The sequence below is a fragment of the Somniosus microcephalus genome, chromosome 16 (genome assembly GCF_052327205.1).
Source record: "Somniosus microcephalus isolate GS21.2 chromosome 16, FLI_Smic_1.0, whole genome shotgun sequence".
In the NCBI taxonomy this organism is placed as follows: Eukaryota; Metazoa; Chordata; class Chondrichthyes; order Squaliformes; family Somniosidae; genus Somniosus; species Somniosus microcephalus.
This window is the reverse complement of record NC_141002.1, coordinates 67,476,082-67,548,170: the sequence shown is the minus strand read 5'-3', so window position 1 is coordinate 67,548,170 and position 72,089 is coordinate 67,476,082.

Here is a 72,089-nt window from a genome sequence, read left to right as displayed (position 1 = left end):
AAGTGGTTAGCGCTTGATTTAGCGCTCCCCTTCCCTCTTGGAGCGCTACGACTGAATTTCGCAAGAGCCTATCAGCTTTCGAAGTTTTAGCACCCCAAACGGGGCTATAATGAATTTCTCCCCCTAGGTATCTAATAAACCTTGGATGTGGAAGGTAAATCTCCAATGCTATTCTCTAATGTGGTGTGGAAGTAAAGGGTTAAAGATTCATCTGATACCCTTTGATTATTCCTCTTAAAGGGTTTACAGATCTACCATTCACAGCATTCTTAATATACCCAACCAGTATCTGAAAGCCTCATGATAGATTAGCTTCTAGTGCACCTGTATGATAATATAACCAATTGATAATAATTCCTATGTACAGTATACAGCATATTTGAATTTTAGTTCAATAAAAAATGGTCTCCTGAAAGAAAAAAAGATGTAATCATATATTAAAGATTGCACATACCAAATAAATTAGAGTGGAAACACTGCACACCACCAAGCAAATTAGTTAACTTCTTCTTGGGCTAACCTTCAATCACAGAGGCTGCTTAAAGGGAAGGGACAATACTGCCCCAGAAGCTATTTGTTGGCACTGCAGTCTTGCAAGGCGACTGCCAATGAAATCAGACACATGCCCACATTACAACAGTGACTACACTACATTAGCTGCAAAGCACATTGGAATATCCTGAGACATTAAAGGCAAAATATAAAGTTATTTCTTTTTATATCCATTAACAAACATCAATTTATTAACACAATTAAAACCATCATAAAATTAAGCATTCAGGAGCATACAAAGTACTTGGGCAGATAATATTAACTGATAGTGCTTCAAAGTGTATCAGCTCAAATATAACTTAAGTTTCACAAAACAACTTAGTTGGGCTATATGTACCACAAACTAAAGTTGCACTATAAGCCCAATGACTCCCACAGCTACCTTGATTACACTTTCTCCCACCCCGCTTTCAGTAAGGAATCTATTCCTTTCTCCTAGTTTCTCCATCTCCGTCCCATCTGTTCTGACTATGCCACCTTTCACACCAGTGCTTCTGCTATGTCTCCCTTTTTACTCAATCGTGGTTTCCCATCACCGTGGCTGACAGGGCCCTCAACGTGTCTGTCCCATTTCCCATACTTCAGCTCTCAACCCTTCCCTCCCTCCATGAACCATGATAGGGTTCCTCTTGTCCTCACCTTCCACCCCACCAGCCTCCACATTCAACGGATCATCCTCCGCCATTTCCACCACCTCCAGCGCGATGCCACCACCAAACGCATCTTCTCCTCCCCTTTCAGCATTCCAAAGGGACCATTCCCTCTGCGACAACCTGGTCCACTCTTCAATCACCCCCAACACTCGCTCACCTTCCCATGCAAGTACAGGAGATGTTCTTCCCTGCCCAGCGCCCCAAATGTGAAGGAATAAGCCATATAACCTATTCAGAAAAATATACCATTCTATGAAAGAATTCTGGCCTTATGACATGACAAACTGGGTCTGGAAATCTAGAAACCTAACTATGGAAAAGCAGTGAAAGCATTCTGGCTATAGAGATAAGATAGTTGTTGACACTGAATCAATAACTTCATTGAAACAGAAGGCTAAAGGCTCCGGTAGGCTGACCTTTCGGAATTAAACAATGGTTCACCCTGTACAAGGTGTTCTAATTTACACCTCGTAAAGAAGCACAAACATCTGCCTTCGTAAAAATGACATCAAGTAAAACACACCTGCCGTTGCACCGTTTTTTATGGTAAACTTAGAATACCTAGAGAAGAGACACAATTCTGTAATGCTACCAGCTGAGGTGACTGTAAGAATTGCAGGGGTCAGCAGAAAAATGACTAGAGATGATTAGCTCACATCAGCAGAAAACCTTAAAGGAAATACCACTGGAAAAAGGTATAAATATTGAACTCTCAAATGGGATAGTAGACTCGCTTTAAAGGGGCAAAGCGAGTCTCGGCTTCAGAGGCAGCTCTGTAAGTCTCCAACTCTTTGTACCTCGAGGATCAAAGGTATTTGATTTTGGTCGATATCCTGTAGAAAAACCGAGAACTGTAAAACTGTAGCGAAGTTAAGAATTGAAAGTAAAGTTCTCTGATAATAGGATTGTAAACTTTCTCTTTTTGGAACTGTTAATGTTGTGATTGACTCACCAACTGTAAATTATATGTCGGTTCTTTAATAAATCTATATATTTTTAGAATTGTCTCACATAAGACTTCTGTATCAAACTCGCAAACTCAATCTCTGTACACTCTTTGGTGAGGAGTTGCAGAATTCTGGGGGAGTTTTCCGGACCTTCATAACATCCGGAATGTTACAATCTAGCTAAACTTATTAAAAGTGCTATCTGGAGGACGGTAACATTTTCAGGTTGTTCCTTTCCTTTAGGGAGAGATAGTCTGGACCTTTAGACCCAATTAAGCATCTTTAGGATTCAGCTACCTCAAACTTTAGTTGAAAGTGAACGTCTGAGGAATATGCCTGATCTGGGGTAGCCCTAAAGGGGCTAGGACTAGTAATTATCCCTTCAAAAATACTCCTTCCAAGTGATATAATGATTTACTTCTACTTCTTTCAATTTAGTATACTGTATTCGCTACTCTCATTGGGGTCTCCTCTACATTAGAGAGAGCAAACACAGTTTGTTCAGCCTGCAACATCAAGTTCAACAATTTCACATCATCACCACTGCTCCCATTTTTTGGGACAGTAGGTGCTGGTAATGGTTCTGTTGTTGCCATTTACAGCTCCTCTAGACCCATCTTTTGTTCCTTTACTTGTCTCATTACCACTCCCTTTTGCCTTGCACCATCATCCCTTTTGTCATTTAAGCATTCCTGCCTTCCACCCTATCACAGACCATCCCTTTTGTTCTTTCCTCCTGTCCCCCTTTCCCTGTCTCTGTATTTGCTTAAAACCTGTTACATCTCTAACATCTTCCAGTTCTGACAAAAAGCCATTGACCTGAAACATTAACTCTGTTTCTCTCTCCACAGATGCTGCCTGACCTGCTGAGTATTGCCAGCATTTTCAGTTTTTATACTAGAGTTGCACTGAATGTCCAAGATTAATGCAAAGTTGTCAAAGGTATTGTACAGTTAGATTCCTTGTATAACTGACAGGTTAAACTTTGAACAGAAAGTATATCCAACTACGTTTAAAGTCTACTTCATCATAATGCTGATATGCTACTAGCTTTGATAGTATTAGTTCTTGATTTCATACAGCCACCTGCTTTCAAGTTGGCTGTAGTGGAGTTTGCTGGCTCTATCTCCCTCTGGTACACACAGATTTACCTTTGGGGATGCTGCGGAGGTTAATCTCTTGCCGTAGCTGTGGTGTTCCTTCCCTCTTCAGTCATCAGCTTAATCCTGGTATAGTCAACCTTGCACGATTTTGGACCATGGTGGAACTCTAATTTTTGGCTCTCTATTTTCAGAGACTTACATAACAGTAATGCACTTTTAACATTTGCCCCTCTCACTAAACTTCTAAAATCTTTCAACTTTCACTCTGATCACCTTCTTGGCTAATAAGACTTGCTTCTTAAGCTCTTTTTCTCTTTCATTCTGAACCTTTCCTCAAACCTCTGCTGGTTTGGGTGCCAAAAGCATAATCTTTTATACACTTAATTTCACAAAAGAAGAATCGTTTTCCCACCTATTTCAATACAATATGTAATGAATTAAGTTAACTCGTCCAATTGCAAGAATTCACTATAGATTTCAATTACCTTAAACAGACATAAGTAAAAGACTTAAAATGAGCAAATTTCAATTAGTCGATAAAGAACAGGCTTGCTTATTAGCTAGTAAAACTCCTTTACTTTCTTGGTCTTAAATAATGATAAGCAGGACTGCACCAGATAAAATTGGTTTTCCTTTGGATCTCTCCCAGGTATTCCTCATTTTACCCAGACAGTAAACCCATCCATTCTCTATAGGTCTGTAACCTTGACGTCTGGGTTTAACAGCTCCAGCCGTTAATTGAAGATAGCTGTTAGATTTAAGAGTCTGTTGTTCTGAGAGTGCAATCTAAGCTTCCCAGTATTCTTAACCTTAACACTTTGAGTTTCAAGGAGATCAGCAGGGTGCCTTAAAATACCACTTTTTAGACCTCTTTCCAGACTGTATCTCCTTTCTAGTTCACTCCTTAATCACAGATTCACTTTATTTTTCAGATTCTCTCCTGCTAATCTCAGGTTTAGTTTGTTGCTGGTGTTGGAAGTATCTTTTACTGACTTCAGCTGCTTTGCAAATATCAATGGCTTTCTGTAGATCTAGACTCTTTTCTCTCAGTAATCTGGCTCTGACTTGAACATTATTACATCGACTACAATTCTATCTTTAATGAGACTGTCTGCAAGGGATTTGTACTTACAAGATTTGGCCCCTTTTTATACATTTATTACATAATGATCAAGGTATAATGATGAGGTGAAAGTACCAGCACTAAACCAAGTATGACACGAAGGGTCACAAAAGTGGTCATGCCTCACAGTAATTCAGGGTTACTGCAGGCATGCATGGTAAGGTCATCAGATCCTGCCAAGCCAACAGGAATAAAATTGTTCAAGGCTACATAGCAACTTATCACCCATTTGCCTCACCAAATCTAAGAGGGAATACTAACAGGTCCAGGAAATATAATATGCCGATTGAGTAACTACTGAATTCATTATTATATAAAATAAATACAGCCTTTCACCACCAATATTTATTGACCGAGAAATTCAGGTGGTTTGCGCCACCCGTTAGCATGGCGTAATGTCGAGAAAGCGGCGGCCACTGCTCTTCCGCCAGCATGCGGCGGGTCCCGGGGCATCCTCCATTTTCATGGTCCCAGTAGCACTGCCGTTAAGAGGTATCGCCCTGAAAAAAAAAATGGCGAAGTGCTGATGTCAATCAGTGTGCAACCTTACCATGCATACCTGCAGTAACCCTGAATTACTGTGAGACACGACTACTTTTCTGACCCTTAGGCCACGATTTTACCTGAAGAGGCGCGTTGGGAGCGGGTCAGCTGACTTGCGGGTTCCGATCCCGCCCCCAATGACGCCCAACGCACAGACGCTATTTTGCGTCAATCGGCCTTGTTAAGCCCGCCCTGCGAGCTTGCCGGCCAATTAAGAGAGGCTGGTGTCAGATGACGTCAGTTGTAGATGCGTCATCTGATTTTCTTAAAGGGGACACGCTCATTTTTGTTTGACAAATGATTTTTCAGTGTTTGACAGCATTGAGGTGCTGCAAACACTGACAATCACTGTACAAAGGTGCACCCTTGCACCCAGGCTCTCCAGAGACTCTCTCCTTAGGATAAAACAGATGGTAGCTGCAGGTGAGGTTACAGAAACGATCTGTCACTGGTGAGAGGTTCTACCAATGAGGTGGGACTACACAAACACTTCAAACCTTATTACCTACAAAAAAGTCTAAATACATTTTAAATGATTTTCCCAGCATTTCCTTACTTCTGAAACTCACCAGTGTACCATTGGATACTTCACACCACTTCTGCAGCTGTCATCAATGAAGAAACATTACAGTAGACCCACAACACGCCACACTTGCCTGGTGTGGTGTCCGGAGTCGACCTGTCAAAATTGGAAAAAGCCTCTTAACTGCCTGTTAGTTATCTGTTAACAGGCAGTTAAGTGGCTATAATCCTCTTCCTGCCGCTAGGCGTCAGGTCCATGTGCAAATCGGGGACCCAACTCCCGGGAAGATTGATTGGAGATGGGTTGGAAGCGGGTTCGGGACCTGTTGCCAATCTTCTTGATTTTGCCAGCAGTCCCGCCTTCAAACCTGACCCCTGAACATCGGCAAAATCACCCCCTTAAAGTCACCATGGCGAACTTCAACCCTATTATTGAGTTCAGTGCTGGGGGCTAAGCACGCCAGGTAAACCCAGTGTGCAAGCAGACTCACGGAGGCACAGTCAGCACCTCTTATAGGGACACACACATCTTTCAGGTAAGTTTGCATTTAAGCTTTTGGACTGGGTTTTTCTGATTTTACTGAAGTAGTGGCTTGCTGCAATAGATGCTAAAAGATTTTAAGTATGTAGGGAGTGCTGCTAGATACTTACAAGGCCTCGGATGGTAAAGGAAGGCCTCTGAGAAGACAGAAAATGCTGCAAATACTCAGCAGGTCAGGCAACATTTTTCAGGTCGAGATGCTGTCTGACCAGTTGAGTATTTCCAGCATGTTATGCTGTCATTTCAGATTTACAACATCCGCTCGCAGAGGGAAGAGGAAGACACAGAAGAGGAAGAAACAGAAGAGGAGGAAGCAGAAGAGGAGGAAGCAGAAGGAAGGATGCAACCCAGACAGCCCATTTCTGATTGGGATATCCGGGATAGAATCATCCACTTGCCCAATGACCACAAACACAATTCCCCTTTCAAACTTAGTCCCACACCTTCCCTTCCCTCTGTTACTGACCATCACAGCATCCTCTTGGTCACAATGCTGAAATAAAAGCCATCACAAAGCAAACTTTCCAAGCCAACTTTATGGGGGAAAATTTGGGTGGCGCCCCCTTTGGGGTGTTAATGTCGCCGGGGCGCTAATTTTAGTGCCCCAAAAAAGTTAGCGCCCTCCGCCATAAATTCAACAGTAGCGCCCCAAGCAGGAGGTGGAGTGCTACTGGAAAGCATTCCACCTCCTGCTTGGGATGCTACTACTCAATGTTGTGGTGCTACGTCATTGGAGACCTCCTCCCCTGATTAAAGGGGAGGGGCCTAGCATTGCGTGCACCAGGGCCCTGTCGGACTACTGGACAGCGATCGCGGCTGGCACCCCGCATACAAAAGTCAAAGGGGGCAGGTGCAGGTAGGCGGCCAAAATAAAAATGGCCGCCCAACACCTGCCCCTTTAACTTGCGCTGCCACAGCTGCAAAACCGCCCCCTGATCCTGTCGCACATATCATCCGGCGATAGGTCAGGGGGCCCAAGGGAAGTTTGCGGCTGGGGCGCAAGCAGGACGCTGCGCACGGCGATGACGTAAATCGCTGGAGGCGCAGCGCTGCGGGGTACTACTGGCTACCACTGTCGCTAACCTCCCGCTGAATTTTGCGGGAGGCATTAGTGGTGCCACGCCCAGGCGCTAGGGGATTTGCGCCCCATTAATGAGAGGCGCAAACCAATCCAATTTTCCCGTTATACACCTATCTATTCAATATGACATCATAAAAGCCACCACAAAGCAAACTTTCCAATCCAACTTTATACATCTATCCATCTAATACGGCATCAAAAAAATCAACCCATCGCCTGTATGCATTCCCTTCGTGACTGTCTTGTGTGTGCCTTTGCCTATCCTACTGATCTCATGCAGTGCTACCCCAGTGGCTGCAGCATGGCTGGTGGAAGGCTGCTGACTTTCAGTGGGGGCACTACAAATGGCCTTGCTGGACGACCTTGAGGACAAATCAAGTGACGGTGTTTCTTCTTTTTACTCTTCTTCTTCATTCTCCTCTCCCTCTTCTTGGCCAACCACTGGCTGAGCAGGCTGCATTTCTTGGGTGTGTGAAATGAGGAAGGCACAAGGGTGGAGTTGTGGCGAGGGAAGGGTGGGAAAGCAGGAGGTGCATGCCAGAAGGAAGATAACATATGAGGAGACCAGCATCTTGTATCCTTTCAGCCCTGCTGCTGGCCAAGGGCTCATCCATGCCCCTGCCAAGAATGGTCAGCACTGTCTCCTCCAAGGGGGTGAGGTGAGGCTAGGAATGGGAGATGTGCCTTGTGATTGATACAGAATGTTGGTAGGTGAGTGATTGGGGGGAGTGGGAGCCGTGCATTGAGCAGTGTGTGAGGCTAGTGGTGCAGTTGGTAGGAGACGGCTTTTGAAGATGCATACACTGGCCTTGACCAGTTGTCTGAAGTCATAAAGCTTTTTTGGGCACTGGAGCCAGATGATGGGGGGACACATAGAAACATAGAAGATAGGAGCAGGAGTAGGCCATTCGGCCCTTCGAGCCTGCTCCGCCATTCAATGAGATCATGGCTGATCATCCAAATTCAGTATCCTGTCCCTGCCTTCTCCCCATATCCCTTGATCCCTTTAGCCTCAAGAAATATATCCAACTCTTTCTTGAATATATTTAATGAACTGGCCTCCACCGCCCTCTGTGGCAGAGAATTCCACAGGTTCACCACTCTCTGGGTGAAGAAATTCCTCCTCATTTCAGTCCTAAATGGCTTACCCCTTATCCTTAGACTATGACCACTGGTTCTGGACTCCCCGGCCATCAGAAACATCCTTTCTGCATCTAGTCTGTCCAGACCTGACAGAATTTTATAGGTTTCGATGAGATCCCCTCTCAATCTTCTAAACTCCAGTGAGTATAAGCCCAATTGACACAATCTCTCCTCGTACGTCATTCCTGCCATCCCAGGTATCAGCCTGGTGAATCTTCGCTGCACTCCCTCCATGGCAAGAATGTCCTTCCTCAGGTAAGGTGACCAAAACTGCTCACAATACTCAAGGTGCGGTCTCACCAAGGCCCTGTACAACTGCAGCAAGACATCCTTGTTCTTGTACTCGAACCCTCTTGCTACGAAGGCCAACATACCATTTGCCTTCTCAACCGCCTGCTGCACCTGCATGCTTACCTTCAGCGACTGGTGCACAAGAACCCCCAGGTCTCTTTGCACTTCCCCTTCTCCCAATCTATTGCCATTCAAATAATAATCTGCCTTCCTGTTTTTGCCACCAAAGTGGATAACCTCACATTTATCCACACTATAGTGCATTTGCCATGTTTCTGCCCAATCACCCAACCTGTCCAAATCGTACTGGAGTTTCATGACATCCTCCTCACAGCATACCCTCCCACCCAGCTTTGTGTCATCTGCAAATTTGGAGATATTACATCCAATTCCCTCGTCCAGATCATTAATATATATTGTGAACAGCTGGGGTCCGAGGACCGATCCTTGCGGTACCCCACTAGTCACTGCCTGCCACTCGGAAAACGACCCGTTTATTCCAACTCTTTGCTTTCTGTCCGCCAACCAGTTCTCTATCCAAGTCAATACCTTGCCCCCAATCCCATGTGCCTTAACTTTGCACGCTAACCTCTGATGCGGGACCTTATCGAAAGCCTTCTGAAAGTCCAAATACACCACATCCACTGGTTCTCCCTTATCTATTTTACCAGTTACATCCTCAAAAAATTCCAGTAGATTAGTCAAGCATGATTTACCTTTTGTAAATCCATGTTGACTTTGTCCGATCCTGTCACTGCTTTCCAAGTGCTCTGCTATTACATCTTTTATAATGGACTCTAGCATTTTCCCCACTACCGATGTCAGGCTTACCGGTCTATAATTCCCCGCTTTTTCTCTGCCACCTTTTTTGAATAGTGGGGTAACATTAGCTACCCTCCAATCCATGGGTACTGTTCCAGAGTCTATCGAGTTCTGGAAGATGACCAGCAATGCATCTACTATTTCCAGGGCCACTTCCTTAAGTACCCTGGGATGTAGATTATCAGGCCCTGGGGATTTATCGGCCTTTAGTCCCATCAATTTTCCTAACACCATTTCCCTACAAATACTGATTTCTTTCAGTTCCACCCTTTCATCAGACCCTATGTACCGCGGTATTTCTGGGAGGTTATTTGTGTCCTCCTTTGTGAAGACAGAACCAAAATATGTATTTAGTTGGTCTGCCATTTCTTTGCTCCCCATTATAAATTCCCCCGATTCTGACTGCAAGGGACCTACGCTTGACTTCACCAATCTTTTTCTCTTTACGTATCTATAAAAGCTTTTACAGTCAGTTTTTATGTTCCCTGCAAGCTTACTCTCATATTCACTCTCTTATGTTCCCTGCAAGCTTACTCTCATACCACTGCTGTAGGTGTAGCATAACTTCCACGGGCTTGTATTCTAGTTCTCTAGATGTAAAGGCCAGCATTCCATTAGCCTTTTTGATTATGCTCTGTATCTGTCCATGGCATTTTAATGATCTATGTACATGGGCCCTTAAGTCTCTTTAGACTTCTACTGTTTTTAGCTTTTCACCATTGAGAAAGTACCCAGTTCTATCTTTTTTAGGTCCAAAGTGGATGACCTCACATTTGCCTACATTGAAATCCATTTGCTATAGTTTTGCCCATTCGCTTAATCTATTAATATCTCTTTGTTATTTTATGCTTCCATCTACACTGCTTACAATGCCACCTATCTTTGTGCCATTGGCAAACTTGGATATGTGGCTTTCCATCCCATCATCTACATTGTTAATAAATATGGTGAATAGTTGAGGCCCCAACACAGATCCTTGTGAGACACCACTCGTCACATCCTGCCAGTTAGAGTACCTGCCCATTATCCTTACTCTCTGACTCCTGCCACTCAGCCAATTTCCTAACCAGGTCAATAATTTGCCTTCAATTCCATGCTTCAACTTTAGCAAACAGTCTCTTATGAGGGATTTTATCAAATGCCTTCTGGAAGTCCATATAAATAACATCCATAGACATTCCCCTGTCCACCACTTTAGACACCTCTTCAAAAAATTCTATCAGGTTCATCAGGCATGCTCTACCCTTTACAAATCCATGCTGGCTCTCTCTGATCAGCTGAAAATTTTCACGGTCTTCAGTCACTCTATTCTTAATTATAGACTAGTAATTTCTCAACAACAGATGTTAGGCTAACTGGCCTATAATTCCCTGGTTTCCCGCTCTCATCTTTCTTAAATAGCGGAGTGACATGCTCAATTTTCAAATCTAAAGGAACGGTTCCCTAATCGAGGGAATTTTGGAAGATTATAGTTAGGGCATCTGCAATGTTCTCACCTACTTCCTTTAAAACCCTGGGATGGAAACCATCTGGTCCTGGGGATTTATCACTATGTGGTGCCATTATTTTCTTCATTACTGTTATTTTGCTTATATTAATTTTGGTGAGTCCCCCGTCCCTGGTTCAATATTAGTTTCCTTGGGATGTCCAGCATCTTCCTCTACTGTAAATACTTACGCACAGTAATTATTCAACATGTCCATCATTTCCTTATTTTCGTTTATAATATCACCATTATCAGTTTTCAAGGGGCCCACATTGCTCCTGACCACTCTCTTTTTCTTAATACAATTGTAAACTTTTTGTGTTGATTTTGATATACCTTGCAAGTTTTTTTCTTACTCCCTTTGTGTAGCACTTACTATCTGTGGTGTCACCTTTTGTTGTTCTTTGTATCTCTCGCAGTCACCAGGATCTGTGTTAGTTTTTGAATTTTTGTATCCTTTTTCTTTTAGTTTTATATTGTCCCTTACCTCTTTGGTCGTCCATGGCTGTTTTTATTTGGCAAATAGAGCTCTTGCCCCTTAGTATAAACTGGTTCTGTATCACATTAAAACAATGTTAACACCTCCCACTTACCTTCTGTCATTTTACCCATTAACAGATTTACCCAGTTTACTGTTTACAGTCTCTGTCTCATCGCATTGAAGACAGCCTTACCTAAATCTAGAATTTTAGTAGCTGTTTTGCGTTTCTCTCTTTCAAACACTACGTTGAACTCGATCATATTATAATTGCTATTAGATAAATGTTCACGCACCCGTCAGGCTGTTAACTAAATCTGGCTCATTACTCATTACTAAATCCAATATTACCTGCCCCCTTGTTGGTTCTAGGACATTTTGTTGCAGAAAACTATCCCGGACACACTCAAGAAATTCACTACCTTTCTGGCATGAGCTAGTCTGCTTATCCCAATCTATATGTATGTTAAAATCCCCCATTAAACCACTCTGCCTTTGCTACATACTTGTCTAACCTCTGCTTTTATACATTCTACCACTTCACAGCTGCTACCGGGGGCCAATACACAACATCCACTACAGTCTTGAATCCTTTCCTATTTCTTAATTCTACCCATAACGTCTCCACTGCCTGCTTACCTCTCATTATATCCTCTCTTATCATTGAAGTGAGTTCATTCTTAATTGCAAATAACTATTTTAACATTTTAATTATATAGGGCAAATCAGTTGCACAAAGCAATAAAATGGCAATTAAACCCTTTTCCCATATCAAGAAACATCCTATCCATTTAGCTATTGAAAGCATAACAGGCTTTCAGCTCCAATTGATACAACTTTGACATTGCTCCAGGTGACAATATATACAGGTATATATCTTATGACAAGTGGCCATTTAATGATACTAACCCAGAGACATCAGTAGCTATCTATGTGACATTACTTCAGAATTCTAATATAGGCACTGACAGCACTATAAAAAGCGTTTGGTAGACACAAATTACAGTAGAATTCTGACATGCAATTGGCCAGTACGAACAAAAAACATTGATTATAAGCCAGGCCAACATATAACAGGGCAGACTTCATTAGCAGTGACTAAGTCCAGATGATTTAGAACTTGATAGTGATCTGACTATGTCTGACTTTGCGAATAATTGGCTCACCTCAGTTATTATATATATAATAATGGGATTTGGCTACAGGAAAATATGTAGAACATAAGCCCATACATTGCTTACATCCATGTAGTTTGGTAAGTTGTTTACAGAATAAGGAAGCAGCCATAAAGTGTGTATTGGATGTTCAATGAATTTCAATAGCTGTGCCGATTGAAAAGATGGCCAACAGTAATCATAAACATTGCTGCTCCAGTGATCTTTATAACTTCAATACGACCTTTCTATTTTTCCAGTCTCTGAAGTGATTTATTTCTTTAGTTCCAAAATAAATGTGAATAATCTTTTTGCTTCACATCCTTCCAACTGATGGAGGTGAAGAAAATAAAACAGAAATCTTTTTCTGGAATATAATGTCTGACCATAAAATCGGATGGTTACTTTTCATATCAAAGATTAAGGGCTGGATTTTGCAACTGGGGGCGAGTCAGGTGGTCGGCGATTCCCGCTCCCACCTCCGATGTCAGGCGGGATAATTTAGCGATTTTGCCCTAATTGGGCAATTGATTCCCAGCATGTGCAAACCCCTGGCCCAATGAGCCTTTTCATCCTGAAACTCGCCTCTGATGACGTCATTTATGCAGCTGCATTTAAGGCCTGCAAGCAGCCTTGGTTCATTTTCTGCCTTAGAACTTTTATGTGGGGTTCTTCTAAGGGATTTGTGCTGCGGAGATGTCAACTTCAAGGTCCAAGGCCGCACCCCGCTTTGATGAGGACTCCCTCCATGCTCTGGTGGAGGGACTCAGAGCTCAGAAAGAGGTATTGTTTCCTTCCTCTAGGAGGAAAAAACCTCCCCAGCATGCCAAAGCTGTGTGGCTGCAAGTGGCACAGGAGGTCAGTGCAATATCAAGGTGCAGCAAAACCTGGTTGCAGTGCAGAAAGAGGTTTAATGACCTTCTCCGCACAGGAAAAGTGAGTGTGATCAATCTGCTCCCCATCGCCTCTCATCACCAGCACTCTGCATTGTCAAACTCCTCCTTCACATCCCACTTGACCCTTAGATCCCTTGCACCCTTAACCATTTCCTCTCTCTATGTACACATTCACTTAACTATTCGACTATGCTGCCCTCACACTCCCTATCACTGTTATGCTATGACAACTGTTGTGTATGTACCTTTAAGGGGAAGAACTGGTTTTAGACTGCAGTACCGGCAGTGACCACCCCTGTATAAAAGGCCCTAGCAGGCTTCTGTATTTCAGTCTGACGTTATCCTCCTGTTCAGTAAAGTACCTGTTAAACTGTTCTCCCGAAGTCCGTGTATTATTGAGGCGCGGACTTTACAGTGGCGACGAGTAAGTTCGAACTCACCTGCAGTGTTGCATCATCTCACGGGGATCTCACCCTGAGAGGAGGTTTCTTGGAGGTCGTAGTCTGAGCAACGGGCGTCGACCGCAGGCAACCGCCCAAAGAATTCATCGGTGTTCGGAGAATTGCGGGAGAGGCTGTGGAGAGCTGTGCTTGGCTCCCCAGTTAAGGTGTTCCAGCAAATCATGCTGGTAGCAGGTAGTGCGCTGAACCTTCCGGACTGCGGCGGGCTCAAGCTTGATCGAGCGGCTCTACAAAACGGGCCGCGCAGCGTCACCGGGGAAAGAAAACGAGAGAGAGAGAGAGGGTGGAGCGCACAGGGCGTGGTCGGTGCTCAAGAACCGGGCAGCGGAGAGAAAATAAACGGGGGGAAGGAAAGCGAGACGCGCCGAAGCCGCGGGTCGCCGCCATTACCCCGTAGATCGCTAGGAGCAGCGTGGCAGCAAGGGGAAGAAGGAAAAGTGCGGGAGGCGCCATTTTATCCCGTTGGGGAAGAAGGAAAAGCGCGGGAGGCGCCATTTTATTCCATTGGGGAAGAAGAAAAAACGCGGGAGGCGCCATTTTAAATCACCCAAGGTGCCAAAAAGTGGCAGTATCACTGCTTTCGACAACGAGGTAGAAGACTGGACCACGTATGTGGAAAGAATTGAAGTGTACTGCAAGGCAAATGAGGTGGCCGATGGAAAGAGGGCGTCGGTATTATTGAATTTGATGGGCGCGAGTACATAAGGCCTATTGCAGAATTTAATTACCCCAGCTAAACCAATGGAGAAATGTTTTGAGGAGATTGTTAATATCTTACAGGAACACCTAAACCCTACACCGCTGCTGATAGCAGAAAGATTCAAGTTCCATAAAAGAAACCGGCACAAAGATGAGCGCAATGCTGACTATCTTACGGAACTACGCAAGTTATCGAAGCACTGCCAGTTTGGAGCAGGACTGGCAGACACCTTACGGGATAAGTATGTCTGCGGGCTCCAGAGTGAAGGAACCCAGAAACGACTACTTTCAAAAAAGGACCTGACGCTAGAACAGGCTTTCAGCGTGGCAGTATCCTACGAAGCAGCAGCACGGGGAGCTGTGGAAATACAACAGAAACCACAAGAATACAGCGCTAATGAAATTGCGTATGGAGCAGAAAAGTGCTATCGCTGCGGCAGAACAACCCATGAGCAGAAGGACTGCTGGTTTAAGGACAAAGTATGCAGGCAATGCAGAAAAATGGGACATATAGCAAGAGTCTGCAGGTCAGGAAAGAAAACCAACACGACAAGAACTACTAAGGAACAGTACAAGAAAGTAAAGAAACTGACAGACAGTAGTTCGGAAGATCAGGAGAGTGATAAGGACTCCAGGAGCAGGAGACTAAGTTGTCTAAAGTTACACAACGTGATCGCAAAGGAGGATCACCGAACCATTTGGGTCACCCTCATGATAGCAGGGTCCCCAGTAAAGATGGAATTGGACACAGGATCAGCCCTAACTGTCATGAATTGACGAGACTATGAGCGGATATTCTCACACATACCCTTAAAGGACACATCTATTGTATTGAAGACATACACGGGGCAAAAGGTCTACCCCAGAGGAAAAATAAGGGTGCCAGTTAAATACAACGGCAAGGAAACACAGAAACTATACATGTATATACTACGAGATGGAGGACCACCATTATTGGGACGTGAATGGATCCGAAAAATACAATTGGATTGGCATTCCATTCAGGCGCTAACTGCGACTGACAAAAAGGATGATGACGTCGCACCTGGACGTCTGTCATAAATTCTATCTGACGCGGAAGAGGTGTTCCAACAAGGACTTGGGACTCTAAAAGGAGTAAAGGCAACCATAAAGATTGAAGATAACGCAAACCCAAATTTTTTTTAAGGCCAGACCGGTGCCATACGCGATCCGCCCAGCCGTTGAAGCTGAACTGGAGAGTCTGGAGCGTTCGGGTGTGCTGTCCAAGGTGGACTGGAGCGAGTGGGCCACACCCATCATTCCTGTAATGAAGAAAGCATTGAGCAGCATGCCTGGGGAGCCGAAGAAGGTTCGCATCTGTGGGGACTTCAAGGTGACTGTGAACCCAGTCCTGCACACAGTACAATATCCACTTCCGCGGATAGAAGATATTTTCGCCTCACTATCTGGATGGAAACGTTTTACAAAGATTGATCTGGCCCAAGCGTATCTACAAATGGAGGTAGAAGAAGCATCTAGAAAATACCTCACGATAAACACTCACAAAGTACAATCGACTGGTATTCGGGGTAGCATCAGCCCCGGCTATTTGGCAAAGGGCGATGGAACAAGTCCTGCAAGGGATCCCGGGGACCCAGTGTTATTTGGACAACATCCTGGTTACGGGCGAAAATGACAGTGAACACCTTGCCAACCTGGAGCAGGTGCTCACGAGATTACAGGAATATGGGCTACGAGCCAACCACCCCAAATGCGAGTTCTTCAGGAGACAAATCTCGTATTGTGGCCACATGATTGATGAGGAAGGGTTGCATAAGTCGCCGGACAAGATTGAGGCAGTAGTCAAGGTTCCAGCACCGGAAAATGTGTCGCAACTGAGGTCGCTCCTCGGGTTGGTGAACTACTACCATAAGTTCTTTCCGAATTTATCTACAATTCTGCACCCACTGAACGCCCTGCTGCAAACTGGAGTAACATGGAAATGGAGTGATGAGTGTAAGCGTGCCTTTCAGGAATGTAAATGCCTAATCACTTCAAAAGAAGTATTGGCCCACTACAACCCAACACTACCGATTCGGTTGGCATGTGATGCGTCACCTTACGGCATTGGAGCGGTGCTGTCGCACAAATTCCTTGACAGTTCAGAGAGGCCAACAGCCTTTGCGTCGCGCTTGCTAACCTCAGCCGAGCGTAACTACGCCCAGATTGACAGGGAGGCCCTCAGCCTGGTGTGGGGGGTGAAGAAGTTCAATCACTATCTGCACGGGCAGAAATTCACCCTACTGACTGATCATCAGCCCCTGGTCTCCATTTTTAACCCAAAGAAGGGCGTTCCGGTGATGATGGCGCAACGGCTGCAAAGATGGTCACTTTTTCTAAGGGCACATCAGTACGACATAGAGTACAAGGGTACGAAACAGCATGGAAATGCTGATGGGCTGTCGCGCCTACCGTTGCCTACGGTAGAAGAAGCACCTGCAGTGGACCCTGTTGAGATATTCCATGCGACCATAGTCGAATGTTTGCCTGTTACAAACTCAAGTATAGAGAAGGAAACCCGAAATGACCCGACACTCTCTCGGGTCTATGATTTGACGGTGAAGGGATGGCCAGCATATGGCGACTCATTGTTGCCAGCATTCTCGCCAAGGAGAGAACAGCTGTCAGTGTGCCGGGGGACCTTGATGTGTGGATCCCGAGTGGTAATTCCACCCAAGTTGAGAGATAGAGTGCTCAATGAGCTTCATGAGAGTCATCTGGGAGGGGTAAAAATGAAGAGCCTAGCCAGGGCGTTTGTGTGGTGGCCAGGAATCGATAAAGAAATCGAGGATATGACCAAGAGATGCACAGGATGCCAGAAGGTCCAAAACGCTCCACCACAGGCCCCGCTACACCCATGGGAGTGGCCCTCATCTCCATGGCAACAGGTACACATTGATTTCGCTGGTCCATTTATGGACTCAATGTTTCTAATCGCTGTGGACGCCATTCGAAATGGCCAGAGGTCATTAAAATGTCCTCCACCACCACGGAGAAAACTATTGCAGTCCTAAGGACCATCTTTGCCAGGAATGGGTTGCCAGAACAGATTTGCTCCGACAATGGGCCACAGTTTGTGTCTGAGGATTTCCGGAGGTTCCTGAAGAATAATGGGGTAAAACATTACACATCTGCCCCATATCATCCAGCCACAAATGGATTGGCTGAGAGGTTTGTTCAGACCTTTAAAAAGGCCACAAAGGCAATGTATAATGACGACATACCACTACAACACAAGGTGGATAATTTCTTGTTTGCTTACCAGAATGCGACACATGCAGTAACCAACCAAGCTCCAGCCGTACTGTTCTTCAACCGGAGGCTAAGATGTCGCCTGGATTTGCTCAAACCAAACATAAGACGAGATGTTGAGGATAAGCAATTCCAGCACATAAATGAGAAGCCAACCAGGAGCTTCAAGATAGGGCAACCAGTCTTGGCCCGCGACTACCGAACAGAAAAATGGCAGCCAGGAACGATATGCACACAGCAGGGACCACTAATGTGCACAGTGGACGTTGGAGAGAGCATCGTGAGGCGCCATGCTGACCAGATTCTAGAGTCACAGGAACAAGCCAAACCCATACCACGAGAAGGTGCACCTGGTAATCAACCCGAAGTACAGATTGCGTCTACCTCAGAAGCAGTGGTATTGGAAGCTGACGAACCAACCAATGACAATGAACCAGAATCAACTCCGCCGCAAGAACCGGATACTCGAGAAAGGCGCGATCCAGTCAGGATCAGGAAGTCTCCTCAAAGACTGAACTTATAAATGATTATTTCAGTTGATGTATATAGTATCCAGAAAATTGTAATTAGTTATTATTTAGTTGTTAAATGAATGTTATGTACTGTTTATCTAAAAGGGGAGGAATTGTTGTGTATGTACCTTTAAGGGAAGAACTGATTTTAGACTGCAGTACCGGCAGTGACCACCCCTGTATAAAAGGCCCTAGCAGGCTTCTGTATTTCAGTCTCACGTTACCCTCCTGTTCAGTAAAGTACCTGTTAAACTGTTCTCCCGAAGTCCGTGTATTATTGAGGCGCGGACTTTACAACAACAACTTACAACACACAGGGAGGGCCCTTGGTCTTGGGACCTCACTCCATCTTTGTGTCCTTCTAAGCATCTATGCTATGGATTCTTTACGCTCACTCAGTCATTCTCACTCAAACTCCACTTGTGTCCCTCATTGCAGGAAGAGAGAGCCCACAATAAGAGGGAAAGCGCGAAGACAGGAGGGCGGCCACTCTCAATAGCCCAGCTCGCCAGCGCTGAGGAGGAGGCCTGCAAGATTGTGGGAGCCGTGGAGGATGTGCAAGTGGGGGACGGACGACAGGCGCATCAGAGCAAGCTGGTGACAGAATAGTTTTGCATCTCTCTCATTTACATTGCATGAGTGACTGATATGGCTTCTGATGCTCTAACATATTGACTTATGATCATCTGCACAACTCCATGTGCATGCAACGTTTATATCACATGTCTAACTCTTCCCTTTACTCCCCACAGGACCATCGACAGCCCCCCTCTCCACTGTCCAGGAGGAACAGCCTGAGCCAGAAGACTCCTCAGAGAAAGCTGCAAACTCTGAGGGTGCAGCGTCACCAGAATTAAGTACACCCAGCACCAGCGCAGACACTCACACCTCAGTGGGACCTTTGGGACATAGAGTAGTGTTGTCACCTGGTGTATCACAGCTCACAAGTGAGCATCAGCAGATGGTGGAGACAGGGACAGCAGTGGAGAGTCCTCGAAATCCAGCCCTAAGAATCAACATCACAGAAACATTTAGGAAGAATGAAAAATTGGTTGTTTTTGTGGCTATATTAACATGATAATCCTTAGTGTGAATGTTAAAAATTCTGATGTAAGTTCATACTGGTTAATCATTAACCTTTTCATGTAGGAGTGAATAGAAAATGAAAACTTGTGTTGTAAAATCCAATTGAACTCCACTGGTTAATTTCACATCTGATTGCTATGCTGCATTTCTGTTTCCAGAACCAATAGGGATTTAATAGCATGGTAGGCTGGTTATTCAAACTACAGTCTACATTGCACCGAAGTTTAGAATTGAGATTCTCTATAATCTTAATAGAAAAGTATCATTTGCAAAATTTTATGATAGCACATTTTAGGTACCAGCTCAATTTAAAATGACAACTATGCCTCAAATTCTAAGTTGATTTCTCTTTATGTAACTATTGCTATCAGAGTAATATTAATTTAAATAGATGGAAAATCAGGCAGGGTCCCACTCAGGCATGCAATACGCCCCACCTGAATTACCACTACTCGCTGTTCTCAGGCAATGTAATGTGGCCAAGTACAGGAACAGGAAAATCTACAGGTTCCTGACAGTTTATTGGTTCCAGGGCCTCTCTACAGATTATTTCATGGAATTCCTTTGTTTACATAGGAACAGGAGTCGGCCATTCAACCCCTCCAGCCTGTACCGCCATTCAATTAGATCATGGTTTATCTGTACCTCAACTTCATTTACCTGGTGTTGATCCAAATCCCTTGATACCCTTGCTTAATAAACATTTGTCAATCTCAATCTTGAAAATTTCAATTGATCCAGTATCCACAGCCTTTTGGGGGAGAGAATTTCACATTTCCTTTTTTCCTCATTACACTCCTGAATGGCCTAGCTTTAATTTTAAGATTGTGCCTCATGTTCTGGATTCCCCCACCAGAGGAAATAGCTTCTCTGTATCTACTCTATTGAATCCTTTCATCATTTTAAACACCTCAATTAGATCTCCCCTCAACCTTCTAAACTCCAGAGAATATTACCCAAGTTTATGCAACCTGTCCTCATAAGTTAACCCTTTAAACCCTGGTATCATTACGGTAAATCTGCTCTGTACCCACCCCAAGGCTAATATATCCTTTTTGAGGTGCAGTGCCTTGAACTGAACACAATACTCCAGATGTGATCAAGACTCTGTACAACTGAAGTATAACCTGCTGCCCTTTGTATTCCAACCCTGATGGCAGCTATCCAGTTATTGACCAATGTTCACCTTTATTCAAGTATAAAGTGGTACTACACTGTGGGGGGAATTTTAACCTGGAGGAGCGCGTGGGTTTGGGTGCGGGTGGGGGGTTAAAACCAACAAAATTAAGAGCACGTTGGGAAGTCGCCTCACGTTGTTGCATCAGATGGTAGCAGATATCTACAGCCTCCTAGAAGAAGGCCTGCTGCCTGCTGGACCTGGTGGCCACGCGTTACCAGTGGCTGTCCAAGTCACCACCGTCCTCAACTTTTTAGCCTCCGAATCCTTCCAGAGCTGTGCCGGAGACATATCCAGGATCTCCCAGTCTGCAGACCACAAATGCATAAAACAGGTGACTGATGGCTTTTTTGGCAGGGCTGCAATTATGTGAACTTCACCTGCAATGAAGCCAGACAGAATGAGGAGTATTCGTCAACCGCAAGGGCTTCCATTCCATCAATGTGCAGCCGGTGTGCAACCACAAAAAGATATTTATGAAGGTGTGCGCAATATTCCCAGGGAAATGCTATGATGCTTTCGTCCTGCGGCAGTCCAAGCTCCCTGATGTCGTCGGACCTGCAAGCAGACTTGGCTGATGATACCCATCAGAAACCCAACCAATGAAGCCCAACTGCACTACAATTAATGCCATATGACTATCAGATGTGTGATCAAAGAAGCCACCGGCATGCTGAAGATGCGCTTCAGGTGCCCAGACAGATCTGGAGGCTCCCTTCAGTACGCACCAGCCAGGGTGTCTAGAATGGTCGTGGTGTGCTGTTGTCTGCACAATATTGCACAGCAGCGAGGTTTGGACCTTCAGGAGGAACAAGGCGTAGGACTCATATCCTCTTCGGACAATTCCGAGGAGGAGGTGGGAGAAGGAGGAGGAGGAAGAAGAGGAAGATGAGGAGGAGGAAGGTGATGAGGGCAATGCACCACAAGCTGCTCACATTGCTGCCTGGTGTGTCACGGATGCCCTTATTAATGCATGGTTCACTTAGGTTGTGCCAGTGGACCAATGTCAGAAACACATGCAATGGCTACTCTTCCTGCTGACACCACCCTTCCCCCCCACAAATGCCACTGACACAAATAAGTCCTGCAAACAACCAACCACCCCTCGTACATCCCCGCATTGGTTCCCATCAATTCATGTCTTCCCGTTCATCATCAAGCAAGTTAAAAGACGACTTGCCACCCAGCAACTAAGAATGAGCAAGATGGGAAAGTGGTGCAAGAGAATAAAATTTATATGCTTTAACTAAACAACAGAGACTTAAAAATAACATATTATTTTCTCATACACCAGTGTGCATACCCTTACAACTACAAAGCTTTCCTCTTCCTTTTCCTTCCACTCCTATGTGGTGTAACTCCTGAGGCTTCAGCAGAGGTAGAGGCAGGATGCTCAGATCCCTGCTCTGACTGCCGAGATGCTCTTGGCCAATGACCTCTAGGTTTTGGAGCCCGTGAAGGCCCCGCCAAAGACTGCTCCACCTGCACCTGTGCAGAGGCATACTTGGCATTGGGAGATGAGGCAACATGTCTGGTACTGACTCAGGGGGGTGCAATGGGTGAGAAGTGAAAGCGCTATGACTGGGGTCCCCACTTCCATGTCCTCTTTTCCCATCATATCTCCCATGCCCCAGCCAGATTTCACTGCTACAACTCTGCTGGAGAGCACTTTGGTGCAGATCAGTGCAGCGCTGCAAGGCCAAGGCTAAGGTAGCTGTCTTCCTACTTAAGGTGGCAGATATGTTGGCACCCAGAGTGTGCACGGCCACGGTCAAGGCATGCATGGACTCATATTGATTGCAGCGTTCGATGTTCGACAGAGCTGGCCACTCTATCCATGGAAGAACACATCATTGCAATGACCTGCAACAGCAACCTACTCATGCTTGAGTCAGACTACTCTATTCTCTCTGCAATCATGGACAGTGTGCTTGGAAGGTCTGTCAGTGCTTCTGCTTCAGCACATTCTCTGCTTCTGCTCAATGATTCTCCTTTTCATCGACAGCCCCCAGGGTACAGCATCGGTATCCAGCTGAGCAGAGCTTGTAGAGGGCTGTGCCCTCTGACGCAGACTCTCCACTGCTGTCCCTGCCACCACCATCTGCTCTTGCTCACTTGTGAAGTGCGAGTCACCAGTTGAAAACCCAACTATCTGTCTGACTGAGCCCACTGAAGTGCGAATATCTGAGCTGGTGCATACTGGGTCCAGTGATAGTGCACCATCAGAAGGAACCATCTCCTCTGAGGAATCATTGTCCGCAACCTCCATCGACTTCTGCTGCATGCGTGAAGGCCTTGTCAAAGATAAAAGATATGGGGGGGAAATATTGGGTCATGTCCCCTTCGGGGCGCTAACTTCGCTAGGTTTTAGCTCTCCAAAAAAGTTAGCGCCCCCGCGCCCAAAATTCAATGGTAGCGCCCCAAACAGGCATTGGGGTGCTACTGGAAGCGCTCCCCATCCCTCTTGGGGCACTCCCATTGAATATGGCAGCGCTACGTGCAGCAGTGCCACACGCGTTGGCACGTGGCACCGCGGTACTACAGGCCTCCCTCCGCTGATTAAAGGGGAGGGGCCTAGCGCAGCACGCACCGGGGCCCTGCTATACCACCGGGGTGCAGGGTGCCGTCAAAAGAGCCCGGCTCTCAGGAGGAGTGCCGGGCTGACCGATCGCGGCTGGCACCCCACAGGAGGCGAGAGGGGGTAGGTGCTGGCAGACGGCCCAAAAAAATGGCCCTCCGGCACCTGCCCTTTAATGTGCGATGCCCCGGCCGCAAAAAAGTCACCCTGACCCTGTCGGACATAGCGTCCGGCGGTAGGTTAGGGGGCGCAAGCGAAGTTTGCGGCCGGGGCGCTGCGCACAGCGATGACATCATCGCTGGAGGCACAGCGCCACGAGGCGCTATCGGCTACCGCCACCGCTAACCTCCCGCTGAATTTCATGGGAGGCATTAGCAGCACCACGCCCAGGCGCTAGGTGCTTTGTGACCAGTTAGCGCCCGCTCAGGGCGCTAACGGGAGGCACAAAACAACCAAATTTTTCCCCCATGAACTAGTACTGGCAAGGTAAGAATTTTGCAACTTAACATAATGAAGAAGTTCATATTTCACCATCTACAAAATGCACGGCAGCAAGTCGCCAAGGCTTCTTTGACAGCACCTCCCAAACCCGCGACCTCTACTATCTAGAAGGACAAGGGCAGCAGAAGCATGGGAACCTCCATTTTCATTTAATGTAATATTTTCATTTCTCTTGTAATTATGTGGCTTACATAAATTTTAACCTGTACATCCGTGCTCTTAGGGTACTGTCCATTTTTAAGTTTATAATTTTATTAGTAGTTGAAAGTGGCAGCACTGATTAATCTTATTTAGCATAATATATGGACGCCGTTTGATAAATGACTGTTAAACCTCTTTGTTTATTTATTGGTAGTTTAGGTACTACTGCATTGTACAGTCACCCATGGTGCAGTTATCAGTTAATATTACAGCAGATTTAAATCTGAATGTCAATAAATAGCAAAGTGTAATGTAATTGGTATTTCAAATTCTGGATAAAATACTCAGCCTGTAGCTAACAGAAGCACTAATTTCTAGGAAGTAATGGTTAATAAGTCTCTAAACACAATTTGGAGCAAATACAAACAGACTTAAATAGTCTTTTGTTGATACAAAAGCAAAATACTGCGGATGCTGGAAATCTGAAATAACAATAGAAAATGCTGGAAATACTCAGCAGGTCAGGCAGCATCCGTGGAGAGTGAAACAGAGTTAACGTTTCAGGTTGATGACCTTTCTTCAGAATTGGAAAAAGTTAGAGATGTAACAGGTTTTAAGTCAGTTCAGAAGCAGGGAAAGGGGCGAGGGGAGTAAAGAACAAATAGGGAATTCAGAAGAAACTTCTTTACCCAGAGGGTGGTGAGAATGTGGAACTCGCTACCACAGGGAGTAGTTGAGGCAAATAGTATAAATGCATTTAAGGGGAGGCTAGATAAGCATATGAGGGAGACGGGAATAGAGGGTTACGCTGATAGATTTAGATGAGGAAAGACAGGAGGAGGCTCGAGTGGAGCATAAACGTTGGCATGGACTGGTTGGGCTGAATGGCCTGTTTCTGTGCTGTATATCCTATGTAATCCTATGTGGTAGGGTGGCAAGCGGGAGAGATTAAATGGCAAAATGGATGATGGTGCAAGGCAAAAGCGGATGGTAATGGGATAAGTAAAGAAAAAAAAGATGGGTCTGGAAGAGGTGTAAATGGGAACAGCCGAATCATTACCAGTTGCTGCTGTCCAAATTCGATGTTGAGTCCAGAAGGCTGTAAAGTGCCTAATCAAAAGATGAGGTGCTGTTCCTCGAACTTCCATTGGGCTTCATTGGAACAGTGTAGGAGGCCAAGGATAGAGAGGTCAGAGTGAAAGTGGGGCAGAGAATTAAAATGACAAGTGACCGGAAGCTCAGGGTCATGCTTGCAGATTGAACCCAATCTGCGTTTGGTCTCCCCAATGTAGAGGAGACAGCATCGTAAGCAGTCAATACAGTATACTAAATTGAAAGAAGTACAAGTAAATTACTGTTACACCTGAAAGGAGGGATTGGAGTCCTGGACGGTGGGAAGGGAGGAGGTAAAAGGGCAGATGTTGTACCTCCCCCGCTTGCACGGGAAGGTGCCATGGGAAGGGGAGGGGGTGTTGTGGGTGATTGAAAAGTGGACCAGAGTGTCGCGGAGGGAACGGTCCCTTTGGCATGCTGAAAGGGGAGTGAAGGGGAAGATGTGTTTAGTGGTGGCATCACGCTGGAGGTGAGAGAAGTGATGGAGGATGATCGTTAAATGTGAAGGCTGGTGAGGTGGAAGGTGAGGACAAGGGGAACCCTATAGTGGGTCTGGGAGAGAGGAGAATGGTGAGAGCAGAAATGCAGGAATTGGGACGGACACGGTCGAGGGCCCTGTCAACCACAGTGGAGGGGACTCCTCAGTTGAGGAAAAAGGAAGACATAGCGGAAGCACTTGTATGGAAGGGGGCATAGTCAGAACAGATGCGACGGAGAAACTGGAAGGATGGAATAGAGTCCTTACAGGAAATAGGGTGGGAGGAAGTGTAATCAAGGTAGTTGTGGGAAACAGAGGGCTTATAGTAGATATTGGTCGACAGTCTATCCCCAGAAATGGAAATAGAGCAGTCAAGGAAGGGAAGGGAAGAGTCGGAGATGGACTATGTGAAGGTGAGTGAAAGGTGGAAATTGGAAGCAAAGTTGCTGAAATATTCCAGTTTGGGCCGAGAGCAGTTAACAGCACCAATACAGTCATCAATGTACTGGAAAAAGGGAGTGAGTGGAGTCAAAGGAGAAGTTGTTCAATGTAAGAACAGGTTCAGCTAGGCAGAGGAGGGTGCTGGTGGATGGGGACTAGTTGGGCCTCTGTTCAAGGAACAATCAGAGGGCCCTCAGGCTCTCCTGGTGGGGGATGGAGGTCTAAGGGGATTGGACGTCCATGGTGAAAAGGAGATGGTTGGGGCCAGGAAACTGGAAACTGTTAAAGTGGCGGAGAACGTTAGAAGAGTCGCGGATATAGGTGGGAAGAGACTGGGCAAGGGGAGAAAAAAAGAGTCGATATAGGAAGGAATCAGTCTTGTGGGGCACAAACAGGCTGAAACAATGGGTCTACCAAGGCAGTCCTGCTTTTGGATCTTGGTAAGGATGTTGAAGTGGGCTGTGCAAGGTTGGGGCACTGTGAGGTTGGAGGCCGTGGAAGAAAGGTCTCCAGAGGAGATGAGGTCAGTGACAGCCTGAAAAACTATGGCTTGATGTTGGAGGTGGGGTCATAGTCCAGGGGGAGATAGGAGAAGGTGTCAGAGAGTTATCGTTCGGCATCATCAAGGTAGAGGTTGGTTCGGCAAACAACAACAGTGCCACCCTTGTCAGCAGGTTTAATGATAATATTAGGATTGGACCTGAGAGAACGGAGTGCTGCAAGTTCAGAGGGAGGTAGGTTAGAGTGAGTGAGTGGAATGGCCGATGTCATGCTGACAGTTCCCAATGAAAAGATCTAGAGAGGGTAAGAGGCCAAAGGGAGGGGTCCAGGTTGAACTGAAATCCTGAAGATGGGAGAAAGGGGCCGCTGTGTAGGGGGGGGAAGACGCCTGGCCAAAGAAGTGGGCGTGGAGGCGAAGACACAATGCTGAGATCTTCTTTCATCATCTTGTCGAGCTCGAAATTCATTGAGGTGGGGGGGCGGAAGGGGATGAAGCTGAGGCCTTTATGGAGGACTGATTGCTCAGAGGCAGTGAGGGGAAGGTCAGAGGGGATAGCGAAAACATGGCACAGGGTGAGATTGGAAGGAAGGATGGGGTCAGAGAAAGTGAAAGGGAAGAAGGTTCCGGAGGGGCGTTGGTATCCAAGAGTTGTTGAAGCTTGCGATCCTTGACCTCTGAAAGGAAGAAAAAGGGTTTTTGCTAACAATACGGTGTGTATGATCAACTGTGTACCATTAGCTCCTTGGAGACTCGAGGTACATTTGAGACACAGTACAAATAAATGGCTTTTTGCTCATTTTCCTTCTGCCCTGTTTCTTCTTTCGCACTGGACAAACGCTCGGGACAATCAGGGGCTTGTGCCATTCAAGGGCACAGAAAAACATTTGACAGATGCTAAATATTTTGCCCATCATTCATACCAGTTACACATCTTTAATTTTTAAAAATATGAATAAGGGCACATTGCCAACCGAGCAGTGCCTTTGGCATGAATTAATGTAGAGCTTTTTTTTTACATTAATTACAAGCTGGCAAAGATCGCTGGTGCAAAGGGTTGAAGAGGACACAGCAGCTGAATCCAAGCTGATTCACTTTGCGAGAATATGCATACAGAGGCAACACAAGTCCATAGCAGTGAAGTGTTCATTGAGTTAATCCTCCGAGAAACCAACTTCAATAGTCGTGTATTTTGTATCACTTGCGCTGTGAATAACCTCCACTCATTTATTTTTCTTAAAATGAAATAAAATTTCAGCTTAAACTCTTTTCACCCATTCTCTGACAGTTGTCGGTCTGCTATGTTGAGAATCTCCTAAACTAAAGGACACAGTGAGCTGTATCACTGTTAATTCATCTCTGAGATCTGAATCTGAGTCCAGCGTACACTGGTGGAATGAAAACCTACCCTGAAGTGGCCAATGGAGTGCAGCTGCAGAAGATCCCTTGCTGATATAATTACATCTGTAGGTGGCAATTCTTCTTCCCCAAAGTTTGCAGAGAAACTTTCTCGTGCTTCCTTGATGTCTGTGGATTTATTGCCATTTTCCCTTCTTTACCACCAGAAGCCCAAGGGGCTGTTTCCCCAATGTTGTGTTTGGGAAGTGGGCCCTCACCAGCAGGCCACAAAGGCTGTGGAATTAGGTTACTAGGGGGGAGAAATTCAGTATCGCCCCATTTGGGCCGCTAACTTTTAAAAGTTGAAAAAATTAGCGCCAGGCGCTCATGTTATTCAACTTTTAAAAAATTCAGGGTTTGTGCTCCAGGAAGTAGAATGCTAGATCAAGCGCTCCACTTCCTTCCTGGAGCACAACAGGCAGCAAGCAGGGCAGGTGTGCAGTGCTGCCCAATGGGCTGGGCAGCACTGCCGCGTTGGAAGGCTCCTTCCCTCCCTTAAAGAGAAGGGCCATCGCTGCAGCAATCTGGCCCGATCAGCCCGATGCACTGCAGCAGAGTACCACGGGTTGATCGATCACTGGCGAAGACAAATGAAAAAGAAAGAGACAGAGCATTTCAGAATTTTTTTCCCTACCTCGGCCACCTCGCCTTTAAGTATCGCCCCCGAAGCGCCCGGCCTCCCGATCAATGCCTCCTGCAGCTGCTGGTGTTATCGCCCGGCGATGCTGCAGGGTGCGGAATCGAAGTTCAGGTCCAGGGCGCAACCGGGGCGATGCGCACGGTGATGACATCACGATCTCCAGGCAAAGGAGATCGGAGGGCAACGCCACCACAAACCTACCGCCGAATATCGCAGGAGTCGATCTTCTCATCGTGCCCGCTCAGTAAGTGCTTAGCGCCCTGTTATTGCCCCCTAGAGGCGATAACGAGAAGCGCTAAGGAGGCCAATTTCTAGGCCTAGGTTTCACTGTGCTCGGTATTGAACTCCTGATTCTGTAGGAGCAAACCTTCATCTAGATTGGAGGCCAGCACTTGCGTGCACTGGTCTTAATAGTCACTGCAAAAATATAAAACTTTCATTATAATGGGTCCCACGATGAATTCCTCATGGCAGTGCAACTTTTGCTTTGTGCTGGAAGACACCAAAATGCTACTGCTTAAAACTAGGTTGCGTCACCTTGGATATTTGGATTTTTTTTTCTGCTGTATTTGGTTTGCTAAACTTTATTATAGATAGTGCATTTATTTTTTATGGTGCTTACAGCTGGGTTTTTTTTCTGCAATGATGCATTCCTTTGGTGCACGAATCCAACAGTAGCATTCTTGCTGCCACCATTTGCTCTCCACAGCTGCAAGCATGATGTTCAGCATAGTTTATTCCTTTGGGCCTTAAGCAAATGAACTCAACAAAACTAATTTAAAGTAATGATCACAAAATGCTAAGATGTATGCATCCTTAAGAAAACAGAAAGCTTCAGTGATCGTGTGGAGCATAAACACCAGCATAGACCAGTTGATGGCGTCCGTACCACGGCGGCTGAAGATTGTCGGGCAGGAGTGCGGGAAAGGCGGAGCGAGGCGAGAGCGGACCCTATTGTGATGGCGCCGATGAAGATGGCTGCCGTCCTTGCGGGCTCCGTGCGTACCAGGCAGCTAAGTGTCCTTTGCTGCTTGGTGCGCTCGGCTCGTTAAGAAAAAAAGCATTTCACTCACTGGATTTCACTTGTTGTATTTGGTTATGTGACAAATAAAATTGAAATTGAAATTGAAATTGGGCTGAATGGCCTGGTTCTGTGCTGCAAATTCTATGTAATCCCAAAACTCATTTTCTAATGAAACCCCCTTTAGTTTTGGACAAAAACAGTTGGGATTATTGAACACAATCGTGGATACACCCTTGATTCTCAAGAAAAGTATATTTCCACGTGATGTAGACTGATGTCACAGGAAATGATTTTAAAAAGCGATAATTCTGAAATGCATCATTGCAAATTGATGGGACTGCCCAGTCTTATATTTAATACCTTACTACTAGCACAAGGAACAAAAGCATTTCTGGGTTGATAATGCAGCAACATTTCTTCTGCACTTGTCCACAAAATTGAACAATGGGAGGCCTTAAAAGAGGAGAGGGTTTGGATAGAGAGTAGACCCATTTCCATGAGGGGGAAAGGAAGGGCATCCAAAGCTAGAGCTCCCTGGATGACTAAAGAAATAGAGATTAAAATGAGAGAGATAAAGGAGGCTTATGACAATCGTAAGATTCATTATACAGTAGAGAACCAAGCTGAAAATAGAAAGTATAGAGGAGAGCTAAAAAAGTGAATGAGGAACAAAGAGAGAGTATGAGAATAGATTAGCGGCTAACATAAAAGGGAACCCAAAAGTCTTTTATAAACACATAAATAATAATTGGGTAATCAAAGGAAGGGCGGGGCCGATTAGGGACCAAAAAGGAGATGCAGGGGGCATGACTGAGGTACTAAATGAATACATTGCATCTGTCTTCACTAGAGAAGAGGATGCTGCCAATGCAGCAGTAAAGGAGGAGGCAGTAGTGATATTGGATAGGATAAAAATAGATAAAGAGGATGTGCTTAAAAGGTTGGCAGTCCTCAAACCAGAAAAGTCACCCGGTCCAGATGGGGTGCATCCTAAGATACTGAAGGAAGTAAGGGTGGAAATTGCTGCGCCTTTTCCACAATCTTCCTCCTTGGATATGGGGGTGGTGCCAGAGGACTGGAAGATTGCAAATGTTACACCCTTGTTTAAAAAAGGGGAGAGGGATAAACCCAGCAACTACAGGCCAGTCGGTGGTGGGGAAACTTTTAAAGACAACAATCCGGGACAAAAGTAATTGGCATTTGGAAAAGTATGGGCTAATAAATGAAAGTCAACATGAATTTGTTAAAGACAAATCATGTTCAACTAACTTGACCGAGTTCATTGATGAAGTAACGGAGAGGGTTGATGTGGGTAGTGCGGTTGTTGTGTATATGGACATTCAAAAGGCGTTTGACAAAGTTCCATATACTGTACTAGACTTGTTAGCAAAACTAAAGCCCATGGGATTAAAGGGACAGTGGCAGCATAGATACAAAATTGGCTAAGGGACAGAAAGCAGGGAGTAGTGGTGAATGGTTGTTTTTCAGACTGGAGTGAGGTATGTACTGGTGTTCCCCAGGGCTCGGTATTAGGACCACTGCTCTTTTTAATATATATTAATGACCTGGACTTGGGTATACAAGGCATAATTTCAAAGTTTGTAGATGATACGAAACTCAGAAATGTAGTAAAAAATGAGGCGGATAGTAACAGACTTCAGGAGGGCATAGACAGACTGGTGAAATGGGCAGACACATGGCAGATGAAATACAACACAGAGACATGTGAAGTGATACATTTTGCTCGGAAGAATGAGGAGAGGCTATATAAACGAAATGGTGCAATTTTAAAGGGGGTGCAGGAGCAGAGAGACCTGGGGGTGTATGTACACAAATCTTTGAAGATGGCAGGACAAGTTGAGAAGGTTGTTAAAAAGGCATAGCGGATCCTGGGCTTTATTAATAGAGGAATAGAGTTCAAAAGCAAGGAAGTTATGCTAAACCTTTATAAAACACTGATTTATTGGCCTCAGTTGGAGTATTGTGTTCAATTCTGGGCACCACACTTATAGAAGGATGTCAAGGCCTTGGAGAGGGTGCAGAGGAGATTTACTACAATGGTACCAGTGGAGAGGCTGGAGAAGCTGGGGTTGTTCTCCTTAGAGCAGAGAAGGTCAAGAGAAGTTTTGATAGAGGTGTTCAAAATCATGAATGGTTTTGATAGAGTAAATAAGGAGAAACTGTTTCCAGTGGCAGAAGGATTGATAACCAAAGGATACAGATTTAAGCTGATTGGCCAAAGAACCAGAGGCGACATGAGGAAACATTTTTTTACACAGCGAGTTGTTATGTTCTGGAATGCACTGCCTGAGAGGGTGGTGGAAGCAGATTCAACAGTAACAATCAAAAGAGAATCGGGATAAATACTTGAAGGGAAAAAAATTACAGGATTATGCAAAAAGAGCGTGGGAGTGGGGTTAGTTGGATAGCTCTACCAAAGAGCCAGCACAAGCAAGATGGGCCAAATGGCCTCCTTCTGTGCTGTGTCATTCTATGATTCTATGAAAAGTCTGTCAAATTCATGCACTACGCTGAACTCTCAATGTAATCCACTAGAGGACGAACCTTGCAATTCCAGACATGTGGAGTGATTTCATAATTCCACAGATGTTTATCGATGAACTACATTGTGCAAACAACTTGAAAGAGAATCTTTCAGCATTGCATGACTGTTCTTGATTATATACTCTGTACACAGAGAAAATGGAAACATTTCCACAAGGAAAAATCTGTTAAAGCCAGAGGAAGTCTTTTATATTGTATTGTGTCATTATGGAGCATCTGTTTGTCTGCAAGGCATCTGGCAAATATCTGTAAGTTTACTGGTGCTTCTCAGTCATCCATTATTTCAAGATAAAGGGGGAAAATTTGGTGGCGCCCTGAAAAAGTTAGCGCTCCTGCGCCGTAAATTCAGTGGTAGCGCCCCAAGCAGGAGACGGGGTGCTATTGGAAGCGCTCCCCGTCCTTCCTGGGGTGCTACAAGTGAATATCGCGGCGCTACGTGCAACAGCGCCATGCGCGTCAACACGTAATGCCACATCATCGCAGGCCTCCTCCCCTGATTAAAGGGGAGGGGTCTAGCGCTGCACGCACCGGGGCCCTGCTGGACCACCAGGGAGCGGCATGCCGGGAAAGCAGCCCGGCACTCAAGAGGATTGCCGGGCTGTGCTATGGCGGCCTGCACCCTGAATAAAAAAGGGGAAGGGGGCAGGTGCTGACAAGCAGCCAAAAAAAAAGGCCGCCCAACACCTGCCCTTTAAATTGCGCCGCCGCAGCTGCAAAAACGCCACCCTGACCCTGTCGGACATATTGTCCAGCGATAGGTCAGGGGGCGCTACTGAAGTTTGCGGTCAGGGCCCGAGCAGGGTGCTGTGCACGGTAATGACGTCATTGCCGGAGGCACAGCGCCGTGGGGCACTATAGGCTACAGCCGCCACTAACCGCCCGCTGAATTTCGCCCGGACGTTAGGGGCTTTGCGCTCACCCCCAGGGGGCACTAATGGGAGGCACAAAGCAACCCAATTTTTCCCCCAAAGTATTTAGTGTCAGCTCTGATGGTTACAGTACTCCCTTTAATTAAAGGCAAGCTATCTGAAATTTCATATTGTCCTATCTGAAGGTGTTAAAGGGGAACTGTAAACATCTCTATACTTCCTCCATGCTGATGTACTGCAATTGTTCTTTCAGACGTGTTCAGAAGTACCACAAATTCAATCAAATTCTGAAGACGTTTCTTATGAGTGCAATAAACTGGATACTACATTGCTCCCCATTTTACTTTCTGTTTATACAATAGATGTGGAAAAAATTGCCAAAATAAAATTGTCTTTTTTAAATCATTTAGATGTCAATTTTTACAAGTGCAATAAGCGTTTCAATGTGTCCAATTATATTACCTGGGATGGCAGGAATGACATATGAGGAGAGACTGGGTCGATTGGGCTTGCACTCGCTGGAGTTTAGGATCTCATTGAAACTTATAAAATTCTAACAGGACTAGACAGACTAGATGCTGGAAGGATGTTCCCGATGGTCGGGGAGACCAGAACCAGGGGTCACAGTCTAAGGATAAGGGGTAAGCCATTTAGGACAGAGATGAGGAGGAATTTCTTCACCCAGAGAGTGGTGAACCTGTGGAATTCTCTGCCAAAGAAGGCAGTAGAGGCCAATTCATCTATATATATAAAGCGGCTCTTCTGTCTGTCTGTCCCGATGTCTGTCTGTCTGTTCTCTATACGTTTGAAAGGTACAGAGCGTACCGACGCGCGCGTCGCCTCAAAAGAAAGCTTGCGATTCCGGACCGGTCATAGGCGTATTTACGTTTCGGCCGGACAAAAATCCCGCCCGCGGTATCCCAAAAACGTTCAGCGTTCCGCTCATTAGCATCTCATTAGCGACCGTGTGACGTCGAGGTCGACCAATCGGACGGCTGGTTCCTTCCTACAGTTGAGTGTCGAGTGACTCGACGATTGACCAATCCTACGCTTCGGTGACCTGACCGGTCGACCAATCGGTGCGTGTGTGGGCGGGCCTTATCCTTCTGAACCGAGGTGAGTGGCCGCCATCTTGATTTTTCACAATTTTTTCCCCCACACTTTCTGTGTGTTAGGGAACTAAGGTAAATATTTTAATGATGTGTTAGGGAATTAAATAACAATAGGGGGGGGGGGGGGGAGAGCCTCGGGAAATCGCAGGGGGGGGGGGGGGGAGAGCCTCGGGAAATCGCGGGGGGGGGGGGAGAGCTTCGGGAAATCGCGGGGGGGGGGGGGGGGGGGAGAGCCTCGGGAAATCGCGGGGGTGGGGAGAGCCTCGGGAAATCGCGGGGGGTGGGGGGGGGGGGGGGAGAGCCTCGGGAAATCGCGGGGGGGGGGCGAGCCTCGGGAAATCGCGGGGGGGCTCACGCCGCCCGCGCTGACCGCGCATGCGCCGCCCGCCCGCCCACAGCGGCCGTCCATCAGCCGCGCGATACGCAGGGGACCTCAGCTCCGGTCCGTCCCGGCCCTGCCGCTATCGCAACGGCACCGGACCTCAGGCGCTAGGCAGGGGGAGGGGCCGGAGAGAGGGACAGAGGGGAGTGGGGGAGGGGAGGGAGACAGGGGAGGGGAGGGAGGGAGGGGAGGGGAGGGAGAGAGGGGAGGGGAGGGAGGGATAGGACAGGGAGAGGACATGACAGGGAGAGGGGGGACACACAGGGGCAGGGAGACCAAGCGCCCCAAAATTGCCCTCGCAACGCAGGGCTCCCCAGCTAGTCTATATATATAAAGCGGCTCTTCTGTCTGTCCCGATGTCTGTCCCGATGTCTGTCTGTCCGTTCTCTATACGTTTGAAAGTTACAGAGCGTACCGACGCGCGCATCGCCTCAAAAGAAAGCTTGCGATTCCGGACCGGTCATAGGCGTATTTACGTTTCGGCCGGACAAAAATCCCGCCCGCGGTATCCCAAAAACGTTCAGCTCATTAGCATCTCATTAGCGACCGTGTGACGTCGAGGTCCACCAATCGGACGGCAGGTTCCTTCCTACAGTTGAGTGTCGAGTGACTCGACGATTGACCAATCCTACGCTTCGGTGACCTGACCGGTCGACCAATCGGTGCGTGTGTGGGCGGGCCTTATCCTTCTGAACCGAGGTGAGTGGCCGCCATCTTGATTTTTCACAATTTTTTCCCCCGCACTTTCTGTGTGTTAGGGAACTAAGGTAAATATTTTAATGATGTGTTAGGGAATTAAATAACAATTTAATAGGGGGGGGGGGGGGGGAGAGCCTCGGGAAATCGTGCAGGGGGGGGGGGGGAAGAGCCTCGGGAAATCGCGGGGGGGGGGGGGGGGAGAGCCTCGGGAAATCGCGGGGGGGAGAGCCTCGGGAAATCGCGGGGGGGGGGGGGGGGGGGGGAGAGCCTCGGGAAATCGCGGGGGGGGGAGCCTCGGGAAATCGCGGGGGGCTCGCGCTGACCGCGCATGCGCCGCCCGCACTGACCGTGCATGCGCCGCCCGCCCGCCCACAGCGGCCGTCCATCAGCCGCGCGATACGCGGGGGACCTCAGCTCCGGACCTCAGGCGCTAGGCAGGGGGAGGGGCCGGAGAGAGGGACAGAGGGGAGTGGGCGAGGGGAGGGAGACAGGGGGAGGGAGGGAGACAGGGGAAGGGAGGGAGGGAGACAGGGGAAGGGAGGGAGGGAGACAGGGGAAGGGAGGGAGGGAGACAGGGGAGGGAGGGAGGGAGACAGGGGAGAGGAGGGGAGGGGAGGGGAGGGGAGGGGAGGGGAGGGGAGGGGAGGGAGAGGAGGGGAGGGAGGGATAGGACAGGGAGAGGACATGACAGGGAGAGGGGGGACACACAGGGGCAGGGAGAGCAAGCGCCCCAAAATTGCCCTCGCAACGCGGGGCTCCCCAGCTAGTTAAATATATTCAAGAAGGAGTTGGATATATTTCTTAAGGCTAAAAGGATTAAAGGATATGGAGAGAAAGCAGGGACAGGGTACTGAATTTGGATGATCAGCCATGATCTCATTGAATGGCGGAGCAGGCTTGAGGGGCCGAATGGCCTACTCCTGCTCCTATCTTCTATGTTTCTATGTTTCTATTATGTGAGCTACCACTTTACCCTCTCTATATAAATGACTTAGATGAAGGAATAGAGAGCTGTATAACCAAGTTTGCTGACGACACTAAGTTAGGTGGCACAGTAAATAGTGTAGATGGAGCAGAAAGTTGCAAAGGGACATTGATAGATTAAATGAATGGCCAAAACTGTGGCAGATGGAGTTCCACATGGGGAAGTGTGAGGTTATCCACTTTAAACCTAAAAATGATAGATCAGAGTATTTCTAAATGGCGAGAAGCTCAGAACTGTGTTGGAGCAGAGAGAGATTTAGGGGGCAAATATACCAAAATCACTGGAAACTAGTGAACAGGTAGAAAAATTATTTAAAAGGCTAATGGAATGTTAACTTCCAGCCCCATGAGATGAAGGCTATGTTACAGTTATATAAAGCTCTGTTTAGACACCATCTGGAGTATTGCATTCAGTTCCGGGCACCGCACCTCAGGAAAGATATATTGGCCTTCGAGGGGGTGCAGTACAGATTCACCAGAATGATACCCCGGGGCTAAAAGGGTTAAATTATGAGGACAGGTTGCATAGTATTCCCTCGAACATAGAAGAATAAGGAGTGATATAATTCAGGTGTTTCAGATGATTAAAGCATTTGATAGGGTAAATCGAGAGAAACTATTTCCTCTGGCGGGGGAGTCCAGAACAAGGAGGCATAACCTTAAAATTAGAGCTCAGCCGTTCAGGTGATGTCAGGACGCTATTCTTCACACAAAAGGTAGTGTAAATCTGGAACCCTCACTACCAAAAAGCTGTTGAGGCTAAGTCAATTGAAAATTTAAAAACTGAGATTGATAGATATTTGTTAGGCAAGGGGCGCCAAGGTGGATAAACTCAGTTAGGATACAGATCAGCCATGATCTAATTGAATAGCAGAATAGGCTTGAAGGGTTGAATGGCCTACTCCTATATCCTACGTGGCTGACTGTCATCTTGAACATTTCATTTGCAGAGATGAAACATTACAGTTTATTATCTATTTCAGTAATAACTACTAGCTCTTGTACCATGGAATGTTGCCAAATTTGCAACTGATCCATACTAAGAAAAGCTATTATAAACCATGATATGCTTTCCATGAGAAATATGTACTCCAGTTTCTACAAGTTATAGTAACGAGCAAGTACTTCACATTTACATTCTATAGGCGCCTGGACGACAAAGCTACAAGTGATTCAGGTCACATCCCGATTGATATTCCAGAAATTGCAGTTTGACTCTTGGTCACATTTTCCATAGGTTTAGTTCAGTCCAGATGTTGTTTGCACATCCTTAATTGTTTTACCTCTCACAGGCAATGTAATTTTCCAGGAGCATCATTGAAGAGCAGCCTTACAGCAAATTATGTGACTGACTTGTATTTACTCCTGAATTAATATCAGTCCAATTCTAACAGAAAGACATATATTGATGGTGCTGTAATTCACAGCTGTATAGCTTCCAAGACATCTTGGGTCAAGCCCAAGTTTCTGTCAAAACAGGCTAACAAGAATTAGATTGCAGTGATAAATTGTTGTCTCCCTTATAGGAATACAGAATTCTACTTTACCACCAATGTCAGAAATACACAGAATTGTCAAAAAGCTCAACACTGCCTTTTTGTACCTTGTAATTTATATTTGTCTGCATCTTCTGATCTAATGTAACAATAGCTGTTTTACAGAAATCTGCAGAATGGAATAACCATCATTTAGATAGGAGAGTTGCGCTGATTTCTTGTCTAAAAAGAAATACACCGGCCTTAAAAATCCATAGAGCCAGTTACTCCAAAGTTGCAGCCCAGATGTGGGACTTCAACCCACCAATGCTTTCCAGCACTTACCTCCCCCATCCCACCCCACCCCCTTACCCCCCATCCCGGCCCCTCTTAAATGTAGAGTTAGCTCATATAAATATCCATTGGTGCACCAGGAGCACAGCTCCTATTGTAAAACACTGGGTTTCAGTATCCCAACAAATATATGCCAATGACCCATACAAATCTTTACCCCTTCACTTTAACTCCTCACTAAGGAACCGTCTGGGGATTACCTTCCAGTTTAGGTCTGGGAGTGAATAATGCCTAAGTCAGCTCATTGAGCTGTCTTACATCACCCAGTTCGGATTGAGTTTGAGTTTATCGTACCAGCCTCGATTAGGACACAAACAAGCTACTGAGTTAATTTCTTGCTAAATTATCAAGGAAGAAGTCAGACAATGAGTCATGCACTAACAACTCCAAAAGCACATCTAAACAGCGGGAGCAGCATGCGATAGGCAGAGCTAAGTGATCCTACAACCCTTCCACATCCAGTCATGAATGGTGGTGGACAATTAAGCAACTAACGGGAGGAGGACGCTCCATAAACATCCCCAACCTCAATGATGGCAGAGCTCACCGCGTGAGTGCAAAAGACAAGGCTGAAGAGTTTGTAATAAAAACAGAAAATGCTGGAAACATTCAGCAGGTCAGGCAGCATCTGTGGAGAGAAACGGAGTTAATGTTTCAGGTCGATGACCTTTCGTCAGAACTGGTCGGAGAGAAGAGCAGAACTTCTTCAATGTGGGCATTCCTAGAAGAGAAGTGGCAGTGAATTAAACACTAATACAAAAGCAAAATACTGTGGATGCTGGAAATCTGAATTAAAAACAGAAAATACTGGAAATATTCAGCAGGTCAGGCAGCATCTGTGGAGGGAGAAACGGAGATAACGGACAGGATTTTCATTGGGCCGTGGAGGCGGGATTGGAGGCGTGTGGGGGGGTTAAAATCCCAAAATCAGGGGTCCCGAACCCATCCTGCCCCCAACCCGCCTCCATGCCAGTTTCAAAGGAGGCGGGTACCCGACCCGCACTGGGACCCGCCTCCCTGAGGCGGGAAGGGGATTAGTGCCAATTAACTGCCTGTTAACAGGTAGTTAACAGGCAGTTTTTAGCCTAATCCCTATTTTTAATGTTGAAGTGTGGGATTCCCGACGGCTCCAAACCACGCCAAGTTAGAGGAGGCGGACCGTCGGGATGAAGGGCTTGAAGGGGTTGAGATGTCCGGTGTTCAGGTGAGTGATGGGTGCATGAGTGCAAAGGTAAGTGTGTTTGGTGTGTGTAAAGTGTTTAAATAAGTTTTACATACCTTTACTTACCTTTACAGCCTTCCTTCCTTCAGGTCTCAGGAGTCCCTCATCTCACCGGCACAGAAAGCAGAATGGCTGCGAGTTGTCAAAAATTGCAGCATTCAGCTTTCTGTTCTGGGGAGATCTCTAAATCATCCTGAGAGGAAGGAATTAACTTAGAATACAGATTGTCAGTGTTTGACAGCTTCAAACAGCTGTGAAATGCTGATATTTCATCTGTCAAATGGTCTTGACAGATGAAATATCAATCTGTGACGTCACCTGTTGCCGAGTGGCCCCTAATTGGCCTGCTGAGCCCGCTGGGCAGGCTCAACAAGGTCAATCAAGTCAAAATCACGTGGGTTGGCTAGAACTCGATGGAGGCAGGACTACAACCCCGAAAGTTGTAGTCCCACCTCTTACCCGACTCCTCAATGAAAATCCAGCCCAATGTTTCAGGTCGATGACCTTTTATCAGAACTGCAGAGTTTGCAACCATCTTCAGCCAGAAGTGCTGATCCTTCTCAGCCTCTTCCTGAGGTCCCCACTATCACAGATAGCCAGTCTTCAGCCAAGTCAATACATGTGACATCAAGAAACAGCTGAGTGTTTTGGATACAGCGAAGGCGACAGATCCCGTCAATATCCTGGCTGTAGTGCTGATGATTTGTGCTCCAGAACTACCCATGACTTAGCTAAGATGTTCCAATACAGCTACAATACTGGCATCTACCCGACAATGTGGAAAACTGTCCGGGCATGTCTTGTCCACAAAAAACAGGGCAAATCCAACTTGGCAAATTACCGTCCTACCAGCCTATTCCCACTCATCAGTAAAGTGATGGAAAAAATCATCTACAGTGCTATCAAGCACTTACTCACCAATAACTTACATAGTATTACATATTATTTACAGCCCAGAAACAGGCCATTCGGACCAATAGGTCCATGCCAGTGTTTATGTTCCACATGAGACTCCTCACATCCTTCTTTATCTAACCTCATCAACATATTTTTTTTAATGTATTCATTCACGGGATGTGGGCATCGCTGGCAAGGCCAGCATTTATTGTCCATCCCTAATTTCCTTTGAGAAGGTGGTGGTGAGCCGCCTACTTGAACTTCTGCAGTTGTGGTGTAGGTACTCCTGACCCAGCGACAATGAAGGAACGGCGATATATTTTCAAGTCAGGATGATGTGTAACTTGGAGGGGAACTTGGTGATATTCCTATGTACCTGCTGCCCTTCTCCTTCTAGGTGGTAGAGGTCACGGGTTTGGAAGGTGCTGTCAAAGAAGCCTTGGCAAGTTGCTGCAGTGCATCTTGTAGATGGTGGAGGGAGTGAATGTTTAAGGTGGTAGAGGGGGTGCCAATCAAGCGAGCTGCTTTATCCTGGATGGTGTTGAGCTTCTTGAGTGTTGTTGGAGCTGCATTCCTCCAAGCAAGTGGAGAATATTCCATCACACTGCTGACTTGCGCTTTACAGGGGGTGAAAAGGCTTTTGGGAGTCAGGAGGTGAGTCAGTCACTGCAGAATACCCAGTCTCTGACCTGCTCTTGTAGCCACAGTATTTATGTAGCTGGTCCAGTTAAGTTTCTGGTCAATGGTGACTCCCACGGTGCTGATAGTGGAGGATTCGACAATGATAATGCCATTGAATGGCAAAGGGCGATGGTTAGGCTCTCCCTTGTTGGAGATAGTCATTGGCTGGCACTTGTGTGGCGCGAATGTTACTTGCCACTGATCAGCCCAAGCCTGGATGTTGTCCAGGTCTTGCTGCATGCGGGCATGGACTGCTTCATTATCTAAGGAATTGTGAATGGAACTGAGCGCTGTGTAGGATTCGCAAAATTGGACTTTGTATTAATAAGGGTCAAATGGCAGAAGAGGCCATGATTTTAAAGACTGTTTTAAAAGAAGCCCAGAAAAAGGGGCATACAAAATGGCCGCCATACCATGTGACCAGCTTATTGGGACACTTTAAAATGGTTCCTGTGCAACCTCAGACAGCTTTGTGGATTCAACCTACAGCAAGTTCTGGAAGCCGTTTCTGTGAGAACGAAACCAGACCCACACGTATGCATATGGATTAGATGCAGATCCAGTCAAGATCGGCCTGGAGACAGAGGCCATCTAAATGTTGACCCAGACAAAAGGGGACAATTTCATATTCATGAGAACAGCACCCAGGACTAGATAACGAGATCAGCAGGACATTAAAAACAATGGAGGTAATTCCAGACCAGAGATGGGCCTTTACCGGCCGTTTAAGACATTTTAAAATATAATAACTACCCCGCTGTGCTCCCAGCCCGCCAAAAGTAAAACAAAGACTAACCTGATTTTGGGCGGGAGACGGAAGTTTCTGGAAGAAAGGTATATCTGGAAGACTTTTCGGCAGTTGGGGCAAGCTTGAGCTCAGACGGAAGACACACTCAGAAGAAGAGGCAGGCACTCGCAGGAGGAAGAAGAAAGTCAACATCGAGAAGGCCGTCTCGAAGCCGGCGTCCCGCCCCGGGGAAACACATCGGGAGATCATCGACCATCCCCGGGCCGTTGCCGGAACGAGAGGCCATCGACCCAACTTGGGAGAAGAGACAAAAAAAATTAAAACCCCAAGAGAAGAAACCTTCCAGCCACCCCGGCTCGGGAGAAGAGAGAAGAGGAAACTGAAGAAGCGATGGGAGCCAGCCCAAGGCTCCTCTAACCAGGGTCGAGCCAACGATCCTCTATCCCGCCGACATCCAGGCCCGCCGGTGTCCAGCCGCCCCTGACCCCCACCTCAGGAGAGAGGTGTGGCGCAGCTCGCAGGGGCTCCACGATCCATGTGGAGACGAAACGCCTGAAAGGACCAAACACAGACTCGATTTCAAAACCTTGCACTTCCTAGTGGGATTGGTGAGCATGTTTCTGGCCCTTCACAATCAGATCTACATAGGTTTAATAAGGGGGTGGATTTTAAGGGTACAATTAACATGAGTTGTTGTCCCTCGATGTTCCATGTGTTTCCTTATTTCATGATGATCTTTGTAGATTATAAGATGCCTGTATTTGCCTTAGTTAGCACTGTGTCGTTATGATTTGTTTGCGTGTTTTTCCCTCCCATGTACTCCCTTATCTGCTTGCATTTGATTTGATAATTTTCCTTATGCAATAAAATTTCATTTTTGTTTCATCAAACTTGGTCTACAAGAGTTTTCTCTACATTGTAGTTCCTGCCCCAAAGTCCAGAGTATAGAATCTAAGGGGCGAGTGGGTCAAACCACTCAAGGTTTTACTGTGCAAGAGAGAGAGGCCTCTAGAGAGAGAAACCTCAGGGAAGTCTCTCAAGGAAAACCCCTTACAGCTGGGCAATCATCAATGAACATTCCCACTTCGGACCTCATGATGGAGGGAAGATCATTGTTGAAGCAGCTGTAGGTGGTTGGTCCTAGGACATTGCCCTGAGGAACTCCTGCAGTAATGTCCTGGGCCTCCAATAACCACAACCATCTTCCTTTGTGCCAGCCAGTGGAGAGTTTCCCCCCTGATCCCCCTTGACTTCAATTTTTCTAGGGCTCCTTGGTGTCACACTCGGTTAAATGCTGCCTTGATGTCAAGGGCGGTCACTCTCACCTCACCTCCATGTTTGTAATGAGGTCTGGAGCCGGTTGGTCCTGGCAGAACCCAAACTGAGCATCGGTGAGCAGGTTATTGGTGAATAAGTGCCACTTGATAGCATGGCAACATTTGACTGAGTGCGGCACCAAGGAGCCCTAGTAAAACTGAAGTCAGTGGGAATCAGGGGCAAAACTCTCCAGTGGCTAGTGTCTTACCTGGTGTAAAGGAAGATGGTTGTGGTTGTTGGAGACCAATCAACTCAGCCCCAGGCCATGATGTCAAAGGCCACTGCTCTCACCTCATATCTGGAATTCAAGTCTTGCGTCCATGTTTGGACCAAGGCTGAAATGCGGAACCCAAACTAGAAACTGGTGAGTTAACAGCCAAGCAGCACTGGCATCTACCCAACAAAGTGGAAAATTGCCCAGGTATGTCCTGACCACAACAAGCAGGACAAATTAAAGCCGACCAATTACCACCCCATCAGCCCACTCTCAATCATCAGCAAAGTGATGGAAGATGTCATCGACAATGCTATCAATAATCTGCTCACCGATGCTCAGTTTGAGTTCTGCCAGGACCAACTGGAGGAAAACTCTCCACTGGCTGGCACAAAGGAAGATGGTTGTGCTTATTGGAGGCCGATCATCTCAGCCCCAGGAAATCACTGCAGGGCAGTGTCCTAGGTCCAACCATCTTCAGCTGCTTCATCAATGGTCTTCCCTCCATCATGAGGTCAGAAATGGGGCTGTTCATTGATGATTGGACATTGTTCAGTTCGATTCACAGATAATGAAGCAGTCCATGCTCGCATACAGCAAGAGCTGGACAACATCCAGGCTTCGGCTGGTAGTCGGCAAATAACATTCGCGACACATAAGTGCCAGGTAATGACCATCTCCACCAAGAGAGAGTCTAACCACCGCCCCTTGACATTCAATGGCATTACAATCGCCGATCGTAAGTTTGTGACATTTGTAAATAAAAAATGTACACAAATAATTAAATATCTACACAAAAAGAGAAAGCAAAGTTGGATCCTTTCACATATCCCTAAATGGACTACACACTACTAAAAGAACTAAACACACTGCTTTATGTCAACTGCCTTTTAATATGTTTCTATTTAGATCGGATGGATTACATGGTTCTAGCTATCTAATGCACAGGTCAATTGCACAAAGGTCCTGAAATCACTGCAATACTAGTGCTGAGAAGTCAAGAAATGAAAATGTTGAATTTAACACCAATTACATCAGAGCTTGAACTGAGCTACAACACTTAGGTTGATGTAGAAGTAATGCTGAAGATCAGAACTATATCTAATGCAAGGGATATGTGCTGCCTTTTCCAGCACTACTATCCTTCATCTTACCTAGCTAGCCATCAAAAGTCTATTCAGTATGTGAGCCATTATTAATCTTGCCTTGTCTGTTCTCCATTGTCTGATTCATTGCCGTGTTCAGATCCTCCCACTCCATAAATAACAAAATGAGCCTCTAATGTAACATGCTATGTTATGGGCTATTCCTACAGTAAACGTAAATGTTAATCTCTGCACTGGTAAAACTAGTTATTGATTTAAAAACAGAAAATGCTGGAAATACTCAGTAGGTCAGGCAGCATCTGTGGAGAGAGAAACAGAGTTAACGTTTCAGGTCGATGACCTTTTGCCAGAACTAGTTATTGATTTACTTTAGTTAACATTGGCCCATAATTTCCGATAGGAGGTTTCCTGCGTGCGGATGCCTCCTATCGGGAAAAAATCTACGCCCTTACCTGAGGGCTCCCGAGGTCCGGCCATTTTCGATCCTGGGCCTCTCCTGGTGCGCGCGTGCAGAGACCCAGGTATCCCAGGGGCGTATGTGGTTTGCAAGTGTCCCTGGGATCACGTGGGCCAGGCGAGCCAATGGGAGAAGGGAATCCCCCTTCATACTTTTGACAGGTAGACCTGTCAAAAGTATGAATGGGGATCACTGAAAAAAGATATCAAAACATTAAATACATTTTTTAAAAACCATCACGTTTTTAAAATGAGTTAAAATTACATTAAATTAAATATTTTAAACAAAACTTAATTTTTTTGAAAAAAATAATTAAAGATTTTTACAGGGCTAAAAATAAACTTACCTTTTTTTAAAGTATTTAAAAATTATAAATGAGTGGGAAAAAAATATTTTTTTAATTTTTAAAAAAATTCTTATGCTGGTAAAAGCAGGCCTTACGCGTGCGATCTGTCAAGAGGATGCCGATTTTCAGCGCATGCGATCGGAAATTACGGGCCATTGTGCGGACAACCTCTCAATCAGCAGTGTGCTGAAAGGGTGGATTTGGTTCCGTGCTTGTGCACCAGTTTTCTATGGATCCAGTAAAATAGCTGAATTTGCCGTTTTGGGTGATTTGCAGACTGCTGCCGCTCTCCTCATTGCTGCTGTTTGAAGTCAGAATGTCTCGATTAAAACAGGACAGTTAAGAGGTATGGTTCTAGTTAATTATAATCTAATGCTCCCCAGTGGCTCTATGGTTAAAGCCACTATCTGATTCAGTATTGAGCTTAACGGACCAGAAAGTTCCCAGATTCAATTCCTGGTCTGTTGCGAGTCAGCTGATCTTAGTCATGTCAGTGGTGGGAGTGCTACAATTGTTTTTCATCAGCCCTCAGCCGCTGAGGAGGGGGAGGCATTCCTGAATACTATCCAGTGTCCCTGCTGGAAAATATACATGCAAGGACTCGAGTGAGGGTCAAGAGCAATTTTACTGCCTCTCACAGTCAAGTAGCTTGAGTGTGGACAATTCAGTTTAAAGAGTAATGAGGTTCAATTGTGTGAGGCTCCTATTTATATATGATTAAATCATTCCTTCTCCCAAGGTGCCAGCCTTGGCTCAGTGGTAGCACTCTCACTTCTGGGTAAGAAGGTCATGGATTTAAGCCACACTCCAGAGACTTGAGCACATAATTTAGACAGACACTTCAATGCAGTACTGAGGGGAATGCTGCACTGTTGGAAGTGGTCGGCTTTCTTTCTCTCTCTCTCTTCCTTTGTCTCTCTCTCTTTTTCTTTCTTTCGTTCATTCTAGGAATTCATTGCCTTTATTACTTGAGCTGTTCTGCTTCTCCTAGTCTGTGAAAATTAAAATCTCCCATAATAACCCCATTATTTTTGCCAGCTTCCCAGATCTCCATATTTGTACATCACTACTGTAAGGAGATCTGTAGACAACTCAACAACAACTTGTATTTATATAGCGCCTCTAATGTAGTAAAAAAGTCCCAAGGCACTTCACAGGAGTATTACAAAACAACATTTTACACCGAGCCACATAAGGAGAAATTAGAGCAGGTGACCAAAAGCTTGGTCAAAATAAGGTTTTAAGGAGCGTCTTAAAGGAGGAAAGAGGTAGCGAGGTGAAGAGGTTCAGACAGGGAATTCCAGAGCTTAGGGCCTAGGCAACAGAAGGCACGGCCACTAATGGTTGAGCGATTATAATCAGGGATGCGCAAGAGGCCAGAATTGGAGGAGCGCAGATATCTCGGGGGATTGTGGGGCTGCAGGAGATAACAGAGATAGGGAAGGACGAGGCCATGGACGGATTTGAAAACAAGGATGAGAATTTTGAAATCGAGGCATTGCTTAACCGAGAGCCAATGTAGGTAAGCACAGGGGTGATGGGCGAACAGGACTTGGTGCGAGTTAGGACACGGGCAGCCGAGGTTTTGGATCACCTCAAGTTTATGTAGGGTAGAGTGTGGGACTCCTATTAGAGTCTTGCATCCTTTGCTGTTATTTAACTCTATCTATGCTGTTTCCACTGCCCAAGCACCCTTACTGAAATCCTCTCTTTCTACTGCAGTAATTGTGCCTTTTATCAATAATGCTACTTCCTCTCCTTTCCCAATTTTCCTGTCCTTTCTAAAAATCCTACAGCTCGGAATATTTAGCTACCAATCATTCTCAGGTTGTGGCCAGGTCTCTGTAATGACTACATCATACCCTTTTAGCTGAATTTGTGCTTCTAACTCTCTTGTTTTATTTCTTACACACCTGTTGAACTGGCTCAGCACTTTTGCTGGTCACCCCACCAAATTCCAAAGACTGACTGCCGTCAAAAAAAAAAGGAAAAAAAGTTTTCCTGTCCATCAACCTTAGCAAATATAGCATTTACTTTGGTGGTGCCAGCAGCTGCACCAGACCCGCATGTCGCGAGTTAGTACCACCAACACAATATAAAAATGGCACAGGAGAGATACTGGTAATCTTGAGGTTGAAATTGTGGTGGATCTTACAAACATAAGCTAAACTGTTTGATGTATACCTGCTTTTTCCTCTGTGGGCCTCTCAGGATATTACCGAGATATCTTCACTGCTTTCCTCCCTCAGCCTCTGCACCAAACAACTTCTCATCCTCGGTGATTTCAACCTCCATCTCAATTCATCATGCTCTCTCTCCTCTGAGTTCACTAGTCTTCTATCCTCCCTTAATCTCTCCCTCCATGTAAACTCCCCAACCCATATTCATGGCCACCCCCTTGACCTTGCCATCTCTCATGGCCTTGCTATCCCCGTCGTGTCAGTCTCAGATAAGGCCATCTCTAACCATTTCCTCGTATCGCTCTCCACCCACATCACCCTTCTACCAGCCCCACCCACCAACCCCCACCCCCAACCTTACTTCCTTCTGTGTGCGCCCCTGGAAGAAACTCTCTCCTAATTCTCTTACAACTGCACTTATGAAATCCCAACTGTCCAGCCTTTGGCCCTCCAGTCACCATGACATTTCTGCAGCTACCGATCTGCTCAAACACACCCTCATGACCACCTTTGATGCCCTAATCGCTATTAAAACAATTACTCTCTCTCACCCTGGCCGTTCCCCCTGGTACAGCTCTCATCTTCACTCCCTTAAGTCCAAGGGATGCAGACTTGAATGGATATGGTGGACAACTGGTTTAGCCATTCACCGCCAGAACTGGCTGGACCACATAAAGCATTATCGGGTCCTGCTCTCGTCTGCCAAAATTGCAACTCACATCTTTTTCCAGTTTCTCTCCGATCTCCCCTCATGACCTCTTCACGTTCATCTTGTCCATGAAACCCACTTCCTGCTCCCTCAACCCTATTCACACCAAACTGTTGACCACCCAACTTCCTTTTTTGGCTCCCATGTTAGCTGACATTATTAATGGTTCTCCCTCCTAAGGAACTGTCCCCTTCTCCCTCAAATCTGCCATCATCACCACTCTCCTCAAAAAAATCAACCCTTAACCCCTCCGTCCTTGCAAACTACCGCCCCACCTCCAACCTCCCATTCCTCTCCAAAGTCCTTGAATGTGTTATCGCCTCCCAAATCCGTGCCAATCTTTCCCTCAACTCCATGTTTGAATCCCTCCAATCAGGTTTCCGCCCTTGCCACAGGACCGAAATGGCTCTCATCAAAGTCACAAATGACATCCTTTGTGACTGTGACAAAGGTAAAATATCCCGCCTCATCCTTCTTGACTTGCCTGCAGCCTTTGACACGGTTGACCAATCCATCCTTCTCCAACGCCTCTCCACCGTAGTCCAGCTGGGTAGGACTGCACTCGCCTGGTTCCATTCTTATCTATCTAATTGTAGCCAGAGAATCACCTGCAACGGCTTCACTTCCTGCTCCCACATCATTACCTCTGGTGTCCCTCAAGTATTTATCCTTGGCCCACTTCTATTTCTCATCTACATGTTGCCGCTTGGCGACACCATCCGAAAAGACAGCATCAGTTTCCACATGTACACTGACGACACCCAGCTTCACTTTACTACCACTTCTCTCGACCTCCACAGTTTCTAAATTGTCAGACTGCACCAAGTTTTGGATGAGCAGAAATCAATGACCTTCCCTCCAAAATAAGGTCAGAAATGGGGATGTTCACTGATGACTACACAGTGTTCAATGCCATTCACAACTCCTCAGATAACAAAGCAGTCCATGCCCACATGCAACAAAACCTGGACAACGTTCAGGCTTGGGCTGATAAGTGGCAGGTAACATTCACGCCACAGAAGTGCCAGGCAATGACTGTCTCCAACAAACGAGAGTCTAACCACTGCCGCTTGACATTCAACGGCATTACCATCACCGAAATCCCCCACCATCAACATCCTGGGGGTCACCATTGACCAGAAACTTAACTGGACCAGCCATATAAATACTGTGGCAACAAGAGAAGCTCGACACCATCCAGGACAAAGCAGCCCACTTGATTGGCACCCCATCCACCACCTTAAATATTCACTCCCTCCACCATCAGTGTACCGTGGCTGCAGTGTACTATCTACAAGATGCACTGCAGCAACTCGCCAAGGCTTCTTCTGCAGCACCTCCCAAACCCACGACCTCTTCCACCTAGAAGGACAAAGGCAGCAGGTGCATGGGAACACCACCACCTCCAAGTTCCCCTCCAAGTCACACGCCATCCTGGCTTGGAAGTATATCGCCGTTCCTTCATCGTCGTTAGGTCAAAATCTTGGAACTCCCTCCCCAACAGCACTGTGGGAGTACCTTCACCACATGGACTGCAGCGGGTCAAGAATGTAGAGATTCACGTATCTCTGGCAAACAGGATCGAGTGCAAACCAATATGGTGGGTATATTGTGTTTAATCGGAGTTTAGGATGGAATATAACACATTAGTTGTAGTGTATGTGCTTTAAGTCAGAACTACTTTTTACAGCGCCTGTATACTGTAGTACCGGCAGTAACCACACCGGTATATAAGCTGTGCGCATGCCTCTGTACTCCAGTCTAGAGATGACCCTCCTCCAGTAAAGACCTGTTGTTTGTTTATGTACAGCATCCGTGTAATTCTTTATCCACTGAACCACGGATCTAACAGTGGCGACGAGTGTTGATGCGAATCTACCTGCAACATTAAACAAAGAAAAAAAAAAAAATAGTCGAGTCCAGGAACACGGGCGTCGACCGCGAGCAACCGCCCAGCAGTCAGGCAGAGATCCAACTTCGCTGGGGAGGCTGTGGAGAGCCGGGCTTGGTTCCCTAGCCACAACGAGCAGTAAGAGACCGACGACAGGTCCTGAGCAGACCCTTCCCGAGCAGCGGCGGCTGGAGCCGACCGACGGCAGAGAGAGAGAGCCGGGCAGCGTCGATGGGGTAAGAAAGAGGGTGAAGAGAGCACGGCGCAGCCGGGGATAGATCACCGAGCGGCGTCGAGGAAAAATACTGCAAACCGGAGAGAGAGAAGGTAAGAAACAGCCGGGTTCTAGACTGAGCGGCGTCGACAAATATCAAGAGAAGAACGCGCAGAGCACAGCCAGGGATCACGGGCTGATCAGGGTCCGCAGGGCAAAGCAAGGGGAGGCGCCATTGAGCCATGGAGAAGCAAGGAGAGTGAGGGAGGCGCCATTGAGCCGCGGAGAAGCAGGGAGAGCGCGGGAAGGAAAGCGCGGGAGACGCCATTTTGTGCCAGCGGAGAAGAAGGGAAAGCGTGGGAGGCGCCATTGGGGATAGTTAACGCACAACCAAGGATGCCGAAGAGTGGCAGTATCTCTACGTTCGACAATGAAGTCGAAGATTGGGTGACATATGTGGAACGTATTGAGGTGTACTGCAGGGCGAATGAAGTGCCAGATGCTAATAAAGCACTGGTTCTGTTAAATTCCATGGGTGCACATTGATTTCGCTGGTCCATTCATGGACTCAATGTTCTTAATAGCAGTGGATGCTCATTCAAAGTGGCCTGAGGTGATAAAGATGTCTTCAACCACTACAGAGAAAATGATTGCAGTCCTACGGACCATATTTGCCAGAAACGGTTTGCCAGAGCAGATTTGCTCTGATAATGGACCACAGTTTGTGTCCGACGAGTTCCAAAAATTCATGAAAAGGAATGGGGTAAGGCATTACACATCCGCCCCGTTTCATCCAGCCACCAATGGATTGGCTGAGAGGTTCGTACAAACCTTTAAGAAGGCGATAAAGGCCATGTGCGACGAGGAAATTCCACTACAGCATAAGATGGACAATTTCTTATTAGCCTACCGAAACGCGACACATGCAGTTACCAACCAGACCCCGGCCATGATGTTCTTTAACCGAAGGTTGAGATCTCGCCTGGACTTGCTCAGACCAAATGTGCGAAGAAATGTTGAGGACAAACAATTCCAGCACATCAACGAGAAGCCGACAAGGAGCTTCAATGTAGGGCAACCAGTCTTGGCCCGTGACTATCGAACAGAGAAGTGGCAACCCGGAACGATATGTACAAGGCAGGGGCCATTAATGTACACAGTGGATGTTGGGGAGAACATTGTGAGACGCCATGTCGATCAGATCTTAGCGTCACAGGAAGGCGTCAACCCCATGTCTCGAGTACCTGGGGATGAACCCGACATATCGGTAGCATCTACTTCAGACCCAGTAGCAGTGGAACCCGATGAACTACCCGATGAAAAGGGGTCAGAATCGCCTCTGCACCAAGAACAAGAACCTCCGGAAAGGCGCTATCCCGAAAGGGTCAGGAAGCCACCCCAAAGACTGAATCTATAAATGGACTTTTTGTTATTGAATGTACATGTAAAAATGTAATTGTTATTTGAATATTAAGGGGGTATTATTAATCTAAAAAGGGAGGAATTGTAGTGTATGTGCTTTAAGTCAGAACTACTTTTTACAGCGCCTGTATACTGTAGTACCGGCAGTAACCACACCGGTATATAAGCTGTGCATATGCCTCTGTACTCCAGTCTAGAGATGACCCTCCTCCAGTAAAGACCTGTTGTTTGTTTATGTACAGCATCCGTGTAATTCTTTATCCACTGAACCACGGATCTAACATTAGTAATACAGAAAAAACATACGACCGTGACAAGCAGCTGGTACCGGACCTGATTGGACAGGCGGCTGGCATGCGTGAACAGTTCTCTGGCTTCCGGCCTCTCTGTCTTGAACCTCCGATGGTGAGCGTGGGATCACTCTCAAAAGAGCGTTTGACCAGCCCAACTTCTCTTTGCAACTTCTGCTCGGCTCTCCCTTCCACCGTCTGTGTGCAAGCCCTTGGGGTGTCACTTTTATTCTCTTTTTAGGGGTGGGCCTGAGGCCAAGTTATTGACAAGACCATTTAACCTATAGCGGTTCCTCTAAAACTTCATCAACCAATGACAGCTCAAGTTCTTTGTCTTGGCTCTTGGACGAAAGCCCTCCCCAAAAGAGGGTCTCATTACTTCATCCAATTTATCTTTCTTGTTTTTACATTTTGAAGGTTCCTCCATTGGAATCCATCTTATCTCTCTTGATTCTATCCTCCTTAACCCAGCAAGTACAAGGCCCGGCCCTGTCCCTCATAATCATGGCCCCAGCCAGAGCTGTCACACGTTAGCCAGTCGCTATCTCACCTTTATCTAGCAAATGGCCCATTCTAAGATGGATACCTTAACCTTCTCAAATTCCTTTCATTCTATGTCTTTTCCTCATTAAATTTTAATTATCTTCACAAGCAGTTCTGCTAAACAAACTCCAAATTCTATCTGCAGAGATTATAATATGGTTACTAGTAATAATGGAAGAAATATAGGCTGGGCCTTCACTGGCCAAATTAAAGATACATTAACAAAGTCAAAACCATAACTTACAAACAACAGATAACTAGCCCGGCAGGGCCATCCTATGGGTCTCCGTGTGGAATGTTTGTTTCACCTAATCTAACTGATTAAAAAGACTGTCTCAAATTCTATTGCAAGCTTTCCAGGAAAACAAAACTTATCATTTAAATACAGTATTATTCGTGTTGTAGGAATTAACGAATTCCTACGAATAACGGAGATCGACACAAGAGAACAATCAAACAGGTCTTTACTCAACGGAGATGCCACCAGGACTGCCTGGGCAGTCCCGTGGTTTGCGACGTGACGTCATCGCGTTTGCCCACGTTTTCCCGCGCTCTTAAAGGGGCCACGCCCTGTACATGCAAACTCTATATACGAAACACAGTAATGCCTAACACAATGGTACAGGTTTAGGCTGGTGTTAGAACATCGTTAAAGAGAATTATGTACAGTTAGCCAGAGTCATTCAGTTGTTCTGCCACATGCGCCCCCCCAGAATTCGCTTTAACGGACAAAGTCAAACGGTGAGGGGGTCTGACAAGCCTTTCAGAACGACTCCTGTACTCTCGAGGCAGAGGCTGCTGGGCGGCTGCAGGTCTGGTGGGCGGTCGCACTTGGTCTGCCACAACGACGACGGGTGGCCGACCCCGTCTCGGCGATTGTGCTGTCTTGACGGGGCGGTCGACCAAAATGTGGTCCGGTTTACCACCGACATCTACCGTGAAGGTTTTGTCCCCTGCTTCCAACACGCAGAAGGGACCGGTATATGGGGGATCGGGTACCGATTAGGAGTGGTGGCATCGTTTAGTCATTGATAGTCGCCGCATGGCCGCCATCCGCCGCCAGGCTTCGGGACGATATGTAGGGGTGAAGACCAGGGACTATTCAACCGGTGAATAATCCCTAACCGTTCCATGGTTGCGAACTCCGCCTTTGTGACCGCCAGCTTGACAGGATCCAGCCACCGGGCCCGCGCGTAGGCCGGGGGGCTGTTGGTGGTGATGTGGTGTTCCACACCATGTTTCGTGGCTATGGAGGAGAACGTGGGTCTTGTCAGGTCGGGGAATTCGCTGAGCAGGCGAGCGAACTCATCAGGAGTCGGGAACGCACAGGAGACGGTGCGTGACGTAGTGTTACTGTGGTAACACGGAAGAGAATTAAAAGTTGCTGCGTTGATCAGCCGCCGGTTCCTAACATCGACCAGGAGGCTGTTGGCACACAGGAAATCCACGCGGAGGAGTGGCTGGGAAACCTTGGCCATAACAAACTCCCAGTGAAAACGTTGCACCCCGAGGCACAACTCCACTCGCCGTCTGCCGAAGGTCCGAATTGTTCCGCCTTGGCCGCTTCAAGGGTGGGGCCGTGAATCCCCGTCTGCACATCGAGGGCGGACGCGGGTAAAATGCTGCACTGCGCTCTGGTGTCGCACAGAAAACGACGACCGGAGAGAGTATCAGTGATGAAGAGCAATTTTCCCACATTGCCGATTGCCATCACGGCCGCGGGGTGCCCGTTAGACCCGTTCCTCGGTGGTCGCAGTGTCAGTTGTTGGTTTTTTTGGGGAAAACTGCAGGGAGGGCGGCAACGCTTCGCTTTTGCGCCGAACTGCGCGTGGTAGAAACACAGCCCAGCAGGCTGACGAGCAGGGGCTGTGTCTGCAGGGGATGGGTGCCTCGTGGCGGCACAGTACTGCCGAGTTACAGCGAAAATTTTGTCAGCCTCCACAGCGAGTGTTGCGCAGCCTTCAGTTTCAGATCTGGCCAGGGCAGCTTGTACCTGTTCCGGCAGTTGGCTGAGGAAAATCTCGCGGAATAGGAAACATTCCTGTTCTGAGCCCAGGAGTGTGAGCATTTGGCTCATCAACTCTGAAGGCTTGGAGTCCCCGAGCCTGGGCATAGCGAGTAATCGACGGGCGCGCTCCGATTTTGTGAGCCCGAAAACCTGCAGTAACCGCGCTTTGAGGGTTTCATACTTGCGCTCCGTTGGGGGGTTTTTGAGGAGGCTGACGATCCGAGAGGCGGTAGAGCTGTCGAGTGCGGCGACCACGTAAAGATACTTGGTCTGATCCGCATCGATGTTCCTCAGGGCGAACTGGGCCTCGACCTGAATAAACCACGAGGGCGCTTGCTGCTCCCAGAACTGTGGTAGCTTTAGCGAAACGGCGTTTGCTTCCATGCTGTGCTCTTCTTTTGTGAAAATGGTCACAAAAACGGGGTCACCAATGTAGGAATTAACGAATTCCTACGAATAACGGAGATCGACACAAGAGAACAATCAAACAGGTCTTTACTCAACGGAGATGCCACCAGGACTGCCTGGGCAGTCCCGTGGTTTGCGACGTGACGTCGTCGCGTTTGCCCACGTTTTCCCGCGCTCTTAAAGGGGCTACGCCCCGTACATGCAAACTCTATATACAAAACACAGTAATGCCTAACACAATGGTACAGGTTTGGGCTGGTGTTAGAACATCGTTAAAGAGAATTATATACAGTTAGCCAGAGTCATTCAGTGGTTCTGCCACAGTGTAGCCATATACATTTTTAGGCACCCCTAGTTTCTAACAAGAAGGCGGCTCACCACCACCTTCTCAAGGGCAATTAGGGAGGGGCAGTAAATGCTGGCCTTGCCAGCGATGCCCACATCCCATGAATGAATAAACAAAAAAATCACCCGTCACCCCATGCTCGCTGACCTACATTGGCTCCCGGTTAAGCAATGCCTTGATTTCAAAATTCTCATCCTTGTTTTCAAATTCCTCCATGGCCTCACCCCTCCCTATCTCTGTAATCTTCTTCAGCCCCACAACCCTCCCCCCCACCCCCCACCACCCACCCCCGAGATATCTGCGCTCCTCTAATTCTGCCCTCTTGAGCATCCCTGATTATAATCGCTCAGCCATTTGTGGCTGTGCCTTCTGTTGCCTAGGCTCTAAGCTCTGGAATTCCCGGCCTAAGCCTCTCCGCCTCTCCACCTCTCTTTCCTCCTTTAAGACGCTCCTTAAAACCTACCTCTTTGACCAAGCTTTTGGTCACCTTAGATAACCACCGTAGATAAGGTGGTTAAAAAGGCATATGGGATACTTGCCTTCATTAGCCGAGGCATAGAATATAAGAGCAGGGAGGTTATGATGGAGCTGTACAAAACGCTGGTGAGGCCACAGCTGGAGTACTGTGTGCAGTTCTGGTCGCCTCACTATAGGAAGGATGTGATTGCTTTGGAGAGGGTGCAGAGAAGATTCACCAGGATGTTACCTGGGATGGAGCGCCTCAGCTATGAAGAAAGACTAAACAGGCTGGGGTTGTTTTCCTTGGAGCAAAGAAGGCTGAGGGGGGACCTGATTGAGGTGTACAAAATGATGAGGGGCATAGATAGGGTAGATAAAGAGGAACTTTTCCCCTTAGTAGGGGGGTCAATAACAAGGGGGCATAGATTCAGGGTAAGGGGCAGGAGATTTAGAGGGGATTTGAGGAGGAACTTTTTCACCCAGAGGGTGGTTGGAATCTGGAACTCACTGCCTGAAAGGGTGGTAGAGGCAGGAACCCTCACAACATTCAAGAAGCATTTGGATGAGCACTTGAAATGCCATTGCATACAAGGCTATGGACCAAATGCTGGAAAATGGGATTAGACAGGACAGGGGTGGATGGGCGGCGCGGACACGATGGGCCGAAGGGCCTCTTTCTGTGCTGTAAAACTCTATGACTCTATGACCTTCCCTAATTTCTCCTTATGTGGCTCGGTGTCAAATTTTTTTGTCTTACAATATTCCTGTGAAGCGCCTTGGGACATTTTATTACGTTAAAGGCACTATATAAATACAAGTTGTTGTTGCTGAATTCACAATGGCACGTAATTTGCAGTCAGCAGCGAAGTGACAACGATCACCGCTGACCTCAAAGTGCCCACAGAGATCTCGCAATCTCTGTTGAGAGAACTTTCGCTTCCTCGATGTGAAATTGATTGTAGCGCTGTCAAAAAGGAAACTCCAGTGAGGAGCTGCAGTGATGTCATCAGGCTGTATAAGCAGCCAATCACATCGAAGAATTCTCACAGTCAGCAAACCAGGAAGTGAAAAGCACTGATTATTTGCACTTTAAAAAAATGCTAGAGAGAGCAAAATAAAGATTAGGACAAAGATTAGGTTTGTTTTTTAGTTTTTTTTTAATCTAGTAATTTTTATCATAATGGAGAAATGTGATATTCCACAAATATAAAATCCATTTTTCAGGGCCAGAATGGTTGTTCAGCAGTCAATACGCTGTTAAAACCCAAGTTACACCTATTCCAACAAGGCTGAATATTTAATGGGGTGTTTAACAGCGATATTACTGCGGAATAGCCCAAGTTTTGTCAGTTCCACTGATTTCACTGATTGCCGGCTATGGCGCGGGGTGGGGAAGGGGGTGTCCACAGTGCTGCTGTGTCTGAGCAGTGGACGACTGACTGCAACTTCAGGATTTCCGTGTTTAGCTGCACATGCGCTAAATCCTGAAGTTACGGTCAGTTTCAGAGGGGTAATGACGGCGAACGCTAACAGTTTGCCGTCATTACCCACCGCAAAATCCGGGCCATTCGTTACTGTTTGCTTTTGTCACAACACATGATGGCAAGTCTGTGGTGACATGAAGGGCAATAAAGTGTTTTAATGCAATTTCATCTTTCACGTCAGCAATATTTACCCTTAATACCAGGGAGGAGAAAATGTGCTAAAGGGAATGACTTGGATGGAACATTTAAATCATAATAACTCTCCTTTTTTTATACAGTCTATTGATTTGAATAAGCTGAAGGCACTCTCTTTACAATTGCACATATTGTTTCACAATGAAATGTTCTGGCCGTGAATCACTGTTGCTGAACAATTTTACTTCTGAAGGGACACTGAATGTAAATTACAATCGATCAGAGGCTGCATCAGATCACTTGACTAATACGGCAGTTAAGCTTTTCTTTTGTGTCACTGCAAAATAGTTTTAGCTTTTCAACAATGATAAGTGTGCATAATCATTATGTGTTTGGCATTTGACTTTTATGCAATTTCATTCTTTTTGAACAATAGCTGGAACTGACATGAAGCTGTTTTTTAAACGTTTTACGTTCCAAGACATTCAGGTCTTTACTAACATTAAACATTTCGCCAGCATTCAAATGCCAGCAAATAGAGCTCTGTGTATGAGTTCAAAGAAACAGCTGCACTTTTCACTGCTTTCAGGGTATATATGCTCTGTGGTGCCCATTCGCAGCACTCTCAAAATTCAGCACAAACCAATGGGAAAGAAACCTTTGCTGCTTCTAACAGTCCTAATTAAAGCAAGTTTAGTCAGTCTCAACTCAGTTCCTGATAATTGCTAGTTCACAATGCGAAACTGCCTATAATTCAGCATACGTTTGCAATCTTATGCCGAGACCAGTAAAGAAAATTTTAAAATTCACATCCGGGAGGTTCCTAGAGAGCAAATAATAAAAATGACAACAGAGAAGGTCATAGACTTCGGTACCAGTGGGGAAATTAAAAACCAGAGCGTGTCAGGAAGGGGCAGAAGGTATGGAGTAAAAGGTAAAGTAATAAAAAGGGCAAAAGCAGGAACTAAGTGTCACAAAACATATTTGAAAGTTCTCCATCTGAATGCACGTAGCATTCATAACAAAATAGACGAGTTAATGGCACAAATAACTACATATGGGTATGATCTTGTGGCCATTACAGAAACATGGCTGCAGGGTGACAATGCCTGGGAATTAAACATACCAGGTTATTTAACGATCAGGAAGGACAGGCAGGAAGGAAGGGGAGGTGGGGTGGCTATGTTAATAAAGGAAGGAATCACTGTAATACAGAGAAATGATATTGGGTCAAAAGATCAGGATAATGAAACAGTTTGGGTGGAGATAAGGAATAATAAGGGGAAAAAAACACTAGTGGGCGTAGTCTATAGGCCTCCGAACAGTTGCAACTCTGTTGGACGGAGTATAAATCAGGAAATAGTTGAGGCTTGTAATAAGGGAACATCTATAATTATGGGGGATTTTAACTATCATATTAATTGGACAAATCAAATTGGGCAGGGCTGCCTTGAGGATGAGTTCATTGAGTGTATTAGGGATGGGTTTCTTGAGCAGTATGTAACTGAACCGACCAGGGGGCAAGCAACCTTAGATCTGGTCCTGTGTAACGAGACAGGATTAATTAAAAATGTCCTAGTAAAGGATCCCCTTGGAATGAGTGACCATAACATGGTTGAATTCCATATTCAATTAGAGGGTGAGGAGGTTGGATCTCAAACAAGCGTGCTAAGCTTGAATAAAGGAGACTATGAAGGTATGAGAGGGGAATTGAGTAGAGTGGATTGGGAAAATAGATTAAAGGGTAAGACGATACATGATCAGTGGTGTACATTTAAGGAGTTATTTGGATAATCATAATTTAATAGGACAAAGTCAGCATGGTTTTATGAAGGAGAAGTCATGTTTGACAAATTTGTTGGAGTTCTTTGAGGAAGTAACATATAGGGTGGATAAAGGGGAACCAGTGGACGTAATGTATTTAGACTTCCAAAAGGCATTTGACAAGGTGCCACACAAAAGATTATTGCTTAAGATAAAAAATCACGGGATTGGGGGTAATATTCTGGCATGGATAGAGGATTGGCTATCTAACAGAAGGCAGAGAGTTGGGATAAATGGTTCATTCTCGAACTGGCAATCAGTAACTAGTGGTGTTCCACAGGGGTCAGTGCTGGGTCCCCAACTCTCTACAATCTATATTAACGATTTGGAGGAGGGGACCGAGTGTAACATATCAAAATTTGCAGATGATACTAAGATGGGAGGGAAAGTAGTGAGTGAGGAGGACATAAAAAACATGCAAGGGGACATAGACAGGCTAAGTAAGTGGGCAGAGATTTGGCAGATGGAATACAATACTGGAAAGTGTGAGGTTATGCACTTTGGCAGGAAAAATCGTAGAGCAAGTTATTATCTTAATGGCAAGAAACTGGAAAGTACTGAAGTACAAAGGGATCTGGGGGTCCTGGTGCACAAAACTCAAAACGTTAGTATGCAGGTGCAGCAAGTGATTAAGGCAGCCAATGGAATGTTGGCTTTCATTGCTAGGGGGATAGAATATAAAAATAGGGAGGTATTGCTTCAGTTGTACAAGGTATTGGTGAGACCGCACCTGGAATACTGCATACAGTTTTGGTGTCCATACTTAAGAAAAGACATACTTGCTCTCGAGTCAGTACAAAGAAGGTTCACTCGGTTAATCCCGGGGATGAGGGGATGGACATATGAGGAGAGGTTGAGTAGATTGGGACTCTACTCATTGGAGTTCAGAAGAATGAGAGGCGATCTTATTGAAACATTTAAGATTGTGAAGGGGTTGAATCGGGTGGATGCGGGGAGGATGTTCCCGATGATGGGTGAAACTAGAACTAGGGGGCATAGTCTTAGAATAAGGGGCTGCTCTTTCAAAACTGAGATGAGGAGGAACTACTTCACTCAGAGGGTGGTAGGTCCATGGAATATGCTGCCCCAAAAAGCTGTAGAAGCTACATCATTACATAAATTTAAAACAGAAATAGACAGTTTCCTAGAAGTAAAGGGAATAAAGGGTTATGGGGAGCGGGCAGGAATTTGGACATGAGTCTAGGTTCGGATCGGTCATGGCCCTGTGGGTAGCGGAGCGGGCCCAGGGGCCGTGTAGCCTGATCCTGCTCCTATTTCGTGTGTCTATTTCTGTTAGATTCAGGAGATGGTTCTGTGATAGTAGATTGGCGGTTAGGATCAGATCAGCCATGATCTTATTGAATGGCGGAGCAGGCTAGAGGGGCCGATTGGCCTACTCCTGCTCCTATTTCTTATGTTCTTATGTTCTTATTTGACAACTTCCAAAAAAAATATATTCCACTTAGAAGAAAATGGTGTAAAAGAAAAGACAGCCATCCGTGGCTAAGTAAAGAAATTAAGGATAGCATTCAACTAAAAACAAGGGCATATAAGGTAGCCAAATCTAGTGGGAGGATAGAGGATTGGGAAAACTTTAAAAGACAGCAAAAAATAACAAAAAGATTGATTAAGAAAGGGAAGATAGATTATGAAAGTAAATTAGCAAAAAATATAAAAACAGATAGTAAGAGTTTTTATAGTTATATAAAAAGAAAAAGGGTGGCTAAAGTAAATGTTGGTCCCTTAGAGAATGAGACCGGGAAATTAATGGTGGGAAATATGGAGATGGCAAAAACACTGAATGAATATTTTGTATCAGTCTTTACAGTTGAAGACACTAAGAATATCCCAACACTGGACAAACAGGGGGCTATAGGGGGGGAGGAGCTAAACACGATCAAAATCACTAAGGAAGTGGTACTTGGTAAAATAATGGGACTCAAGGCAGATAAATCACCTGGACCTGATGGCTTACATCCTAGGGTCTTGAGGGAAGTGGCGGTAGGGATTGTGGATGCATTGGTAATAATCTTCCAAAACTCCCTGGACTCAGCAAAGGTCCCGGCAGACTGGAAAACTGCTAATGTAACACCCTTATTTAAAAAGGGCAGTAGACAGAAGGCTGGAAACTATAGACCGGTTAGCCTAACATCTGTGGTAGGTAAAATTTTGGAGTCCATTATTAATGAGACAGTAACAGGACATTTGGATAATCATCATTTAATAGGACAAAGTCAGCATGGTTTTATGAAGGGGAAGTCATGTTTGACAAATTTGCTGGAGTTCTTTGAGGAAGTAACATATAGGGTGGATAAAGGGGAACCAGTGGACGTAGTGTATTTAGACTTCCAAAAGGCATTTGACAAGGTGCCACACAAAAGATTATTGCTTAAGATAAAATATCACGGGATTGGGGGTAATATTCTGGCATGGATAGAGGATTGGCTATCTAACAGAAGGCAGAGAGTTGGGATAAATGGTTCATTCTCAGAACGGCAATCAGTAACTAGTGGTGTTCCGCAGGGGTCGGTGCTGGGCCCCCAACTCTTTACAATCTATATTAACGATTTGGAGGAGGGGACCGAGTGTAACATATCAAAGTTTGCAGATGATACTAAGATGGGAGGGAAAGTAGTGAGTGAGGAGGACATAAAAAACCTGCAGGGGGACATAGACAGTAAGTGGGCAGAGATTTGGCAGGAAAAATCGTAGAGCAAGCTATTATCTTAATGGCAAGAAACTGGAAAGTACTTAAGTACAAAAGGATCTGGGGGTCCTGGTGCACGAAACTCAAAAGGTTAGTATGCAGGTGCAGCAAGTGATTAAGAAGGCCAATGGAATGTTGGCTTTCATTGCTAGGGGGATAGAATATAAAAATAGGGATGTATTGCTTCAGTTGTACAAGGTATTGGTGAGACCGCACCTGGAATACTGCATACAGTTTTGGTGTCCATAATTAAGAAAAGACATACTTGCTCTCGAGTCAGTACAAAGAAGGTTCACTCGGTTAATCCCGGGGATGAGGGGATGGACATATGAGGAGAGGTTGAGTAGATTGGGACTCTACTCATTGGAGTTCAGAAGAATGAGAGGCGATCTTATTGAAACATATAAGATTGTGAAGGGGTTGGATCGGGTGGATGTGGGGAGGATGTTCCCGATGATGGGTGAAACTAGAACTAGGGGGCATAGTCTTAGAATAAGGGGCTGCTCTTTCAAAACTGAGATGAGGAGGAACTACTTCACTCAGAGGGTGGTAGGACCATGGAATATGCTGTCCCAAAAAGCTGTAGAAGCTACATCATTACATAAATTTAAAACAGAAATAGACAGTTTCCTAGAAGTAAAGGTAATTAAGGGTTACGGGGAGCGGGCAGGAATTTGGACATGAGTCTAGGTTCGGATCGGACATGGCCCTGTGGGTAGCGGAGCGGGCCCAGGGGCCGTGTAGCCTGATCCTGCTCCTATTTCGTGTGTCTAATTCTGTTAGATTCAGGAGATGGTTCTGTGATAGTAGATTGGTGGTTAGGATCAGATCAGCCATGATCTTATTAAATGGCGGAGCAGGCTCGAGGGGCTGATTGGCCTACTCCTGCTCCTATTTCTTATGTTCTTATGTTCTTATGCAAGAGCACATGACATTCTTACTCATGCTATACTTGAACAGGGTGCTAATAGTGGGGAAAAGTATTAGAGGGTATCATTTGCTGCAGAGTTAATGTCGAAGAGTTTCTTGTGTTTGTGTGAATGTGATTTTATTGAGTTGCGAGGGTATGTGTAAAAACACATCTTGAACTTTGAGCTACAAGCTCCAGCAAGCAGGAAAACATAAAAGCATGAAAATATATTTTTTGCTTGTTTGTTTAACAAAGCATTTGGAGTAATTCACAGATATGTCCTGTTTTACAGAATTATAGACAAAACCTAAGATGATATAACACTGAGTGTTATCTATAGCTACGGATAAATAGTTTAACACTCTATATGACAGTTTTATTTAATGTTAGAGTACTAATTTATTGCACCATAAGGCTTCAGAATTTGAAATAAATCCAGATCTAGTGGTAATGTGGTCAGCTATCATCCACGAGGACCACCAGATCACAATTCCAGAAAATAGGATAGGTTTTGCTGTCTCCCCCCTGCCCAAAGGGTATGAAGCCTGTCCAGCTCCATGATCACTGGGATTTCCTGTCCTGAGCTAGTTACTTGGCTCGGGGCCACCACCCAGAGCAGGCCCATCATTTGACAAGGCCTAGTACCAACGGATGGGGCATGAAATATGGCACAGCTGCAGGCTTCTTAGGCCTGCAACTGCATGTTGGGCCCCTTCTAGAAGAGATAGAGATAGTGGATGCATTGGTTGTCATTTTCCAAAATTCCATAGATTCTAGAACGGTTCCTGCAGATTGGAAGTTGGCAAATGCAACCCCACTATTTAAGAAAGGAGAGAGAAAACAGGGAACTACAGACCCCAGTTAGCCTGACATCAGTAGTAGGGAAAATACTAGAATCTATTATTAAGGACGTGGTAACAGGGCACTTAGAAAATAATAATAGGATTGGGCAGAGTCAACACGGATTTATGAAAGGGAAATCGTGTTTGACGAATCTGTTAGAGTTTTTTGAGGTTGTAACTAGCAGAATAGATAAGGGGGAACCAGTGGATGTGGTGTATTGTATTTGGATTTTCAGAAGGCATTCGATAAGGTGCCACACAAGAGGTTATTAAACAAAATTAGGGCTCATGGGATTGGGGGTAATATACTAGTATGGATTGAGGATTGGTTAACGGACAGAAAACAGAGAATAGGAATAAACGGGTCATTTTCAGGTTGGCAGGCTGTAACTAGTAGGGTACCGCAAGGATCAGTGCTTGGGCCTCAGCTATTCACAATCTACATCAATGATTTGGATCAGGAGACCAAATGTAATATATCCAAGTTTGTTGACGATACAAAGCTAGGTGGGAATGTAAGTTGTGAGGAGGATGCAAAGAGGCTTCAAGGGGATATAGACAGGCTAAGTGAGTGGGCAAGAACACGGCAAATTGAATATAATGTGGAAAAATGGGAAGTTATCCACTTTGGTAGGAAAAATAGAAAAGCAGCGTATTTTTTAAATGGTGAGAGATTGGGAAATGTTGGTGTTCAGAGGGACCTGGGTGTCCTTGTACATGAATCACTGAAAGTTAACATGCAGGTACAGCAAGCAATAATGAAAGCAAATGGTATTGTTGGCCTTTATTACAAGAGGATTTGAGTATAGATGTCTTACTGCAATTATATAGGGCCCTGGTGAGACCACACCTGGAGTATTGTGTACAGTTTTGGCCTCCTTACCTAAGGAAGGATATACTTGCTTTAGAGGGAGTGCAATGAAGGTTCACTAGACTGATTCCTGGGATGGGGTTTTTTCCTATGAGGAGAGATTGAGTAAACTAGGTCTATATTCTCTGGAGTTTAGAAGAATGAGAGGTGATCTCATTGAAATATACAAAATTCTTACAGGGCTTGACAGGGTAGATGCAGGGAGGATGTTTCCCCTGGCTGGGGAGTCTAGAACCAGGGGTCACAGTCTCAGAATAAGGGGCAGGCCATTTAGGACTGAGATGAGGAGAAATTTCTTCACTCAGAGGGTGGTGAATCTTTGGCATTCTCTACCCCAGAGGGCTATCGAGGCTCAGTCATTGAGTATATTCAAGACAGAGATCGATAGATTTTGGGATATTAAGGGAATCAAGGGATATGGAGATAGTGCAGGAAAGTGGAGTTGAGGTAAAAGATCAGCCATGATCTTATTGAATGGCAGAGCAGGCTCGAGGTGCTGAATGGCCTACTCCTGCTCTTATTTCTTATGTTCTTATGTTCTAGCTGTCTTCCTATCTTAAATGTGACAGGACAGGCATCTCTCACAACTCGCTGTCACCAGTGTGATGTAATTTTAAGGTATTTTAATGAGTTGTTCCCTCTTGCAGTGTTTCTTCCAAAAGTGGACTTTGAATCCCATATGAACCAGCAACTGCAGTCTTCACTTTTCTTCCCATGCAGAGACCCTGTGCCCTTTAGAACTGTGCAATCCTAGATCTCTAGTGCTTGCTGCACTCACCAAGGCACTCCAGAAGACAGTACTTTCAACAGAGAACACTCAACCTGAGATCAGATTATGAATTGATTATCTGGCTATATTTACAGGATTTCATTAACTAGGATAGACAGCGCATGTGGTGAGAGGCCCTTTACCATGGTTGCAACTCACTCCAACACTTGTTTACAGTTCCATTTCAATCCAGGATCACCTTGGTTCCCATGCTTTTTCTCTCTGTTTGTCTCAAGAGCTTCCTACACCAGAGGCTTAAATGTACCATTTGCCTTTGAAATGGGCTCCGCAGTGAATTCCAGGCAGGCATAAAATAATAAAGAAGTTACAGCCATTTCTTGGTTGATTGATCCACAGGAGGAATTTGTCCACACATCCCAAACAAAATCTGTATGACTTAATTAACACATGTTTAAATGTTGAAGACAAACGTATCTTCTCAAAGTCAGACATGCTGGAGCTGGTTGGCATCTTTATCTTTAGCTTTAAATTGATATAGAACATGACAAATTAATACATACATTTATATACAAAGCTTGTCCTGCCTCTTAACTACCTTTATACAGTCACAATACCATATAATTTGTCACATGTTTTATTGAAATGGTCTCTGACCAGCAGCTCTGTACTTCACATCATCCTTACTGTTTCTGTGAAATGACATGAATCATCTCTGGAGCCATCTGAAAATAAACAGGAGCAATTCTTTTTCTTAAAAAATAAAGATTTTACACATGAAATTAAGCATTATATTCACATCAATAAAATTTCAATGAAAAGCAATACATTGCATTTTCTCCACATCAGTAGCAGCAGGCCATCATCTGGTTCAACTTAACTATCATATCATAAGTACCTCGAAGTAAACTTTTCTCACTTGAGGTGATCCCTGCTAATTGCAGTGATATCAATACTCCCAGGCATTCAATTTTCTCTTGCTTCTGAGTGGTGATGAAAGGAGCTACTGCCAGTGGCTTTAAGTGGAGAGTTGGTTGACTGTAATTTTGACCTTCCATACAATTTTACCATTTCTAAATCAATGCTAGCTGCAGTAATAGTTGATTATATTCCATGCTGCAGTAACCGATTTCTGTTCGCTGGTTGCCAGAACTCCTAATTACTGCCAAGAGCCCTGGCCTTAGCAGGACAGATATACAGCCGTGTGTTGCAAAAGATATGAGAAACAAGTTTTCTTTTTAAATGAAGCACTTACCGCCTATGTGTTAGCAGGGAAAATAGCTGTCATAATACATAAATTCACCTGATGCCATTTACATATAAAAATGTAAAATTATCGGGGGGGGATAAAATTCTGCTGTCACAGATTTTCCATTAGAATTTCCATCTACCTCAGGGAAATTCTCACCCATAGGAGTCAGGTAAAATAAATAAAGGACTAACTGAATTGTTAAATGCTCCAGGGAAGTACTGTATTACACATATCTCTGCATTACAGGGCGCTCTGTGAAGGCAAGCAGCTAAGCATAGTCTGTTGCCATAGGTTTCATATAACCTGTTACACATGCTCTTAGGACTGAGATTAAAATCAAAACCTCAAGTACAATGGAGTTGAAATTCCTTTAGGCCAATTTTCGGGCCTGGAAAGGGTGCTGCGCATGGACTGTGCGCTCCAACCGGGAGGCTGAGGCCGGCCCAAAATTGGGCCTAAAGGAATTTCAACTCCATTGTACTTGAGGTTACCTCAGGCATCATTAATATTATTTGGGTGAGCTGCCAGCACCTGTCGCATATCCACAGGTAACACGCCCATTTTAAGAAAATGAATATCAGGGAGCGGCCCAAAGGTAAGTCCCAGGAGTGTGGTGGCATGGAACGGGAGGTTGGGTTGGGGTTTGGGGTGGGTGCGATCAGGATACTATGGCATTGGGGAGCACGCCTGGCACCACAGCAACAATTTAAATTTTTTTTAATTTTATTTTTTAAAACTCGCCCGCCACTGAAGAATGCTGAGGCCAGACACCTGCTCCACTCATTCCTATCCAATTTTGGCAAGGGGCTTAAAGGGGGCCCAAAGTGGGGGGGGGGATTTTAACCCCAAATAACAGTGTGTTGGTGTTGGGTGGAAGATTAAAGTGTTAAAAAACTGAATCCTGACCTGAACCCGCCTCCAGTTTTAACGGAGGCGGGACAGAGGAGGGCAGCCAACCCGCTGCGGCCCAGAAGGCGGGTCATTGGCCATTTAAATATTATAATGAGGCTGGTGCACCTCAGATTTAACTGGGATTTCAAATTTAACTGTGGCATTTTTTTTTATTCGTTCATGGGATCTGGGCGTCACTGGCAAGGGCAGCATTTATTGCCTATCCCTAGTTGCCCTTGAGAAGGTGGTGGTGAGCCGTCTTCTTGAACCGCTTCAGTCTGTGTGGTGAAGGTGCTCCCACAGTGCTGTTAGGAAGGGATTTTGACCCAGCAACTATGAAGGAACGGCGATATACTTCCAAGTCAGGATGGTGTATAACTTGGAGGGGAACTTAGAGGTGGTGGTGTTCCCATGCGCCTGCTGCCCTTGTCCTTCGAGGTGGAAGAGGTCACGGGTTTGGGAATTGCTGCCAAAGATGCCTTGGTGAGTTGCTGCAGTGCATCTTGTAGATGGTAAACACTGCAGCCACGGAACGCCGGGGTTGGAGGGAGTGAATATTTAAGGTGGTGGATGGGGTTCCAATCAAGCGGGCTGCTTTGTTCTGGATGGTGTCAAGCTTCTTGAGTGTTGTTGGAGCTGCACTCATCCAGGCAATTGGCAAACACTCTGTAGTCATCAGCGATCATCCCCACTTCTGACCTTATGATGGAGGGAAGGTTATTGATGAAGCAGCTGAAGATGGTTGGGCCTAGGACGCTGCCCTGAGGAACACCTGCAGCAATGCCCTGGGGCTGTGATGATTGACCTCCAACCACCACAACCATCTTCCTTTGTGTTAGGTATGACTCCAGCCAGTGGAGAGTTTTTCCCCCGATTCCCATTGACTTCAGTTTTACTAGGGCACCTTGATGCCACACCAGGTCAAATGTTGCCTTGACGTCAAGGGCAGTCACGTTCACCTCACCTGTGGAATTCAGGTCTTTTGTCCATGTTTGGACCAAGGCTGTAATGAGGTCTGGAGCCAAGTGGTCCTGGCGGAACCCAAACTGGACATCAGTGAGCAGGAGAGGAACTCCTTCAGCGATTTATGGTTGGGTTTCGCAGGTCTTGAAGATCTCACCAGCTAAAGTAAGGAGAGGATCTAGTGACCCTGCCTCACCCACCCCCCGCGATCAGAGACACCCCTCCCCCATGAGGCCTCCGATCGCCGTTCCGGACTCCCCGTCCACCCCCCACTCCGGTGCTCTGGGTCCAATGCTTCCCTCCCCTCCGATGTCCTGATGCTCTGAACACCCATCCTCCCCTCCCCCCCAACCCCGATGTCCCTATGATCCAGCCCCCGATTCTCTGATGCTTCCCCCCCATCCCCATGCTCTGATGCTCCCCTCCCCCCTCCCGATGCACCGATGCTTTCTACCCCCACCACCCCCACCCCCCCCCACCAATGCTCTGATGCCTTCCCCCCATGTCCCCACCTGCGATACTCTTGTCCTGATCCTCTCACACCACCCCCCCGCAACGATCCTCCTCCGGCCCCCGACTAACCCCTGGCACCCACCCAATACCTCCCTCCTACCTCTCTGCGGCCTGGTGCCACAGGCCTACCCACCCGCAGCCAGCCAGCCTCTCCATCTGGCTGGCTGCAGGTGGGAAACAGAACCTTTGAAATGCAAATCAGGCCCTGCCCTTAAATTGGGCAGGGCCTGCGAGAAAATCGTTCTCTCGGGTTCCCAACCACTTCCTACCCCCACCTCACTCCCCCCCGTCTTACCCCCACCTCACTGCCCCCCCCCCCCCACCCAACCGCTGCCTGATAACTATCTTTTTAACGTCTTTCAGGCATATTTTATATGCGGGACGTTGGTTTGCGAAATCGGTCCTCATTTCACCCACTTTAAGCCTGTAAAACAGACACAAGGTCAAATTTCTACCCCAATGAACCTTCTTTGCATTGCATTATTTTGAGTGCACACATTGGACATCGATGCAAGTGCAATATATGCGGATTAAATTATTTATTTGTGCCCCTGGCATTTGTCAAAACACCATTCACATGAGTGCATTAAAGATAGCGGGAAACACCGCATGAAGGAACACTATATGTGATACAATATTCCAGGAATCAAAAGCAATAGATGACATTGCAGATAAAAGTAGGAACCAGAATAGTATTAAGGTAACTATCCATTTTTCATGTAAAACTGATATACAAAGTGTAGTTACCCTTACTTGAATATGAAGTAGAAGCAAATAGAAAATACTGTAACAAAATGTGCCTGTTTCTATGCAATTAAAAAAATTATATTTAACCACAAATACCTTATTTTTGAATTTATTTATTTTTGTTTTGTATTTCCATGAGCATATGTTGAATGGAACATATTATTAGTACATTCAGAGTAATACTTTTGCCAGAGGCTTTATACACAAGCCTGCAAGCAAGAACCGGGTACAGGGAATGGTCCCTGTGCCGGAATGGGTAGACCCATGGCCCACCCAATATTGGACCTTGGACCACATTTACATCAGACCGGCGAGCTGCAGATGCCTGCTGGGCATCCACAGGCAGCTCGCCAGTGAGGACCATTTGAATTTCAGGCTGCTGCCACACCAGCAGCGGCCTTGAGGTAGGTCTTGGATGAGGGGAATTAAGTGATAAGGTGGGAGGGCAGCGACCGGTTGAGGAGGGAGGCAGCGATCGGGAGGGAAGAGGCAGGCAGATCGGGAGAGTAGGGGAAGCAGGGAGGGAGGCAACGATTAGGAAGATGGGCAGGCGATGGCCAGCAGCACCCGTGGTTTTAATATGGAGTCAGAAGGAACATAGAAACATAGAAGATAGGAGCAGGAGTAGGCCATTCGGCCCTTCGAGCCTGCTCCGCCATTCAATGAGATCATGGCTGATCATCCAAATTCAGTACCCTGTCCCTGCCTTCTCCCCATATCCCTTGATCCCTTTAGCCTCAAGAAATATATCCAACTCTTTCTTGAATATATTTAATGAACTGGCCTCCACCACCCTCTGTGGCAGAGAATTCCACAGGTTCATCACTCTCTGGGTGAAGAAATTCCTCCTCATTTCAGTCCTAAATGGCTTACCCCTTATCCTTAGACTATGACCCCTGGTTCTGGGCTCCCCGGCCATCAGAAACATCCTTTCTGCATCTAGTCTGTCCAGACCTGACAGAATTTTATAGGTTTCGATGAGATCCCCTCTCAATCTTCTAAACTCCAGTGAGTATAAGCCCAATCGACACAATCTCTCCTCATACGTCATTCCTGCCATCCCAGGTATCAGCCTGGTGAATCTTTGCTGCACTCCCTCCATGGCAAGAACGTCCTTCCTCAGGTAAGGTGACCAAAACTGCACACAATACTCAAGGTGCGGTCTCACCAAGGCCCTGTACAACTGCAGCAAGACATCCTTGTTCTTGTACTCGAACCCTCTTGCTACGAAAGCCAACATACCATTTGCCTTCTTAACCGCCTGCTGCACCTGCATGCTTACCTTCAGTGACTGGTGCACAATAACACCCAGGTCTCTTTGCACTTCCCCTTCTCCCAATCTATTGCCATTCAAATAATAATCTGCCTTCCTGTTTTTGCCACCAAAGTGGATAACCTCACATTTATCCACATTATAGTGCATTTGCCATGTTTCTGCCCAATCACCCAACCTGTCCAAATCGTACTGGAGTTTCACGACATCCTCCTCACAGCTTACCCTCCCACCCAGCTTTGTGTCGTCTGCAAATTTGGAGATATTACATCCAATTCCCTCGTCCAGATCATTAATATATATTGTGAACAGCTGGGGTCCTAGGACTGATCCTTGCGGTACCCCACTAGTCACTGCCTGCCACTCGGAAAACGACCCGTTTATTCCAACTCTTTGCTTTCTGTCCGCCAACCAGTTCTCTATCCAAGTCAATACCTTGCCCCCAATCCCATGTGCCTTAATTTTGCATGCTAATCTCTTATGTGGGACCTTATCGAAAGTCTTCTGAAAGTCCAAATACACCACATCCACTGGTTCTCCCTTATCTATTTTACCAGTTACATCCTCAAAAAATTCCAGTAGATTAGTCAAGCATGATTTACCTTTTGTAAATCCATGTTGACTTTGTCCGATCCTGTCATTGCTTTCCAAGTGCTCTGCTATTACATCTTTTATAATAAACTCTAGCATTTTCCCCACTACCGATGTCAGGCTTACTGGTCTATAATTCCCTGCTTTTTCTCTGCCACCTTTTTTGAATAGTGGGGTAACATTAGCTACCCTCCAATCCATGGGTACTGTTCCAGAGTCTATCGAGTTCTGGAAGGTGATCAGCAATGCATCTACTATTTCTAGGGCCACTTCCTTAAGTACCCTGGGATATAGACCATCAGGCCCTGGGGATTTATCGGCCTTCAGTCCCATCAATTTTCCTAACACCATTTCCCTACAAATACTGATTTCTTTCAGTTCCTCCCTCTCATTAGACCCTATGTTCCCCGGCATCTCTGGGAGGTTATTTGTGTCCTCCTTTGTGAAGACAGAACCAAAGTATGTATTTAGTTGGTCTGCCATTTCCTTGTTTCCCATTATAAATTCCCCTGATTCTGACTGTAAGGGACCTACGCTTGACTTCACCAATCTTTTTCTCTTCACGTATCTATAAAAGCTTTTACAGTCAGTTTTTATATTCCCTGCAAGCTTACTCTGATATTCTATTTTCCCTTTCTTAATTAATCCCTTTGTCCTCCTTTGTTGACTCCTAAACTGCTCCCAATCCTCAGGATTATTGCTTTTTCTAGCCAATTTATATGTCCTCTCCTTGGATCTTATGCTATCCCTAATTTCCCTTGTTAGCCACGGTTGAGTCACCTTTTTTGTTTTATTTTTATGCCAAACTGGGATGAACAAATTCTGTAGCTCATCCATTCGGTCTTTGAATGTTTGCCATTGCCTATCCACCGTCAACCCTTTGAGTGCCATTCCCCAATTAATCCTACCCAACTCGCTCCTCAGACCATCGTAGTTTCCTTTATTTAAATTGAGGACCCTTGTCTCTGAGTCAACTACTTCATTCTCCATCTTAATGAAGAATTTAATCATATTATGATCGCTCTGACCCAAGGGGCCTCGTACAACAAGATTGCTAATTAATCCTTTCTCATTACATAATACCCAGTCTAAGATTTTGCATCAT